The following is a 72,089-nucleotide window of genomic DNA, read 5'->3' on the forward strand; positions in this document are numbered from 1 at the left end:
CGCTGCTTGTCGTTTGAATCTCTCCAAATTTATAGATTTCTGTGTGAGTCCAATGGATTCAGATGTCGATTTCCAGATGACCAACCTTCTGCGGTTATGAACCCAGGAATATATTTTCGTTGAGCGCATGCCACCAAAGAAGCTGCTTGAATCTGTCAAGTCTAATTTTCATCAAGCGCGTTGTGAAAAGACGACGAGTTGAGCAGGTCAAGGCTTTCATGTGGAGATTATTTCTAATTAGTCATGACATGCATCGGGTCGATACATTCATTTTCTTGGACATGATTTTCTGATTTCTGAGGAGATTTCTGCGAATTATTTTACGAATGGCTTTTATGGTGCACTGGTTCGAACCCCGCGAGGTCGACCACTTCTGTTTCTGTCTGTCACTTCAGACACTTGGGGAAAACGATTGCGGTAAACAAATATTTTCGAAATATTAAGTTTTTTCAGCAATTTGTAAATCTCTCTTGCACTTTTACCACACTTTTGAAATGCAATCACGGCAATACAATTTTCCTTAGCTCTCCATTATATTGTCAGCAAGCGAAAGTTTCCACGAAATTGAGTATAATTTATGGGTCGACAATGCATACACACAAAAGCAAAAACAACGGACTTTTTTTCTGCGAATTTGTGCTCGTCGAATGAAAAGAATTTATGCCAAGAGAAGTATATTCATTGCTTTGTTTTGATAAGAAAAACTTATTTGGGAAGTATTTCTTATATTAGAACTTTCAGGGCTTTTCGAGATGTTATTAAAACCACATTTAGTCTTATTATGAAAAGCAACATTTTCTGGTAGGAATAAACTTATCCGCAGGCGACTCACCGTTTGCAATAGAGGCTTTTGTAGATGTGGGCGAATGCACTGCATAACCATGTAACCAGTTACTTTATATATGTATGTTTATACACGGAAAGTCATCCTCGTCATCTCTGATCAATTTGGTTATATTTATGATGTCCAATATTTAACAGTTTTCGAGATAGTCCATTTTAACTATTATTTAAAAAATTTGCTCTTTAAATGTTGGCGTGAGGGTCTGATTTTTTTCTGGTTTTAGTTAAAATCACCAACAAAATATGGTTCCTTGGTAAAGTTAATTGATTTTTAACTACTTCACATCATTTAAAAAAGTTTTGTGTGGAAACTATTCCGTAAATTATTTTACCAACTGCTATGCAGTTTTTTTCCAAAAATATATAGAACTCTGAGAAATCCATAATTAATAAGATTAAGAAGATAGTCCAACATAACGAAACATCGATTCCATACACTACTTGTTTAGCACCTGACATAACTTAAACAATCGAAAAAGATGGGGTGAATACTTCCTTGCAGTCCGGACGCCTTCTACGGGTGCATGACTCACAGTTTTTAATCGTTCGTTTTTTACTTTAGTTTGCTTATGCAATTCATCCGTGGGAGACGCGTTACATCGTGATCGTGGAAAAGATCTGTAAAAAATTGATTTTTGAAGTGAAACTTCTTAGGCGTCGATGGACGAGCGAGAATGGAGAGTAAAATTTCAAGGCTATGCAACGTTTTGGGCATTTTCGTTCCGCGAGAGAGAAAAGAGATATAAAGTAGAGGAAAAGGAGAGAGAGTTTTGAGTTAATGAGTTTTTCCTTGTGGTTGCTAATTTTTAGTGAGAAATAACACTGCCTACTTTTTGGCGCTTGTTTGTTGGTGCAAACTTGTAGGAAATATATCTTTGGTGACTACTTTCGACGTTATATTTCCTTGGTGCCTAGTGTTTGGGGCGTTGTTTGATACCAATTCTTTTGGGGGTTTTTTGGTGCCTACTTTTTGGCGCTTATTTCCGTTTTCTGGCTAGTGCTTGTGCGTATATAAAGTGCTATCCATTGTCTTGCGGTAATTTATGCCGTTGCTGCGGTCCTGGAATCTCTGCGTTTGTGCGGGTGATAAACGCTCGGAGTAGTGCGCGAAAGTTTCACTTCTGTTATGTGTGCTACGCTACACGCACTTTTTTATAAATACAATTAATTTTAAGATATTTTTTTCACTAAGATCATATCAAGCGATAGAGTTGGAGCTTAAAAGGTCTGCATAAAAATGTTTAATAGTTTTATCAAAACAATTAAATTGCTGAGATTTCTGGAGGTATCAATTGCAGGGTCCCTAATTTTAACATTTTTTCGAAACATTTGGGTGGAATTCTAAAATATAATACATTTTAAAATTCTGATGAGAAACACTAATAATTTTTTTTTCTTAATTTTTATATCATATAAACATATCACGTACACATATATCAAAGTTTTTGAATTTATTGCAGAAGTTCTTTAAAAAGATCAGTCATGAATCCCATTATTTTTATTGATACCAGAAGCAAAGCAGCACGACATTGTTAGCTACAAATAAAAAAAAAACTAATAGTCGAGTATCTTTATTAATTATATCTTTCTTAGCCAACGGCTGTAATAATGAATTAAACTTCTCTCCTAAATTCTTTCTACTTCGACGACCTATGCTTAGTCCATGAATTATTCGTATAATTGAGCGTAAATATCAAAATCTTCATTCAACTATAGATGTGCCCTTAGGGGATAACATTTTGATTTAATTGCTTTATTAAATATCTGTAAATTTTACATATTAATATTGCAATTCCACTTACTCTCTACACCCAGACAAGGATAGTTATTGGACATTCCTCAAATCGTAAATCAATAAAGCAATTTCCCCCTACAACTGAAATGTCGCTCATACGTCATGTCGGCCAGGAATGCCACAAGTGATTGTCAGCAAGACCATGAACTCTTAATCAAGTATTCTTAAGTATTTAAATACATGTATGTAATTGAGTACGATTGCGTTTGTTTGTATAACTAATTGGCTGTGTTTGTTTTTGTTGCAGTGCGAGTATTTTATTAACAAGGGATTATATTGATTGTGAATAGAATTTGTCAGACGATTAAATGCAGACCAAAGTTGCAAGTAAACTTTTGCTCAATAATGCAATAAATTAATACTTGCGCATATGTATATGAGTAAATGTAGGTACATACGAGGGTTGCCGCATTGGTAATTGAGAACGGTTTTTATGTGTTCTAAAAAGTTCTCCATGATTGTCAATGCACTTTTGCACTCGTTTGAACCAATTTTCGAAGCACTTCGTTCAATCGCGCTTCCAGAGCGTTTTGTAAACTGTGTGTGCTCCAACGGAAACACACCATTTTTTATAAAAATTCATTAAGCAAAGCATTAAATATTCGTATTGAAATATTGACATCAATATTTTTTGGTTCAACAATTGATTTGGACAACCTTCATGAAATTCCGCGGTGTGCGAGCAGCGACTACAAGAAAATTAATTGTACCAGTTTTTTACTGTGATAAAGGATGGTGTTTGATCACCGTGCAATGTTTTATCTTATCATAGACATCAAAAATTGTGAAACATAGCCCCCAAGAAAATGATCACGGATTAATTCCATTTTTCGTTTTGCTGCGATGAGTTTTTACAGACATTGTTAATAACGCTGATATGACTTACACATCAAACAATGCTACTGGATTTGGAGTTAACTCAAAACATTTATCCTTAAATTGTATCTTTAGACGGCCAGACCGGTGCAGCGTCTACCAAGCAGAAATCTATGCTGTAGACAAAGCAGACAAATGATTTAACTATTGGACGTATCTCCAGCAACCCTTACTGTTTTTGTTGATAGTCAAGCAACGATCAAGGCACTGCACTCAGCGCGCATCAATTCTAGAGGTATTATAGAATGCAAGAGGTAGCTCTCGCTTATTCAACAACACAACACCAAACTTTGTTGGGGCCCCGGCCACTCTGTAGTGGAGGGAAATGAAAGAGCATTAGTGTGCAAGAAAAGGCTCTGGCTGGACCTTCAGCGAGTGGTAGAGGATATAAGCATTTCTCTAAACGAGTTATACACTAACTGTATGGCTTCCAAAGCGACCTGGTCAAAGCTGAATCTTAAAAAAACAAAATGTCTGCTTGGCTGCAACAAATCAACTACCAGTGTCCTCACAGGAGTTATAACGGGTCACTGCGCTATTGGACCCTAGCCAGTAGAATGGGTGTACCTCATAAAGATTTCTGCAGGAGTTGTGGAGATGAAGAAGAAATTGAGTCGGTACAACACCTCCTGTATGAATGCCCCTACACTTCAAAGAAGCCGTTCCAAATATCTGGGCGATTATTTATTTTGAAAAATGTCTCACTGGAGGGACTAGTTACATTCTTAAAAAGGTCTGAGTGGTTTAAGCAACTTAGTTATGGGGTATCACAATAGGCTTCAGGTGCACCGAGTGTGTGATCTTAGACAAGCAACCTACCTCTGAACTTTTTATATAGTTAACAAAAACAATCAAACATTTCACATAATTTGTGGACCTTTCGTAAATTTGCTTAAAATGTGAATAAATGCGTTTTGTTAAGTAACTTTATTTAAAATATATTTAAATCTTGAATATTTAAAATGTAATTAGTTTAAATTGGGATCTTAAAGGAACCCATGGGATGAATAGTGGAAACAAATATTAGCGCGGATGGTGGGTTAATTAGAATCTCAACAAAAATTTTTCGTATGCAATTTTATTGCTTATAAAATTGTATTACAATATTATATAGTAAAATATAGTATATTTAGTATACAAGTTTGAGGTTGCTGAAAAATCTAATTGATTTTTAATAATTTTCTTACTTAATGGTGTTGCGTATTTTCTATTTCTGGCTAAAGCGAACATTGATATCTCAGTAGTCAGGTACTCATGCGTTATTTTCAATTTAAAAGAGGCACTAACAAATCTTTCAAATTCCCCAAGAAGTGATTAAATAATTCCGTACCGAAATTTCTTTATTACTCATTGAGTCAGTGAATAAGAATAACAATAACAAATCAAATACTTCAATGCCAATCGAATTTGGGTTTTTGTGAATGTTTTTTTTTTTAATTTTGAAACCTATCACTGAACAGAATTACTATATGTGTCAAGTTACAGTAAATTACATTATGCAGAACAAATAAGGTTAGCTAAAACAAAGCATCAGCTATGCAGCATCCCCACAAGCTCTCAATATTGATTACTATTTGACACATTTGAATTTCTCTTCCAGCTGTTTTTACTAGCACTTGTACTATTTATAACCGACTGACACTCTTACTTTTAAGTACATACCAATAAATCCCTGTGTGAACGTTACCCAGATTTCCAGCCTTGACCGAAATGCATTTGAATAGTTGGAAAGTTTGCAACACAAATCTCATTTTCACATTAAATCAAATTCTCATATGTCAATTTCTATTTGCATGCCAAGTATGTACTCAGTAATGGTATACTGTGAGCGTTTGGTGTATTTTCTAGTGACATGTATGTATGTATATACGTGCATATATATTATACTTATAAACCCAGTGGTGGGCACACAAATTCGTACGACAAAAAAATTTATTAATTTATAATAATTTATAAAATAACATAATTAAAATATTAATATTATTTAGTAAACATAAAAATTACATATAAAAGTAAAATTTTTACTTGACAGATTTTTTAAAGCTTTTACTAAGTCAATGTCGTCAGAGTTGTTTATAGTGATGTAATTGTTTAATTGATGCATAATCATGTTGGAATGGTATGACCAGTCCTTAGATGTATGTATGCCTAACAGCGCTTATTTTTGAGTTCGATGCGCCTAGTACCCTGTCCGAATTAATTGTAGTGTGATGGTGAATATACAAATTCCATTTAAATAAATTAAAATATGTTTATGAAGTTAAATATGTCTGGCTTCCCTAAGAAGCTATATGGTATATAGGACGTTTTGCACTTATTTACCATCGATGTTACGTTATTCCATTGCTGCTCATGTATCACCATTACCGTTATTAACGCTAAATTGCATCACTTATTTCTCAAGATAGCGCAGAAAAGATGGATCTCCATTGATTCCTTAAAACCATTTGGTCTCAGTGCAATAGGAGCACCCCTAAAAAAGTCTTGGGGTATCCACGCCATTCGATTTCTAAACTCGTAGCTGTGTTTACCAGTCACTGGATGATCGGCACTCACGCAGAAAAGCTGGGCTTACCATCGCGATCTTTTAGAAAAATATACTGTTTAGCACTTTCTCTGTAAATGTTCGGCTTTGTCAGCTAGACTATTAAGGTCACTGGGTGCTCCTTTCTTCGACAGCCTGGGGTAGTGCACCTACCTAAATCCCATCAATCTTCTCCATTAGATCAACATCAATCCCTTCAATCTTCTCCATGCCTGTAAAAGATCTCATAATGGTGTCTGTGAAAATTATGTGCTTTCAAATACATATTTTTCTTTACGTGGTAGACAACGGAGGTTAATAGACGTTTTAACAGTAAAAACAAAACACATACTGGGAGCAACCAGTTGCAGATTGTCTCTTTTGTGTTAGTGACAACAGCAAATTAAGTGATGTATGAGGATATAGAGCCATCAATAAAAATAATTTGACTTTAGTATCATTTTTATGAAAGTATCGTTTAGAGTATTAAACATCGGTAGAAATGTATTTGGAAGAGACTCGTCAAGCAGTAATTTGCCGAGGGTGATATAGTGTTTTAGGCTTTCTCTTAGGGTAAATTGGAATGTCTTTACTATTTGCAAAGCTAACGCCTTTTACTACAGCTGATTGCATAAGTCCTCTTGGTGTCCTTTCTCTTTTAAGTGCTAAAAGTGCTAAAGGTGTGAGTTAGCATTGAGTGCGTGTTATCAATGGCTTTGACCAGTAACCTGTGCGTTGAGAAAGTCTACTTTGAATACTTGGTAGTCCCGATTCAGCTAGAGTAATTTCAATGACGGTGTGGAAAAAGCCCTGAGGTTGCCTTGAACAGTACAATGGTACAGTGATTATTAGATTAATAGTGCTTTTAGAACAACATCCATATGTCGGAAGCGCGGAGCCGATTTTTGAAAGAGGGAGAGATCTGACAATCTTGATGAGCTTACTTGGGTGAATTAAAGAGTGTTTCGATGAGATATATTTTAATCTTAACAACAAAGAATTTGTACTATATTTGCAATGAGCATTAGAGTTATAGTTTTTTAGTTCATATCTATGTTTTTGAGAAAGTTTATTTTAGAATTTGGTAAAATAAAAAGTAACTTCTCTAAGAGGACATCACGGATTTATTAAGAAGCTCAAGATGGCTGATACAGCTTTATTGCTTCATTATCTATGATCATTTTCACCATCCTTATTGGCCAAGTTGGTACATCTAAGATGAATGTAATTGTATAAATATAATGGAATCGCTGAGCGAACTTCGTTGCACGGCGCGATGCCATCAAGTGATATTCGTCGTAATATTTTGCATGAAAAGCAAAAAGATGAATCCTAAAAGTTTTGTATTATTTCAAATTGCCTTTGATAATCAAACATCATGCTTACAATGTAAAGATTATTTCTGCTAATGGACCAAAGTTTGCGAGGAAGATTTTTTTACATTTTTCTCTGAGAGCTGATATTATCGATCGGCAGCAGAGGCAAACATAATAAAAAATCTATTATCGACGTTGCTTTGAGAGCAATCTGTGTTGTGTGCAATTTTCATACTGACACGTATTTTAATTTTCACAGTCAACTTTGTTCCGACGAAGTTCGTTCAGCGATTTTATTCTATTTATTCTCGGCATATTTACATCACTTCAGAAGCAGTAGCGCGTTTAGTGTATACACGACTTCTTGAGCCTGTGTAGAGAGGACTCGTATTTGATTCTTACTGGAGACGGAATTTGGGTTTATCACTATATATGAGCCTAAGTTCAAGGAGTGGGCAATGCGGTGACTTGAAAACTGTTCAACACCGTAAGAAGCTCAAGATGTCCTAATCGGCTGAAACCATATTGAATAGGTACTGTTTTTGGGGCGTATAATGCATTTTATTGCCAGTTTTTATGACAGGGGCTACGATGACCCCGCCTTACATATATCAGTATATAGAAATATAAGCACACATATGCAAATGATTGCATACTCGTTGCAGCATGAAAGATGTCAAAAGGAATGTAACTTGTTTTCAACTACATTTATGCAAAAAAAAAAAAAAAAAAATCATAAGGAAAGCATCCTTACTGCGTAAGTGAGTGCGTGAGATGTGAATGGTTGTGTGCATACATATGAAAAATGCAGTAATCATAAACAGATGTGGCAAAGTGCATTTACATCTGCATTTGAATAAAATGAATGTAAAATGTGCTATTTTACATACAATATGAATGCATGCAAGCACGTGTGCAAAAAGATAAACACATTTGTGTGCTTCTACGCTAACCAAGTGCCGTTGCCACTAAAATTTGCGGCCAACAACAAAAAGGCTTACATACCAACCAAAATGTATGCAGGTACCAGCAACAGGTGTTTGTTCCACTTCCTTCAGGTCAAGCGCTCATTTTGTATTCATTGCTGGTAGTGGTGCTGAAGATAATGATGCAGATGTAGTTTTTGTTGTTGATGTAACAAAAATTTACAACTGGACATTGGTAATACATAGCGAAGAGGGTGAAAATGAAGATTGTACGAAAAGGTAATGAAATAAAAAATTAGCGCAACAGTACGAGTTGAAATTACGTTAATGAAAATGATGAAGAGCCATTTGGCTAAAGCACAATTTTTTAAAGCACTTTAAAGTATGCTGATGATACTTGGTAAGAGCAAATAAAATTCCAAAAAAAAAAAAAATATTTCCACTAAATTAAATATGCGTGGATATTACGAGCTGAACCATTGCACTGGCGCTGCTTGAGGTCCCTGGAATTTGTCAATGAAATGATAAATACGAATTATTCACTCATATTTATTTAATTCCCTTCAAAGGAATCAGGTAAACATGGTAACCAACTTAACTATAACTTTATAATAACTATATTCGTGTTGCGGAGTCATCATTAAAACGAATTACAAATATTTCTGGAACTACATTAAATGGAAAAGGTCGCGTTCTGGGAAACCTACACCAGTGTTCTTGAATGAAAGGTCTACCGAAATTCCATCAGAAATTACTGCCTTATTCGCCGACTTATTCAAATTGAACTTTGTTGTAACTATACCAAATCTTTACCAAAGTTTTCTTTAACGCTTTCTTCCGAAGATAATTCTAAGCAAATATTATCACTTAAGCCCTTCGTTATTGGGAAGCCATCCAGCTCTTTTTTGACCACTAAAAGTTATTTGTAACCAGTCTCTAATTTTAGGGGTGTGTATAAAAATCTAGAGGTTTCAGAGCATCTTAACCTTAGTTCAAGTACATCTTGAGCAATTTCGTGATGTCATGACTCAGGCGTCTGGAAATTTCAATATGTCTATCTTAGATCGGGCACTCTGAAAGAGAGGTAATCCTCCGTACGCGGAAATCAAATAGAGATAGATCGAAACTTGTGGATGGTGAGACTGATGTGGGTGTCTTTAGGGCGAACTTTAAAATTTCGATACCAACGGGCGGTTACTCCTCAGATTTTCAACCGATGATCTATGGCACAGAAATTTGTGGCAGAGAATGTATGCGAAGAGGCATATACCAGGCAGCAAAATATGTAATGCCGTCCCACATAATAACACTGAAACTCCTTGAGAAGTACTTTACTGTCCGCAATACATTGGGAGCAAGATACACCATCGTGCTGGACTGAGTATCAGAGCATGGAGGTCATGACGTCAATAAACAGGCGGACTGCTTAGCAAAAAAAGTCACTACATTAAAATTTCATTGAACAAAACCCTTTTGAGGGCTTACCAAAGCTCACATAAGGGAAATTTTCAGCCAATGGAAAGACGCGGAAATCATGCAACACTGGAAGGAAAGCTCAGGAGAGAGGCAGGCAGAAAAATATATTTTTTTTTCTTAAAGATCATCATTCAGCTTTTCCGAAACGAAGACTTATTCATAAGGGTCGTGTAACGCTGTATAGAATTTTTTTCAAAGCTACACTTTAGTTGCATGGCGCCTTTTGGTATCGCAATCTCCGTATATTTATTTGCGTGTTCTTAATCATCCAATGACTCAGACATCTTTAATCCGGCCATCTTTAGGATTTTGGTCTAAGGAAATAATTTCTTTAGCAGTAGTGTTTTCGTCTTGGCCTATGTCAGCGTTCATACCGCCCTGCCCCTATCCGAGAGGGCCATTAATATCGACTGCTCTATCTCAAATAATTTTGTAATTGTTCCAATGTCAGTACGGCCCGATTTAAACATGACAGAGTCGGGCCGCTGTAGGATAGCATTTAAGCAATATTCAAGTTGTAAATAGCAGACATATGTCTCAACATAGGAAAAAAATGATGCCTTTCAAAGAGAGGACAACGAGACACGTTTATAAGATTAGGGCTATCTAATATACACATATATAAGTATATGTACGATTATATGAAAAACCACATATCCACATTTTTCAATTTTTTTTAAAAAGTCGACTTATGTGCGAATATGAGAGAATTGTGGAAGCAATTCGAAGAACGATAATGTGGAAATATCTAAATATATCCTTCTCACGAAACTCTCCTTTAGCATACTGCGTACTTCGTTAACCCCACCGAAGTTCTTCCAGGTTGAAATTGAGTTTATTGGATAATTGTTAATCCAGTTCGCAACGGTTTCTTAAAGAAATTCTTAATGGAGCTGTTGTACATGCCTTCGTTGAAGGGTTTAAGCGTGTCTTTGTGGGAAATTTTTTAGGAATTCATTTCAATAAATAACAATATTGCAATATTTTCAGCACTGTCGTTCTGCGTTTAGGAGCTAAGAACGGTTCACATGACGGCTCGGCTAGACGGTTGCCATGATTTGATCAACATTTTCGATGATATGCCAACCAGAAGCAAGTCATTTGAACTACAGTTTTGCTATTGCATTCTATATTGAATTTCGTCCTCGAGCAGTAAACATTTTTTGGGCGCCTTTTCCGACTTTTGACTTTGATCATAGTGGTACTGAAGAATGTATTGAAGAATTTTTTGAAGCATAAGAGATAGATTGACATGGCCCACTTAAAACATTTAGAGAAAAATATTCCGAACTTTTTACTTCACCTAATATGCATATGACATAAATTACAGTTTCCTTCGCACTCACCTGGGGCGTATGAGTATCATTGGAAAGATGGCAAGTGACGGAAAACGTTTTGCTATTTAATTATGTTTGTAGAAAATTGAAATTGTGCCAGCAAAAATAATTAAATATGTCATCATACATACAATGTTTGAAGTAACTCGGATTGTTCTTGGAGCATCATGCAACTAATCTATTTTAGGATAGGACTCGCCAGTACAGCACTTTCAGAAAGTGTCTTCAAATTAAAATTATGTGATGTAATGTGACGAAGGCAGTAGTCTTGGAAATTTCTCCAGTTCTCCGCTCTCCTAAATAGTTTTGCGTCGGTTTTGAATTATCTGAAATACTGTCGCTTGAGCGGTAATAGAAATTTTAAGCCTCATTCAGATTACACTTAACTTTTGTTTTTTATTAATTGAAGGCGAGCAAAACGAAATTTGCTGGCATGGAACTATTAGAGACCTCTTAATTTTTCACCACAAGTATATCTGTGTAAACATTTATAAATGTGCATATTCTCATTTAATCACCGTTGCACTTGTGAGTTGCAAGTGAAATCAGTTAGGCAGCAGTTGGTCTGTTGCTGGCAAATTACAAAATCAATTTCCACAAGAAGCTGCCAATGCCAGACATGGCAAATGAACATTTAAAGCAAATTTGTTTTCATGTCACTGCCGAGCAAATTACTTCCACCATTTTCAGGTCGCCTGCAGATGTGCAAGAACATATGCAATCCTCACTGTTTTCTCGTGTAACTGGCTGGAGTAATACGAAATTAATTTATTCCATTTCGGTCAACATCTATGGGGCAACTCAAGCCCAAGCTCAAGCCAAATGCGTATAGGCTTATATACAAATATGAATCTGTAAATACTCAAGCCGATTGTCCTCGAGCAACAGGGAGAGGAAGAAAAAGAATGCAAGAAAAAGATATCAGCAGCAGAAAATTGGAAATTTCGTATTGGCATGTCGCAGCGGACAAGAATTCATACGCAACATCAACTATAACAACAACAGAAGTATCAAAATACTGCACTGCGCTGAGTATGTAACTACACTGAGTTGTAAGTATGCATATATGTATGTCTGTATGTTCGTGTGTATGTATGCGGGTAAACATTTATGGCATACAAATGACGCTTACCTTATGTTCGTATGTGCGATATTTTGCATGCGGGCTGACCAACCAAGCGGCAGGACTATAACCGCATTGGCAAATACTACAGGGCCATTCGCTGAATCAGCATACATGCATACATAGATTAGCACATACATATATACACATAAGCGGATTTGCTTCCTCATTTGCTTGCCATCGATTCCAAGACCGTCAAGAATGGTGGCAGTGACAGCTCGAAAAATTGGCAATCTAACGTTCCTTACTCCAACGCGATTGCTTGCATACTTGTGTGTGTGTGTGTACATCTCTGAAGGTCCACGTGCAACATGTTGCACGTTCAAATGTCATTATGATTCTTCTTTGCCCTGATCACCTACGCAACTAGCCTATGTGAGGCAACTAATGCTGGTCATTCGAATTATCCATACACTGCGATATTTTGTCTTGTTGAATGATTGGAATGAATTCTGTGGACATCGTTGTCATAGATCAAATTGAGTTGTTGACATTGTTGATGACGATATTGGGTTACTTCATTCGTTGGTGTATGAGGGATATCATTTCGTTTATGTGAGGGTTTTGATCATTTTGTTAAAGACGCCAAGTGAAGTAAAGTTTGGGGTTGAAGTATGGAACGAAATTAGAAATATGATACCTTTCTTTGCTCTCTAAATTAAAAAAAAAATACTTCTGGCTGTTTATTAAATGAAGTTTTGACATAAAGCTTAAGAAGTTCATAGTTCCATCGCCTACGATATTTACCGTCGTCAACGTGAAAGGTCCAAAAATATTCCACAGAATCTTTCTCTCAAGCACTCCAAGGGACGCATCATCGGAAATGGTTATCGTCCAAGCTTCTGCGCCTTATAGGACGGGCATTATAAGAGGCTTATTGATTATTAGTTTTGTTTGTCGAAAAAGGACTTAACATTAACATTTAAAACTCTGCATAAAATATTTGTCACACTAAAGCGTTTATACCTTGCTACTCATAACTCCATTACAAGACGCGCATCCGCCGAATTCAATGGCAAGGGTCTAACACCGTTCATCATGAAAACATCATTTCACCTGCAGCTACAACGTGACATGAAGGCTGTTTGAAGGATGTTTGACCGATCTCCTTCTTCTGTTTGTGGCGTGCGTCTTGATGTGTTGCACAAATGAAGGAGTCTATAGTTTTACGTCGCCTCTGAGTGGCAGATAGTTTTTTATGAGGACGTTTTTTATTGCAGAAGTGATTTTTTAAGAGCTATAGGAAAGTTTTCAAAAAACTTACGTAAAATTCAGAAAAATGCATAAAGTTTTTATTTAAATCCATAGTACAGCCCATATAATTTAATGTTTGAAGATTATTTCATGCAAATGTTGACCGCGACTGCGCTTCAAATGGTCCATCCACTTAGTCCAATTTTGGCATACTCTTTCCAATGTTTCGGTCGGTATCTCACATATAAATGCTTTAATGTTGTCTTCCAATGCGTTAATTGAAGCAGGCTTGTCTGAATAGACATGAGCTTTAACATAGCTCCACAAAAAATAATCTAAAGGCGTTATAACGCACGATCTGGGTGGCGAATTGACAGGTCCCGAACGTGAAATAAAATGTTCACCGAACTCGCCTCTCAACAAGTCCGTTGTTACGCGTGCTGTGTGGCATGTGGCACCGTCTTGCTGAAACCACATGTCATGCAAGTCAAGCTCTTCCATTTTGGGCAAAAAAAAGTTGGATATCATTTCACGGTAGCGCTCACAATTCACAGTTCCGTTACGATTCGCAGCATCTTTGAAGAAGTACGGCCTCATGAGACCTCCAGCCCATAAACCGCACCAAACTGTAACCTTTTCTCGATACATTGGTAGCCCATGCAATTCTTCTGGCTGATCTTCAGTCCAAAATCGACAATTCTGCTTATTTACGTACCCATTGATACAAAAATGAGCTTCGTCGCTCAACACAATTTTTTGACTTTAAACTTTCTTAACAGAACACGCATTTTTATAATAAAACTAGCTGTTACCCGCGGCTTCGCTCGCGTTGGAGCCCTTAAATAAATATCAAAGATCATTACATTTCAGTAGGACTGAATCAATGTGATTTAGTATTTCAAAATTACTACATACAATCAGTTTCAAAAACTTGAAATATGCTTTATTTAATTACAACAACAAATGTTAAAATATATTTCACTGTAACAAAAATAAATAATTTTAAATTCTTATAATTCAAAAAGATATAATGGAAAGTATTAATCTAGGATATTTTTGTAGACTATATTATAAGTTTTTCCGTCTTTTGCAAATATGTGTAAATTCCGGGCATTAGACACTCGCGAACATGCTACATATAGTTGACCGTGAGAGAAGCATGGCTTTTCTAAATGCACTCCAGCTACCTGCAATGTCTGCCCTTGTGCTTTGTTTTTGGTAACAGCAAAGCTAAGCTTGACGGGAAACTGGACCATTTTGAATTGGAATGGAAGGTCAGTGGGAATAATTGGAATGCGACACTTTTTCCCTTACCCATACCTGTTCAAATAGTAGCACCAAGTATATTTTGCCCCAATTTTGTTATCCGAAGTCTTGTTCCATTACATAGCAGAGGAGCATTTAGATTTCGCATAAGTATCACTGGTACAATAAATTTTAATTGAATTTTATGTGACGGTACACCCGACAGTTCAAGTGAGTTTAAAAATTCCATAGGATATGAAGTACTTTGTTCCGTATCCATAATTGTATCCATTGACAAATATTCCTCCATTTCTCTTTGGACGTCTTTAAAAATGTCAGTGTTGATCCTAGAAACTACTTCAATTAATTCAATAGAAACTATTTCATTTAATATTGCTCTTGCGCACAACCACTGATCACAACTCAAATTTTGTTGCTATTCCGGAAAAACATGAGCGATGAGATCCACATCATTTTCTACTAAATTCCAAAATTCTCTTGATAGTGATATATAACCTTCTTTGTCAACGTCTAAACAACCATCACGAATTTTCAACAACATTTCTGCATAAAGTCCCGAGTCCACGTCATTATGAAGATGAACTCTCATATTCATTTTCAGGCTGAGTTTTTCAACTTTCGACCATAAGCAAGATGATTTAATACATGCTTGAATTCCCTCTCTGAATGAAGGGTTTGTCGGAAATCACCAGCCAATAAAACTACCATTCCTCCCATTTAATCTGAACTACCTCGCAAGTCCTGGATAGTCCAGTTTAAAGCTTCTATAGCCTTCTTGTGAGACATTGTACTTTCATCCCACACTAAAAGCTTACATTCTCGCAGCATCCTACCTCGCGAACTATTTTTACTGAAATTACAGATCTTCCTGTGCCAGATTTAATGGTAATTTTAAAACAGAATGTGCTGTACGGAAGCCGTTTAATAGCGTAGCGGCAATACCCGAAGAAGCTACAGCAACTGCTATTTGTTTGTCTTTTCTGACGGACATTAATAATAGGTTAAGCAAGAACGTCTTTCCGGTTCCTCCTGGTGCGTCGAGAAAGAAGAGTCCACCATTGCCGGAGTCTATTTTACGTAAAACTTGGTGGAAAACATGATTTTGCTCTGGAATTAATTGAGGGACTAATTCTGTTACTTGATGTTGCAGTGCTATAAAATCATAACCTAGCTCTCGAGCAATTTCATTATTAAAGTCATCTGTATTGTTTCGTCGAGGGCTTTGCATTCCAAAATCATTTAATTTTTTTCCAACCATTGTAAAAACCTTATTTTCGATTATAATTAGCGTTTCGTTGTAGATATCTTCATTGAAAGTCATATCTGTATGTACTCGCTGCAGTTGGTGTAAAATATCTTCGGCCATGTATCTATTCTTTGTACTTATCTCAAAGAGTTTGAGGATTAGAAAGACCGCAAGAAGATAAAAGCGTAGCGTAAAGTTCCCTGATTTTATCTGGTGATCGACATTGTACCGCTTCCTCCATAGTTTCGTCCCAATGATTATCATTTTCTAACAATCGCCGAAATTCACATGCTTCTCTGTATGTTTGACATTCCTGACCATTGACAATTTTAAGTTCTGTAAAGCTAGTTGGACCTCTAACATGATGCAATAACATACGCAGACAAAAGCATTCGAAATTTGTAACATGTACAGTATAGACACGACCAAGGGCATCCGATGCTTTAACCCCAGGTTGATTTTCAACAGGTGTACCTTGAACACGACGATGCCACTCTTTTTTTGAGGTGTTCCATGTATAATAACGGGGAACCTCAGAGTACAATAATGTCCTTGCAAAAGTATCATTCTGACAAAGGTGGAAAAAGGCAGTCAGCGTGGTCTTAGGAGTAGATAAAATCCTATCTAGATAGATCAGATTTCCGTTTCCGACGCATTTTTAAAGAAGAACAGAGTAAGAATTAAAATGAGTGGTAAGATTTAAAATAATCAAGTGACATCTAACCACAAAAATGACACCAAACTTAAAAAATCAAAATTTTATATATTTTACATATATAAAAATATAAAAATAACAGAAGAATACCAAATATCAGATCATGAAGAAAAGGGTAAAATTCCAATTACTAAATTTGACCCAAACAAACAAATAAATAAACTGGGCAAGCTAAATAAAACTGTTTAATAAAAAAACAATAAATATAGAAAAATTTCAAACAGCTGAAATTTTGAGATTTTTTGACAAACAATTTTTTTATCATTCAAAAAAAAATATTTTTTTTTTAATAAGAAGTATCCTATATTACTTCTAACACCTCCAAAAACATGTGTACAAAGTTTCATAATAATTGGTTAAGTAGTTTTGCCGTGAAAGCGTAACAAACAAACTTACATTCACATTTATAATATTAGTAGGGATAGGGATTCAATGATTTGCAAGCGTTGTTCGTTTGTAAGACGATTCATGGTTAAATTATAGACCAAACTGAAGATGTTTGACAGTGAAACAAAACACGAAACGTGCGTCAGCTGTTTAAACCAACTGGTTAAAAAGATAATAGCTAAAAAATCACCCGTTAGTTGCTACCTACGTAGACTGACTGTCTTCAATAAGGGTGAGCTTTGAAGAAGAAAATCTCTGCCTGGTCAATTTGATCTGCTGAAATGTCATTTGCATAAATTACTTTTGGAAAAAGATTGCAGTCATCTGGAATTTTGTAACCTTACAGCACTGAGGTTTGATGGAATAACTCAGTGTTAGTACTAGAACCTTTGAAAACTATCAAGGAAATTTTATACGCAAAAAAAAGAGTAATTTCAAGTTGTTTACAAACAGCACAAGGTTACCAGATTATAACAGCGATCACGACCGGTTTCAATCCAAACCGATTGACTCTTGCCCATTTATTTATTCCTTGATATTGCCAAAATAATCTTCCCCATATCTATACTGTTCTTCAAAATTGTTTCCCTTTTTACTGTAACTTAATAGTCAAACTTCAATCAAATATTTTTCACATTCGATTTCAATAGCTTTTCGTGAAAATTGTAGATTTTTTAAACTCTTTTTGTAAGTTTTTCGCATGTTTCGTTTGCAAACCGCCTAAAAATGTTGCCAGCGTCATCAAATGTATCAGCTGTGAAAGAAGCGGATGAAAATGAGCCCAGCACTTCGTCATTTGCGGCCAAATGCCATTCTGCGCCACGGCAGGCATCGAGCATCACAGACCCCTTGGATATACAGAACTCTAACACCAGCTTGTACGATAACAGTGTGTTGACGCCACCCGATTTGACATCTGATGAAGAAGAAGAGTTTTGTGTTTACAATCCAAATCAACCGTGTTACTGTATTTGCAATAAAATTTCTTATGGCCGCATGATTGCTTGCAACAACAGGACGTGTCCATATGAATGGTTTCATTTTCCATGTGTTGGTATTAGACGACCGCCAAAGGGTAAATGGTATTGCCCACTTTGTACAGTCAAAATGCAGTGTGGCGGCAGGCGAAAGCGAAAATTTTCTTAGTACTTGGAATACTAGCCTTAAAAATGATCAGTGTATTCTGAAGATTTGAAAATTAAAATATATATTTTAATAAAAATAAAATCTGGCTCTCTGTGATTCCATTTGAGACATGAATATTTAATAATGCAATTTGTGCTGCAATATAATATCGGCAGTAGTTCTCCAGCTCAAAATTTAGTAATTTTTTCCAGAAGTTTTGATATCTGTCATGGGTTTGAAGTCGAATGCCATTGGAGAGTATGGGTTGTCTTTGAAAGTTGTTAAATTTGCGCTACCTTTTATTCTAGACACTCTAACACATACTCGTATTATTAATTCTTGCTTCACAGCCTCAATTTTTTCCAATAGAGTGAGCTGTTATTATTCCTGTAGCCCAAAAAAAAAAAGCAATGCTATTAGTCCTAGTGATTTTAGGGTGATAAGCCTTTTGCCAATCTTTTAAAAGGCGTCCGAGTCGCTGATGGAAGACAAATACGGGTATCATCATTTGTTCCGGAAAATTATGTATTGTCTGTATTGCAGTCTGGGTTAAGATAAAAATACCTGATAACATAAGGATGCAGTTTGACAACTGTGGGCTATCTCTTCTTTGTCATCTGGATTTATCTAAGGCATTTGATTCGGTAAATCACGACGTTTGTTGCAAAACGCTTAAGCATTTTTTGAATTTTCTGATAGTTCAGTCAAACTTTTGGTCAGCTACCTTTCAGGAAGAACTCAAAAGGTAATGTGCAAGGCAGGCTTCTCCCCGGTTTGATTTGCTGGGTGATTTTTAAGAGCTATAGGAAAGTTTTTCAAAAAACACACGTAAAATTCAGAAAAATGCATGAAGTTTTTATTTAAATCCATAGTAAAGCCCATATAATTTAATGTTTGAAGATTATTTCATGCAAATGTTGACCGCAACTGCGCTTCAAATGGTCCATCCGCTTAGTCCAAGTTTGGCATACTTTTTCCAATGTTTAGGCCAGTATCTCACATATAAATGCTTTAATGTTGTCTTCCAATGCGTTAATTGAAGCAGGCTTGTCTGAATAGACTCGCCTGTAACATATCCCCACAAAAAATAATCTAAAGGCGTTATATCGCACGATCTGGGTGGCCAATTGACAGGTCCCGAACGTGAAATAAAATGTTCACCGAACTCGCCTCTCAACAAGTCCATTGTTACGCGTGCTGTGAGGACTTTACTACTCAATTGCCTACTTAGTCCAAAGTAGCACTTGTTGGCAAGAGAGATTCTACGTTGGATTTCAAGGCTGGTTTGATTTGCTGGCTCCGGTGTGCCGCAAGGTTCTTGCCTTGGTCCGTTTTTGTTTCGTTTTTTTGGAAATTATATATTCTGAATTGTATTTAACACTAGTAGTGACCAATCTGCAATTTCACAATGGGCCCAGTCTAAACGCGGCCAAGTCATCTGTATTGCTCATTAGAAGCAGTTTATTGCGTGTGAAAGACATTCCTAAATTATTTGTTAATAAAAAGATACAAAATTCAGGCTTTGTTGTTAATTCTGTGTTTAGCTGTTCTGACCATGTAAATGAAGATGTAGGCAATAATATACTGTTTCACGTAGATTAAGAATTTCAGCGTTGTTTTACGCCATTAGAGACTAGAAACTATTATTATTCATTATATACTCTATTTCAAGTGAATAGCGTTACACATCAAACACAGTCCCTACTGTGATTGTTATGTCCCTCATTACGTTAAATAATACATTGAAGGTCAAGGAGTTGGAAGTGAGAAATTCGTCATCGCCTGAAAATATCAAAACCTCCCAAACGATCCATGGTGGTGAGTGTAAAAAACGTTCAGAGCACTATATAATTCTGTTCCGATTAACAATAAACTTAATGTGAATAGGTATATATAATATGTGTCTGGAAATTCACTGATTATATTAGCCAGCAATTGAGCTCCCATGAGCCCGGATAAAGATATCACCAAGTCGCTACACCTTTTGAGAAAATGTTCGACTAAATTTCACTAGTAAAGTCAGCTATGGCTTACTTTGTATTTATGTATATCAACTAGCAGTAGTTCAGTAGAAATTTGCTGTTGGAGTAAACAAATGCTTTGAAACCAATAAACAAGGTGGCACAAAATAAGTCATCCTACCGGAAGATTTATAATTTTTACAACCCGGGTTTTACGTATTATTACGTTTAACATATTCGACACTTGTGAGCAACACAGCTGCAGTATACAAACATATAATGAATGAAGCGTGTAACGATCAAAATATGGATTTCATTTCACTCAAAATTTCTTTGATTTTATTTAGTAAAATTGGATTATTAATTTTTGCGCTACCTTATACTAGCGAATGCAAGATGAATCAAAACACTTTTTTTTTTAATTAAAATTTTTTCACCAAAATTTTTAGGAAATATTTTTTTTCCAGTTTTGAAAATACTCCATGAAAACTCCGCAAATACTCCTTGATTTTTTTCATCTTATTTTGTTAATAGCTGATACTTCTTCTTCTTAATTGGCCCGATAACTGCTTACTTGATTTGGCCGAGTTGTCCCCATCCGAGACTTTGTTTCGTTTTTATTGTGGGGATTTTTACGTGGCGAGTCCCAAACCCGGCGCACAACCAGTTATCCTGGGTTGCTTCGCCTTCTCACTTATCTCACTTCCGAACGGATGTCTAGAAGCTACCTAGAGGATAATTGGGCGAAGACCGGAAGTTGGAGCTGTTTGCGCCACATGCAGAAGAATTGTCCTGGCCACTCCCATGTAAATGGCGATCAGGGACTTTCCCCACTTGCGCGGACTTCTAAATATTGAACCATCCTTTGAGGCTGTGCTTAGTAATTTCCGAGTTTCTATGAGAATTCCCATAACATTTCGAGTTATCTTCAAATACGTGCAAAACAAAACTTTCCCTCCTTTTTTAAAAAATTAATTTTTGAACAAAGATTTTTTTTTTCAAATTTTATTTTACACTTGAAAGCACAGATATTTCAATTAAAAAAACTTTATTCCAAAATTTTCTTCATTGAATAAATCGAAAAATTATTAATTTTTTTCAAACTAGTTCCGTTTACTTCTTATTCTAGTCAAACCTATAAATAAACCAGTTTTCAGATTATTAATTTTATTTTAAACATTTTTCTTTCTTGTTTTTTAAATGTAGTTCAAAAAATAACATAAGCATTATAAATCTTAACTTGAAACTCTCAAAAAAATTTTACGAAATTACATCGAGAAAATAATTTTTTGAACAATATTTGAAATTGTTAAATAGAATTTTTAGCATAGTTTTTACCACTAAGCGCAAGTCGCATCTATGTAACGCATGTCATTCTAACCGGCACCAAAGCCTTTTCCCCTTAGTGTTTTCAATTCAGTGAGATTTTCCTTGTCTTCTGCCACAAGTTGCTGGTATTACATCGAATATATTTAGGGATGGAATAGTTCCACTCATACGTTCAAAGAAAGGCTCACACATCTTCTGCAAAATCTTTCTCTTGAACATTTCAAGGGCCGCTTCAACGGATATTATAATGTTAATGCTGAACACAATAATATTTGCTAAAAAATCTGAAGCACTGGGGTATACTTTTGTAGTGCTATGCTGTTGGTATATACAGACGATGCTAATACCCTTGGTTTTAGGTGCTCTTTATGCTTACATGAGGGCAAAAAGTAAGGTGAATAAATTTGTCAAACTTCGCGGGATTAAAATTTCGCTCTAGTTATTTTTTTCATGAGTTGGCAGCACTGTTAATAACATCTGGACCAACTTTCATGGGAATATCATTATCAGTAATATATTTACGCTTGTGTTTACCAAACGACCAAGAGTGCATTTTACGATTTTTACAATGTCTGATTTGATTGAGCAGAGAAGTGCCATCAAATTTTGTTTGCGGAATGAAATTTCGGCTGCGGAAACATTTAGCATGTTGCAGAAGGCATTTGGTTATTCGACCATATCGCAGAAAAATGTTTATAAGTGGTACAAAGATTTCAAAGAGGGTCGAGAACGTGTTGATGACTTGGAGCGCTCTGAACGACCATCGACGTCAACAGATGGCCAAACACGTCAATAAAGTGAAGGAGTTAGTGCTCAAAAATCGTCGGTTGACTCTTAAAGACCTTACTGATATGATCGGAATATCAGAAGGATCTGTTAAAACCATTTGGAAAGACCATTTGGGCCAATTTTCTTGGAAAAAAGTCGTCGCGTTGATGTGTGTAAAACAATGCTTTCAGATTATCAGGACAAGCTCAAATGCATCATTACGGGAGATGAGACTTAGATTTATGCTTACGACCCTGAAATAACCGACCAATCAAGCGAATATCGTGCTAAAGTCGAGGTCAGACCGAAAAGAGCACGTCAAAGTCGTTCAAAAATAAAGGTCATGATGACAGTTTTTTCGATTTTCGTGGTGTGGTGCACTACGAATTCCTTCCACCTGGCCAAACTGTTAATAAGAAATATTATTTGAGCGTTATGCGTCGTTTACGTGAAGCAATTCATCTAAAAAGACCAGAAGTATGGGCCAACAACTCTTGGTTTTTGCATCACGATAATGCACCGTCTCACACTGCACTCGTTCTTCGTGACCATTTTGCCAAAAATTCCACGGATATCGTTCGGCAACCACCGTATTCGCCGTGTGACTTTTGGCTATTCCCAAAACTCAAAAGACCACTCCGGGGAACGCGTTTCGAGTCGATTGAGGAGATAAAAGCTAAATCGAAGATGGCTATACCGGAAATGGACTATTTGGCATGTTTCGGGGATTAGAAAAATCGTTGGCATAAGTGTATTTCATCGAGAGGGGATTATTTTGAAGGGGATTGAATTGATTTACAAGAATAAATAAAGAGTTTTCATTTTACAACCAAATTCACCTTATTTTTGCCCACAGTAGTACATATATAATATATAATGCTGAAATGTGGACGATGTTAATAAAGGAGATTTCTAAACAAAGAAAATTGAAAATTTATTACCTTCATTGCAAATATTCAAAAGTAGTTTTCAAATCACATCGATTTCAGGTCGTATAATTTATAAAGCACGCCTGTATGTCAAAATTCATGTGCCGCAAATGAGTACAGAAGTTGGATGAGACTTATAGTATTGGCAACGTTAAACGCTAAATATTCCGCAAGTGCGCTGGTGTGGCCATCTTATATTGGTGCACTTACATATTACGATGATGCTCTGCTGGAATAAACTTTCGATGCAGCACCCATAGGTGGGCAAAGAATATAAAGGCGGACAGAACAAAATCTTCTGCCTTTCCCATTTTGACAAGGTGATCTTACAAGACATTAGCTAACAGGTTATGAATGAAAAAAATTCAACTTGACTGAGGCTCTCACATAAAAGTGAACGGCGCACTGGACTAGTGGCTACATGGCAGTCAGTTTTGCAACCAGATACGATACTATTTGTAAGAGTTGTAGATATGAGAAGCGATGAAGAAGTATAGTCCACTGGGTCAATGCTTCCATTTCTTCAAGGGTCTACATGGTTTAGTTACAGTTTCACTGGAAGAGCTAATTGGATTCACCAAATGACCGGGATGGTTTGAAGAAGCATAAGAATAGGGCAAGAAGCTTTCTGTACAACAAGGGGCTCTTAGCCCGTCCAATCTAATCAAGGCAAAACTTGTATGGGTAATTCATACAATTTCGCAAAGAAAATATTTTTAATTTCAGCACAAAGCAACAACGTTTGCAGACTTTTATAACAAGAAAAAAGAAAAACATTAGAAAATCAAATGATAAATAAGCAATTTGTTAATAAAATTTGTAAAATTTCTAAAATAAATTAATTTTATTAATGCACTTGCTTTCGTATCAAATTTTACTTAAATGCGTAATATTTCCATACAATCCAAACCCAGATTCTCATATTATTTTTAGCAAGCGCCAAATTGAAAAGATATTTTCAAATAATTTCACTCAACTGTGCAAAAATACTTGAATCAGCTTTGGAATTGTTGCTGCTGTTGCTTTTTCATTAACTAACAGTCTTTTCGAATTATTATTTCAACTGAAAAGTTTAATAACAGTTATTATAATAACAAAAACGAATAAGCAGAAACAAACGCAACACAGAACTGATTTCTCTACTTTTTCCAGATTCCTCAAAGCTCTCAGGAAAAGTACTTTGCACTACTTTCTTTACCGTTATGTTGGTGTTGCAAATTTCGGGCTGAAACTTATGGCAAACATTCTGTTGTCAATTCCACTCAGGCTCACTCCCCTTTGCTTCAGCAATTTTAGTAATTTGTTATTGTTACCATAGTTCTGTTTCAGCTTATTATTTGCTTGCGTGCTTGTTTTGTTGTTGTTCTCGCTCGATAAGTTGTAATCCTTTGCGAAAGTTCAAGCGCTCTGCTGTTGATGGTACAATATATCTCATTCTTCTTCTTCTTATTTTCTTCATCAGTTCTTTTGTAGCTATGCGCACATTGTTTACACTTGAAGTGCTTTCGTTGGGATACGTTTTTTTGTTCTTGTTATTTATACTTCCATTCCATTTTTGTATACTCATACACTGGAGTGCTGCATGTTTTTCTTTATGTGTCCTTCGTTTTTTGTGCACTTTCAGCTCCCTCCTTTTACCATCTACACTCACGCATTCACCCACACACGCACGTTTTTCTGTGGCAAAAGCAATGTTTTGATCTGTTGCATGGTCGAGTGTTGCAATAACGCAATTTGCATATGGCAAACCAGATGCAGCTGCTAAATTTGTGGCAACATGTATTGTACGTATGTATGTGTGCGTATGTAATATATGTGAGTATTCATAGGTGTGGCTGTGTGCGTATCGGCATGTGCTGGCAGATTGCTTTGCGGCTGCTTGCAATTTGCTGTTTTGCGGTTGATGCATAAGTAAGAAAACAATTTTCCAAGAAGACAACCGCAAATGCATTAGAGAAATTGTTGTACGCTTCTTATTAATATGTAGTCATCAAGCTCAGGCGAAAAAGAGCTTTCAGCAAATTAGCTCATATTTTTTAAAATGTTGAAAGGATTAGGATTTAAAATTTAAGAAAAATTAAATTCTCTTCGTTACATGTTGGAGAGTTGAAATACAATTTACTAGAATTTCTACGTTTGGATAATTAACGCGCTTGTTCGCTGGTGTAGTAACTCTGGCATATCTCTAAATATCAAGAAAGGTGTTCATGCTACTTTTGCCAGAGCTCAAAAAGTTTTTAAATCCTCTTATAGTATGTCCTGTGGCATGTCTCCAAAATATTATTTTTGCACCCAAATACTTTGGCATCATGCTTAATGAGAGAAAACAGTCGTCATAAGGGGCTTGAAAGAAAAACCCCGCTAGTATTACACTATTGAGCTTTTATTTTTGTTGGCGGTCGTATGCATCCGCGCAAGTTAATAATAATAAATTTAGTTTTTTTTTAATATTTTACGACTGAACTAATATTGTTTTAAAATAAATTTTCAATTATTGTAAATGTTAATTAACAGAAGTAATAAATAATGGAGTCAATGAAAAAAACAAAATCGTATAGTATTGCTAACACTTTTCAATCTGTTCATGAATTTAAAGATCCAGGTGTGATCGTTGCCTCCCATATTTCATCCAGTAGTCAACTAACTTTGTTGTTTTTACTTCCTACTCAATCTTAGGTTTTATCCATGATGGAAAGAATAATGAGATGGCGCCTATCGTGGTACCGCTTCTTTGCTTTCAGCAAATTTGACAATGAGTGACGTCGTATTAGCACCAGTATGGCCAGATTACCATTTTGCAACTTGATTTAGCATTTTTTTGTTATTTAGTCTCGGACTTTTAGATCTTTCTTCATGTCATTTTTCTAGCCTGTTCTAATTAAAATGTAATGTTTGTAATTCATTCATGTATTCATTTTTTAAAAATTAGTTCAATAATTCACTCAGGTGATTTTATTAGGTTTAATTTTTTTTTAACATCTCGGTACATTGCCCGCGATTGCGGTTATTGTTGGTGTTCTTCTCCTTTCAGCAGTGAAATCTCTCTTTCGCACTAAAATGTCTATTTAAAGCAAATAAAATACACAATTTTTATTGAATTACTTAAAGAACTTTGTATGTGTGACAAATTGTCTTTAAAATGTGCGTTTTTTTTTTTATAAATGTGTTATGGTTATGTGTAATTTAATTTATGAGTTTTTTGTTAAGAGAACGACTTGTTTGCTTATTATGTTATGTTAGGTTATGTAACAAGATAAGGTACTCTTTTTGTAAAAATGTCGTTATGGCTTTTTTAGTATTTTCTGGTATTTATAGGTATATTGAGGATCGGAAGAAACGATTACACCTCAATGGTTTTAATTCGTATTCAGTAAGTCCAAACGCTTTTTAAAACGCGTAGAAAAGTTTTCAATGTTAAGAAGCGTTGAGAGAAGAAGATTTAATATTCTTGCACAACCTTAAAAGGAGTAAAAAATTAAATTTGCATTTTCAAAATATCAAATTTTATAAGAATCAAAAAATTTTCATTAACACTAAAACCTTTTCAGAGTGACCTTTTTTAACCTTCTTTTGTTTAATAATACAGGGCTTTTTTTACTTATAGTTTCGGTAGCTTTAAATTACAAAAAAAGAAAGAAACACCAAACTTAAAAATTTTCGCATTTTAGGTATAAGAAAGCACTAAATTTATTGCGGAGAGCAAATGGTTGGCAACACTGCAAAACTCAGCTAATGCGACTTCACGCACTCTCTCATGGGCGCAATCTTGTTTCTATTATTCTTCAGTTTTATACGACGTTTTACCTCCTTTTTTTGTCGCTCTAGATCAGAGGTTGGCAAGATCATGTCAACAACTCACTCAACACACGTATTCTTCCGCATTTAAAATCCGTCGTTGTTCTGACAATCATGATTTTTTTATTTTGTGTGAGAGCCCGCCCAGGAGCTCGTTTCAATACTTGAATTGACAACAATGGACAATTTAAATAATTTAATAAAAACTGTGTTTTTAGAATCACTCAAAGCCTCTTATATCCTTTTCGACTGGTACTTTTAGTTCGTCTTGAGTACATATATGAATATATTGGTTACCTACTTTTTATGTCATGGTAAAAAATTTCAATATTTTATTTATTTATTTAAACTTAAATTTTTTATTTAAATTTTGAATAATTTTATATATATACACCCTTTGAATGTTTGGCCGAGCTCCTCCTCCTATTTGTGGTGTGCGTCTTGATGTTGTTCCACAAATGGAGGGACCTACAGTTTCAAGCCGACTCCGAACGGCGGATATTTTTATGAGCAGCTTTTTCATGGCAGAAATACACTCGGAGGTTTGCCATTGCCTGGCGAGGGGCGACCGCTATTAGAAAAATGTTTTTTTTTTTATTAATTTTGGTTTCACCGAGATTCGAGCCAACGAATAATCTATATACATATACCTATAAAAATGAAATGATGTTCGTTTGTACGTATTGTTTTGGGCCGATACGAAGCCAATTTTATTCGTTCTTTTTTCATATTATAGGGACCCACTAGAGGAAGGTTTTTAGCAAACAAAAAAATGTTTTAATATTTTCTGTATAAAAAAAAGAAAAAATCAAAATATTGTATTGTACAAATTGTGTTTTTAGTGAAAATTGTCGCAGAACTTTCTCGATTCTTAGATTAAGTTTCGAATTAACATTAATTTTATGTGTACAACTTTTTTGGAACAAATATACGAATTTTCCGTTATTGTGAAACGATTTGTGTCGAGTTGCTAAGTTGCAAATTTTTTCGACGGAGAGTAAACATAAACACAGAGGTGTGTACGCTCTTTATGAAGTGATATGCTTCGGTACACATACACGAACGCCGAACTACTGATTTGTGTTTTGTGTGCAGCTCATTTGTGAGAGTAACAAGTGTGTTCACCAAGGATAATAGATTTGTTTGCCAGACAAGAAACAGTTATTCGGCTCTCAGAGAATTTGACAGAAGTTGTTGTTGGGTTTACGTCAAACGAGGCAAGGATGATAGATTTACCAAGGTTTTCCAGACAAGAAAACAGTTATTCGATTCTCAGAGAATTTGACAGAAGTTGTTGTTGGGTTTACGTCAAACGAGATATACATTTTGTAAGAACAAGGGAAAGGATCAAACGGTTTGTTTACGAATACCGCACACCAACGCATCTTCCCATGTGATGTGGCAGAAAAAATTTGTTTTTGCAGTTTCAAGCAGACCTGGTAAATCTATAGGCCTTGTGTGTTGACAGTTTTCTTTGGGTATTCACATCGATAAGATTACAATAGAATACATTGTTCCCGGATTGATACGAATTGAAAAAAATAACATTACATTTTCGGAATGGCAGATTTAAATAAAGTTGTGGATTTATTTACCGAAGAGGATGAACACATGAATACACAAAATTCAGATAACTCCAACGAAATGAGCGTGTTTGAAGACATGGGAGTTCAGATCGGTGAGGACAATGTGATTGTTGTTTCAGACGAAAATTCAACGAACAACGAGTCAAAGACGGAAATTGTTCATCACGAATCGAAAACATAATCCGAAGTTCTCAATCGAGAACTGGAGCGGGAATACCATTATGATTGTAATGAACTAAACACATTTGTAACATCAAATTTAACGAAATTGAATGACCAACAGCAACATGTTTATGATACAATCATGAATAATGTTAGCCATGGAACTGGTGGATTGTTTTTCTTGGATGCTCCTGGGGGAACAGGAAAGACCTTTTTGATTTCATTGATATTAGCAACAATTCGATCAGATAATAACGTTGCATTGGCACTCGCTTCTTCCGGAATTGTGGCTACATTACTGGAAGGTGGTTGCACAGCACATTCTGCATTAAAGTTGCCTTTGAATATGCAGGTAAATGAAACACCAAAATGTAATATTTCGAAAACATCTGGAATGGCAAAAGTTTTTAAAGTATGTAAGCTCATCGTATGGGACAAGTGTACTATGGCACACAAGAAATCATTGGAAGCACTTGATAGAACTTTGAAAGATCTACGAGGAAGCCAAACATTACCTGTGATCCCAAAATCTATGGCTGCAGATGAAATCAATGCATGTTTAAAATCATCGTATTTATGGAGACATGTAAACACGCTTACACTTGCTACAAACGTACGTGTTCAACTACAGAACGATCCGTCAGCAGCTGAATTTTCACACCAATTACTGAAAATCGGAAATGGCCAAATGTCTGTCGATCCAACAGAAATGATTACATTGCCTAACAATTTCTGCACTTTTGCACAGTCTAAAGAGGCATTGATACAGAGTGTATTTCCAAACATAGTTCAACATTACAAAAACCATGATTGGCTCAGCGAAAGAGCAATTTTAGATGGGAAAAATAAGGACGTCAATGATATAAAAGCAGCTATTTTGGATCAAATACCTAATGACATAGTTGCATATAAGTCAATGGACACTATTACTGATCAAGATGATGTCGTAAATTATCCAACTGAATTCTTAAACTCACTCGACAGGCCTACCACCTCATAATTTACGATAAAAAATTGGAGCACCGATTATTATGCGGCGCAACATTAATGTGCCACGACTTTGCAACGGTACCAGACTCGCTGTGAAGAAGCTAATGGGTAACGTTATCGAAGCAACAATTTTGAAAGGAAAGTACAAAGGAGAAGACGTTTTGATACCCAGAATTCCACTGATTCCGACGGATTTACCATTCGATTTCAAACGTTTGCAGTTCCCTATTCACCTTGCCTTCGCTATGACAATTAATAAGGCGCAAGAACAGTCTCTACAAATGTGCGGTATTAATTTAGAATACCCAATTTTTTCTCATGGACAATTGTATGTAGCTTGCTCACGAGTAGGCAAACCATCGTCATTATTCATTTACGCGAAAGATGGAGAAACCAAAAACGTTGTCTACCAAAAAGTGTTACAATAAAGTTCGGATGAAATTGTATCAAAGAATTTGCTTTGTTTCGTATTAATCATTGAATTTATCGCCTAGCGAAGCGGGCGAGGGTACGCTAGTTTTATATAAATATCTATTTTTGCTTATTTATGTCTTTTATACTCATTATGCTTATTTTAATTAAATGTTTGTGTATACGGGTGATATAAGACCACTGAGCAACCGCGCACCAAATTTCAATGGTGGTGTAGAAACTGAAAATTCCCAATTTTTGTTTAAAAAATATCAATTCAATGTTTCTTCCAGCGAGGCATTACTGCTGAATGTTATAAAGAATGTACATTTTTACAGCGCTCCCGCCAGAAAAAGAGTTTCGCATCTAGTCATCTATGGTTCTGACACCAACGAAGCAACATAAGCAGCGGCTATGCTGGTCATTTTCTTAGACATACTTGCATACATGAATAAAATGATTTAAAAAAATACACATTTTATTATTTAAAATGCATTTGGTGATATGTGGTACCTTGTGTATGATTTTGAAGTTCAAGTAGAAATAATAATCCTACGAAGGGATATACATTTTTGTAATGGCAGCACTATATCATATAAGTAACTGAGTTCTGGAGCTAGTTAATTTGTATCCTCGACTCAAATAATGTTGTTTTACGATATTATCACTTATTCCTTCCTCGTACTATTGCGAACAATTTTTTATTATTGATATACCTATTTCCTTATTTATTTAAGTATCAGTAGTAATTTCAGCTCCTATTAGCTCTATGCGGTCTGCAAAAACTATTATTATATTTTGGACTTAAAGTAAACGAGATTAAAAATAAACAAAAAACGTTGGTTTTGAATAAATAAAAAACAATAAAATAAAGGATCATCTTCATTTATATTTATATCTGTTTAGAGGAAATGCCACGTACTAGAGCACAATCCTGCCAGGTAATGCGGGTCGCAAACGCGCCACAACTTATAACAAACGGTTGAAATTAGTTTAACCGCACACCACGGGTCGTGTGCCAAGTATGGTAGCGTTTATTATGAATGTTACTATTTTTGCGCGCACGTACTCACTTCGAAATCCCAAAAGTTATTACAAAAATTCAACTTTGCCATCAACACGCAACCGATTGCAAGAACACAATTTTGTTTGGCAGCTTTCAACCTGTTGCAAACCACGCCACACACAGGTCGATATGCTGAAAGTTCAATTGATTCTCATGATTTGCAGCGTGATTGTGACCCGCTTAAAACAGAACTACTGACAGAAATTACTGGTGCATGGCGTTTGCGAATCAGTGCGCTACTCAAGTTATTAACAATGCCATCTGTCTTCAGAGTGTGACAGCGTCGAAGACGAAAATTAAACGTAAACAATAGCCTTTCTGTCATATCGCGACCATTCGTCACGCGTTGTGAAAAGATGACCAGTTGAGCGGGTCAGGGCTTTCATGTGGAGATCATTTCTAATTAGTCATGACATGGATCTGGTCGATACATTCATTTTCCTGGGCGTGGTTTTCTGATTTCTGTGGAGATTTCTGCTGACTATTTCCCGAATGGCTTTACGGTGCACTGATTCGAACCCCGCGAGGACGATCACTTCTTTTTCTCTCTGTTATTTCATACACTTGGCGAAAACGATTGATCGGGCGGTAAACAAATATTTTTTCAGCAATTCGTAAATCTCTCTTGCACTTTTACCACATTTTTGTAATGCAATCATGGGTATTGACGTCGCTACTCGAACCAAAGATTGTTTGAGACTCTCCAAATTTTTGTGAGGTCTTCGGCAGGCTATGTTTTCCAATTCTGACCCCCAACTGTAGATTCAGATTTGGACTTCCATACGGCCAATCTTCTGTGGCTATGAACCCAGGAATATTGCTTTTTAGCCTTTGCTCGGTGGTTTTTGCCTTATGGGCTGAAGCGGAATCTCGCGGGAATATCCAACGCTCTCAATTGAAGAGGTACTGCTCGACTGCTTCACCAATCATTCTAAAACGTCCTCTTGGTACACTTTGCCCCGATGTTAACACCCTTTTAGTAGGAATGAACAGATGTAACGCTTTTACAATACACTCCCCACCAAACCATTACGGGGGCTGGATGGTGGGCACACTGAACTCTTGGAACAACCTGTGTTACATCTTCAGAAGTTTTAGCACAGATTTTATGGTTTTGCATATTAAAAACTTCTTCTAGAATATTTTCTTGGCCTTTGACCGCGTGCCGCTGGAGAAGCGGCTTGCATCTGTCGAGTCAAATTTTCTTCAAGCGCGTTATGAAAAGATAATCAGTTGACCGGCGGAAGGTTTCTATGTGGATATTATCTCTAATTAGTCTTGACATGGATCTGGTCGATCATTTCCCTGGACATGATTTTCTGCTTTCTATGAGGGTTTCTGCGAATTCTTTTTCGGACGGCTTTTATGGCTGCGCTGGTTCAAAACACGCAAGGACGACCACTTATTTTTCTGTCAGTCGCTTCAGACGTCTGGGGAAAACGATTGATCTTGCGGTAAACAAACATTCTCGAAATATGAAGTTTTTCCAGCAATTGGTAACTATTATTTGCACTTTTGCCGCGCTTTCGTAATGCAGTTGCGGCGATAGGATTGTCTTTAGCTCCTCATTCAATTGTCAACAAGCGAAATTTGCCACGAAACTGAGTATAATTTATGAGTCGACTATGCTCAACACCAGCAGCGCCGTCGGAATTGGGAAGGACCCCTCCGAGCCGTTTGATACCAAACGAGGTTTCAGACAGGGTGACTCGCTGTCGTGTGATTGCTTTAACCTGATGTTGGAGAGCATCGTACGAGCCGCAGAACTTGTGCTCAGGCACAATGTTTTATAAGAGCGTACAATTGTTGGCGTACGCCGATGATATTGACATCATCGGCCTTAACAACCGCGTTGTTAGTTCTGCCTTTTCCAAGCTGGATAAAGAGGCAAACCGAATGGGTCTTGTGGTGAACGAGGACAAAACGAAGTACCTCCTGTCTTCAAACAAACAGTCGGCGCACTCGCGTATCGCCACCCACGTCTCTGTTGACAGTTATAATTTCGAGGTTGTAAAAGACTTCGGGTATTTAGGAACCAGCATTAACACCGATAACAATGTCAGCCTTGAAATCCAACGTAGAATCTCTTTTGCCAACAAATGCTACTTTGGACTAAGTAGTCAACTGAGCAGTAAAGTCCTCTCTCGACGAACAAAACTAACACTCTACAAGGCTCTCATCACGCCCGTCCTAACGTATGGCGCAGAAGCGTGGACGGTGATAATATCCGATGGAGCGTCGCTTGGAGTGTTTGAGAGAAAGATTCTGCGGAACATTTTTGGAAAATAATGGAAATGGAAATAGGAGGAGGAACTCGGCCAAACACCCAAAGAGAGTGTACGTGCCAATTATATGTATATATGTGCATAAGTATATATGGTAATAGAAAAGTTAAGTTGAGCCGGTTAAGTTAAATAAATCATTACAGAAACAATACAGAATTATTAGAGGGTCATTGGAACAAGTATATTGATGTTATAATGAATGAAAAATGTAGTTTCACATTTCTTTATTCTTGCTTTATTACACTGTAATCAATTTGTAATATAGGCAGATGAAAATACTATTTGAACTCTTTGTTTTTTAATATTCAATCACTTTTCTGAAATGTATTTCTCTGAAAAAGCTTTCTTTCAGTGACATATTGTCACAGTGAAATTAAGTAAAATAATGAAAAGATCTTATTTCAAAAAAAAAAAAATAAAAAAGATACATAGATCGAAATGTTGGAGTATTTTCTTCAGCTTATCTTTTTGTTGCATATCGTATTGCTGCCGGCCTATTTGTATTTCTCGTGGAACTTCAACTATTGGCAGAGTCGCGGATTGCGCACCGCGTTGCCATTGACTATATTCGGTTCTTTTCCTAGCATTTTAACGCGAAATAGAAATCTGATTTATGAAATCGATGCGATTTATGGGTAGGCGATTTATCTTTTTTTACACACATACATACGTACATGTATCTCTTTGTGTTATTCTTGGCGTTTTCTTCACTACTCCGGCTAGACGGTATAAGCATCGCAGTCGCATGGTGGGTATTTATTTCGTACGTCAACCACAAATCCTTGTACTGGACATGCGTTTGGCGCACGAAGTGCTCGACTTGAATTTCAATGCCTTTGAGGTGACAGCGGCGAGTAGTTGGATGCGGCACCACAAGGAGAACAAATTGGACAAATTAGCCATGCACAGTGCAATGTGGAGCACAGGCGAACGCTGGAAGAAAAATCGCACCGTGGCGTGTGCGGCTTTGACACTTCGTCGGGTTAGTGAGAAAATGTGGATTTTTATTTTGAAGAAAAAAAAAGATAAATTGGTTTCCACAAATTGTAGTTAAAGCGCTCCTACGAAGTGTGGCTAGTGAGTAGTAGGCATTTACTGCATTATTTGGGACAAAAATGTGGTGATGCCCAACCAGAAATTGTGGAGGTCACAGATGTGAGTTGCGTGAAAATTTCGGCACTGATCTTCTTTTAATGCATTTCCAATAGTTTGTTGAACGTTTCGTAGCTGATGCGCTCTGTATTTTTATTTGGGGCGTAGATGCGGGAACTTTAACGCTATCGAAAAAAGGAAATAGGTTTCTGATGATGGCGCAGCGTGCAGTCAAGCAGACGCGCAGTTTAAGCCGCTACTCCTTCGTGTCTGCTGTCATGCCACTACTTTGGCGACTATGGCCTTTCCGTTTGATTTCCAAGACAGTGGATAGCTATTTTATGCAGTTCACCGTCGATGCATTGGAGTGTCATATGAAGCTCCGCGATCCGTGCGGTGCGCCTAATTTTCTCAGTTATTTGGATAACCTGCGTCATTCGGGCCTTATGAGTGATGATGCGCTGACGGGGAATTGCATGGCTATGCTGATCGATGGTTTTGAGGAGGTATGCAGTACGTTGGCTTATACGATTTATTATGTGAGTAAAAATGAATGAAAATTATTAATATTTTAGTACAATAATAAATTTGTAATGCATTTTAGCTTGCGAAAGAGCCACGCGTGCAAGCCAAATTACGTGCCGAACTGGTGCAAACGCAAAGGCGTGAAAATTGCAAGGAACTCTCTTTTGACACTTTGATGTCTCTTTCCTATCTGGACCACTGCATATATGGTGGGATACTGCTTTTGCTCAAAATAATTGCTACGCTTCTCACACGCATTTCATATGTATGTATGACTGGCTCTTACAATATTTCAGAAACTTTGCGCCTAAGTCCTATAGTACCCTACTGTCGTCGCGTCTGCAGTAATGCCAATGTGGTGCAGCTTTCTAAGCACAAAACGCTGCAGCTGGATGATGGCATGATGTTGTGTGTACCCGTTTACTCTTATCATCACGATCCCCTAATCTTCTGTGAACCAAATTCATTCATGCCCGAACGCTTCGAGAACGTTGCACCAAAGGAATTAATGGAGAGTCGAGTTTTTCTGCCATTCGGTGCTGGACCGAGAAGCTGCTTAGGTAATAATTTTTTTCAGACTATTTTGGTGATATTACTCTTACTCGTATTTAGAGGGATCTAAACAGCTTTTGTTTTGTTTCCAGGCAAGGACTTGGCTATGGTAATTATAAAATCGGCTCTAGTGCCTATAGTTTCGCAGTTTGCCATTAGCACTTGTGGACTGACACAGCACGGCAATAACCAAGGTATTGATTCATTTCTACTCAATCTGAATGAAAAACTTATGCTAGAAATTAGAAAATTATGACTTGTCTATTTTACCAATTCATAATATAATGGAATTGCTTATTTTTACTTGTTGTGGAATTTTGCTTTAATTAAATGTAAATTGGAAAAGAACTATAGGAAACAAATTAAATTTTGTATAAAAAGAGTGTGAGACATATATTAATTCTTGCATTATTATATAGCCATATTCGAGGTAGTATGTAAGGAATAGCTCGTAATTCAAATGGTTGCCTTGGCTTCAAGTGGATAGTATATACCGCGTTATTCCGGTCTAGATCCAGCTCGTCCAAACTGATTGGCTTGTTAGTGTGGACTAAGTCTTAATGTAACTCCAGAGAAAATAATCGATGAAGTTCAGTCGCGTGACTGTGACTGCCATTTGATGAACGCTCGCTCTAAGATGGTTCAATTGCTCCTCCATAAGCTCGAGCATCGCGTCGCTTATGAGTTATGTAGCGCTGTCGTGGTGTAGATGGTGTCGAGCTCGGACTATAGAAAGTCGGTTAGCAGCGCTCCATACCGAAAAAATTCAAATTAATAGAATTCTGTTCTAATATTACCATAAAAAAATACATATACAGTTTGTCCTTAGTAGGTATTCCTGCAATATTACTACAGTGTACTCTCTTTTAAGCGGACATCTAAGGGACTGACAAATTTGTCCGCTTATGAGAAAAATATAAAAAGAGTTCAAAAAACTGTGCAATAGATGTATGTTTAAACAGTTTTATTTCCAAAATAAGAAGATTAATACATACATACATATAAGACAAGGAAAGGATTTTCATTCAACAATTTATTACATAAGATATTCAAATTGATTTAAAAAGTCAGCAATTTTAGCTTGGAGAGTTTTTCCTTTAATTTCAATATTTAAAGATATATTTGAAGATCAGTAAGCAGTTCAACACCCTTAAGGTCGTTGTGGTTTAGAGAAAAAGCTTTTAGTTTTCTTATGGTTAAGTAAACCTCTTACAGGAAGTTAACTTGTCGTCAATCGCATTTTCTATTATATTTCATCTTCACACGAGATGGTGAACGATTCTTGGGAAACAGTTGATACTTCCCAATCGTCATCATTAATGAATATTTCATTTCTAAATTAAAATAGTATTCCATGTCAACTTGGATCTCGCTCTAAACTCGATTAATAACGTTGGAGAACTGAGTAAGTGCTGATAGCGGAAGCTCATCAACCGCTATCGCTATTGGGCATATCTATTTTCCCAAACCTAGCTTTAAGGAAGCAATTTTGTATTGCCAGTGGACTCTCTTGCTCCAACGCTTTGTACATGAAGTAAACATCTAATAAATTGATTGATTTTGACAACTCCATAGCAGAATTTGCTTCTTCCATCGGAAGCCAAATGAGTTTTAAAAATAACGATATATGAACTTAAAGTTTTTGATAACGCCTTGGTCAAGAGGGTGACAAAATGCTGTTGTGTTTGCTGGGAGAATTTTTTTTAATTTTAGATCGCGGAATAGGAAGCCGCATTATATAGAAATAGAAGGACTCTCCGCTCTTGAAGTTGCATTTTTCTATCGAACTGCACGAGAATATATGTCTTCAAATCAGACGTTATCCAAGCCTTTTTGTTTGATCGCCACTTAACGGGTGAATTGTTGAATGCTCCGAAAAACAAGCCAGTCTCATCTACATTATAAATGTTTCGCGAACCAAATCCTTCAATCAAAAACATCATCTTGATGGATGATACACTAAAATCGTCGTGATTGAGTCTCACTGAAATTTCTTTATCTTTACTCCTTATATGTAAGTGTGCCTGACAAAGGAGTGCCTTTATTTTGTGCCTTCACAAACCATTCGTAGCACAATTGATTAATATTAAGACCTTTGGGCTTTAGCAGGCTCATCAACACAAGTTCTTCGTATTTACGGGACTCCTCTCTATACCTACAAGTGTTATTGAATAAGCAACAGCTGTACGAATATGGTACAGAGTAAATGTAAAAACAATGTTGTAGGCTGTCCGGTTATGGGGAATTAAAATACCCTTTGGGGTGTAAAACAATTGCCCGCATCCTGTTATGAGACGGTTGCCGGTTCATGACGGACAAATTCTTAAAAACCCTTAAGAATTTTTTAGTATTGAAAAAACTGTCAGTTTATGAGAGGTATCCGTTAGGAGAGAGTACACTGTATATTTCTTGGTAAAATTTCAGCAGCTCATCGGTATACTTGGCGTGGCTATTTTAGTTATCATATTTTATATTTTTTAAGAATGAAAATGAGTGAACTCATAAGAGTACATTATTTTGAGAAAATTTCTTGGTCTAACTGCAAAATTCAGTTGTATTAATTCAATAGTAAGAGTACTAAGTATTGGCCATATTTGTAACATGTGAAACACCGGCTAAAATGTTCGATTGGTTGGGTTAAGTTAGGTTAGGTTGTGGTGATTGCCACTCTCTAAAGGAGTGTAGATACTTGGAGCCCTAATGTGATACCACTTGCTTGGTCTGAGATCTCCTCCTCTAATTTCCAATAGAGCAAAACTACTTCATTTCTCTAATAATTGGGATCGCTGCAGTTTTTAAGTTTACAAGACATCCAAAATTGAAAGAGGTTAGACAGCGATTATTAATTGTGCGCCAAAGATTTTAGAACCTTCTCACACATGCACATGTACATACATATGTGTCCACATTTAAACTCTCTTCACATTTCAACTTCGTTTTTATAAAACCTTAGCAATTCACTCTCACACATTGCATTAGTGTTTTTTTTTACTCTGCAGGGATTTTTCCTGCACACATCTAGTTTTTATTGCTTGTGATATTTTTCAAACAGGTTTTTTAATATACAATTTTTTAATATTTCTTTTACTACGAAGAGTTTCTACACTAACGGTACATTTCTAGTTTCCTTTTTATACCTTTAATTCCTTTTTTTGAATTTCGGCTTTATTCGACTGCATATTTTTAAATTTTATGTTCTTATCTTATAATTTTTAATTAAACACATTTTCTAATTTATTTCCTGTATTTATGCACGTGAATTGCAAATTTTTTAACTCTCATCATTTGATTTTTTGTTTTTTGGTGTTTAGTGTATTTCATTATTATTATAAATTTTTATTTCGGACATGAATTCAACCTGAGATACTAACAACCTCAATATACGCCAGTAGATGGTTTGAGAAAGGTTTAAAGGTAAGCAAAAACTTTATTTACTTGAAGGTGCTTGAGCTCACAAACAATCGCTGGTTGTGATCTTCCAGCCAAATATAATGCAATCACATTATTACGTTTGAATTCCATTACTGATTCTCTTTTCTCGCGTTTACTCTCGGCAAAATGATTCCGCGCGCTTGTAAACAATACTCTGGACTGTGATTTAGCCAACTAATAGACAGGTGATACCCGTGCATCAGCTGGGCAAGGGGTCTGAAGTTGGTTACACTTCAAATGCTGGACCCTGTAGTATATCCACGTGCATCAATAAGCTTTTCAAATAATAGCTACTTTTTCCAAGAGCCCCAAGCCACAAGGCACAATAAATCTACCCTGAAGTGTTTGACCGCAAGGCTTGTTAGGGTCTTATGAACTATCAAGCTAAAGTAAATAAACACCTAAAAGAGTTCACCGAGAAGCTCAAATAGCTCCTTGGTTCCCCCGCTCTTAGTAAGCTAATGTGAAATTTTATTTAAAAAAAAATGCGTCGTTTGCTGCTGGATTTAGTTGGCATGAATCTGTATGCACATTTGTGGAAAGAAATATCAAAAAACACAAACCAACCTGATTGATTTTAGTTCCGGTTTCTAGCTATCATTTTGGCAATCGCCCATATTTTTTTCATACCACGAAAGTGAGCGATAGATACTAATTCCCAATTCAGTTACGATTTATAGCGTAAACAAACAAAACAAAAACAAACTGGAAAATTATTACGTTCACGCCTACATATGAATTTATAAGTATGTGTAAATTATGCATGTGTGTATGTACTAGGGATGTCAATCCTAGCAGTTAGTTTTTTAGACGCGAAAGTCCCGGAATTTTGTGGCAACAATTCTAGAATTTTTTGGTTCCGGAATTTGCAAGTCCTATGAGGCACGTGAAATAGGGACACAAGGCCCACTTTACAGCAAAAAGGCAAGATTAAATAGCACTTTACATTAACAACGCTTTTGTGGTAGAAATCAGCAGGGGTTTTGTGTTCAATGTTCCGCTCGATGAACGATTAAAATAATCCAATTTCTGCTGTATTAGGTTAGGTTAGGTTAGCCTGGTTGGCAATAAGTCACGCATAGACCTTTTGGTCCCTAGCGATACCAGAAGGAGACCAACCTCTATGAATACCTAAAGTAGATAGATCATGTAGGATGTCAGCGCTTTTGGCGAATCTAAGTCAAGCTGTGAGCTCCGCTTTTGAGACGTCCTCCAGACGCTCAAACAGTGGGGCTAGCAGCCAACTTAGTCGCGTTTTTAATAATGCCGGACAAACGCACAGAAGGTGTTCTAAAGTTTCCTCAACATCCTCTCTGCATTTCCTGCAGCATACCTATGATAGTTCTGCAGTCCTTTCGCGAGAGCGTAAGTACGAATTGAGTCAGTTTTTTGTCGTTAGTTCTACACATAACTTTTGCTGTTTTGCATGTGGTCAGATTAGTCCACCTGGCTTCCACTCGCCTTTTCATGCGGTTGTCCATTTCATTGTATATTGTGTTCACCGGTTTTGGTATGCCATTCTCTTGCTCGAAAGGTAGTCTAACAGCACTTTTTGCTATCTCATCTGCTATTTCGTTCCCCATAATGCCTTTGTGAACAGGCACCCAGAAAATATGTAGCCTACTGTTTGCGGCTAGCCTTTCTATGGCCTCCCTGCTCCGTCGAACATTTTTGGACTTAATACAATATGAGCTTATAGCTTTTAATGCTGCTTGACTACCCACGTATATATTAATTGTTGAATTCTTTCTTATTCTAGTGTACTATAGGCTAGCTCCGCGGCTTTCCGCACAGCAAAAACTTCCGCTTCGAAAATACTGCTGTGGTCTGGCAGCTTGATAGGCTGCCTTATCTCTAGTTTTGAGCAGTAAATACCCGCTATGCTGTATTAAGTAATATTAAAATAATATGCGTGAACGGTACCCCACTTCTAGTTGGTTGGTTGAAGTGGTATTCTCCTAGAATCCAATTAGTACTTCCGCACCATTTCGTTGCCACATCCTCGCTAACAATAAGTTATTCGATTATTTATTCACGACTATGTGCAGTCTGTGCGATTGAGAAACCTTATAAGGCTGTTAACGTCTATACCAGCAAGCTCCTCGAAGCTCTCAAAAAGCGGGTTGCCAAGGGTTAACATCCTTGCCTTGCAAAGGGTAGAGCATTCACAGAGGAAGTGGAAGATGGGACTGCCTGCTCTCGTATGGGCCACAAGACAGTTACCACTGCCGTGAGTCTGCAGGCGTACCATCGATTCATATTTGTCAATGTTGACGCTTGTTTGTAGTTGGAGGTAGTCCATAACATTCTGCTAACTTTCCATGTTGTCTCAATCCTCCGTCTACAATCCTATACGTAGATATTTTGAGGAGATTGCATTTTTGATTGCACCCAGTGCTGTGAAGACCGATTCTGCAAGAGCGTTATTCATGGCAGATCCTGCTTGGCATCTGCTTTTTCCCTCCAGTTAAGGTATACTCGTATATCTATTGTAAATAAATAATAGAATTAAGTTCTAACTTCATCATTTCAAGTTCAAACTACAGGTATAGTACACAGGTTTTTCCCAACACAAAACGGTGGCAGAAGATTTCTCTTCCCCGCTTTTATACTATTTTGCATAACTTTTTTGCAAGTAACCTAAGGTAGTAAGTAGTGTGTTTAAATACTCATTTTTATAGATATTTTTTAGGAATTTTTTTTAAAGAAAATAAAATGCGATCGTTTTGATTTTAGAATACAAAAACAATTTTTGTTTTTTCTAATTTTATGTAGTAGTGTGGCACCAAAGTAAGTTTCTTACAATAAAAAAAAGATAGGTTGCTTGTCAGCAGGATTTTGGCTCTTCAAGAAATCTGAAACGAAAAAGGATATTCCCAATGTTATAGCTTCCACAGCCCATTAACTAGGTAGAGAGCGGTCTGCGCGCTCCTGTACCTCAACTTGTTCACAACATTAAAGGCTATAGTCCGTACTTGAATCATTCTATTATTTTAATTATTTCGTATTTTTTGATTAAAAAACTGAGAAAAACCCCGATTTTTAGGGTGTCAAATTCAAAACCGCGCCGTTTTGCCAAATTTTTGTTTGTTTTTTATTCTAGTAGCGCAACATAGCTACAGTCATACTGATTAATAATTTAATTTAGTTTTTGTGTTTCAGATAAATATATTAGAAAAGCCAAAATGGACAATACCGTCGCGGTCTAATTTTTCAGGAGCGTCATATTCAGCGCCAGTTTGTAAATTATAAAAATTAAAAGAAATTAAAATTAATCAAAGTAACACTTTATTCGATATGCACACTCTAAAATATTATTAAATGTGCATACATTTTCCTACTGTTTTTTATTCTGTTACTAATGAAATAATTTCTAGTTCAAACGAAAAATTATATTTAAAGTCCATATATTTATTATAGACTGTAAGAAATAACCATAGTACTAGGACTTATTGACTACTTTTGGCACTTTGTTTGTCAGTTACTCAATTTAAGTAATTTTTTATGGAAATAAAGTTAAATTTTATACAAAAATCATAGAGATCCAAGTTTCAAACTATTTATTATTTATTAAATGGGGGAACGCTTCTCAAGCAATATTTATGTAATTTTCTTGGAGTAAAGTTGCTGCAAAATAATGCATATCTAGTCCTATCTATCTAGGAACTAGACCGGGATCCCGGTGCTGTAATAACGAGGTCCTAAAAATCCCGGAATCTTAAAAATTAAAAAAATGTATATCCCTAGTATGTACATATATATGAGTATTGTTTCGTATCATGACCTTTGGCCTCAAATGCAGTTGCCACGACTGATTGGCTGCTTAATTGACGCGCGTGTTGAGAGCAGGTGACACTGCAAAAACAAAAACAATATTGTGGTCGGTTATGACAGTTGCTGTGTGCTACAGGTTTATATGCTGTCATTCAGGTTTTTGTCACGTGTTGCATTTAATTACATTTGACGCAAGAGAAGGCTCAGTGCATGCCGTTGCAATATACGAATGCGTGAAAGCAAATATGTATGCGGGTACGTATATTAAGATGTGTGTGACTTGGCTATAAAAACATGCACATACACATTTAAATTATAACTTTTGCATGTAAATTAAAAATTGGTGAGGTGGTGACATGAAATTTACAAAGAACTTTCCCAACCGCAAAACGGATTATTGCAGCCAAAAAAGGATATGTTGCCATAATGTACTTATGTATTTATGTGTGCATGCATGCATGTAAATTATGTTTATGTGCACGTACATGCGAATAGTTTTTGGTAGTTAGTAATACTCTTTCACATTACGTAAGGCGCATATGTAAATACAGTGGTGGAAATAAAAAAATCGGGTACCCAAACATTTTAGTATTGTGTTTTTTTCGTTTGAGTATTTTGATTATTATTATGCGGGCCGCAAAAATTTAATTCCATACGATGAATGAATCTAAAGAACTAATACAAATAATAGAAGCTGGTAAGCAATAGGTCGCAATATATTTAGTCCTGATATAAGTTAAGTACGTTATAAATATGAAATTATAATACCTTTTTAATTAAGTTAGTTTTATTTAATCATGTAAATATTAAACAAAACATCTAAAGTTTCTTTTGAAATGGTCACAATTTGCTTTTACACAAGCCTTCAAACGATTAGGCCAGTCAGCTATTGCTGCACGCACGGTTTCCATGGATAATGACGTCGCTGCTCGAACCAAAGATTTTTTGAGACTCTGGAAATTTTTGTGAGGTCTTCGGCACGCCATGTTATCCAATTTTGACCAGTAACTGTAGATTCAGATCTGGACTTGCATACGGCCAATCTTCTGTGGCTATGAACCCAGGAAAATCGTTTTTCAGCCTCTGCTCGGTGGTTTTTGAGTTATGGGGTGAAGCGGAATCTTGGGGGAAGATCCAACGCTCTCTATTAAAAGGGTACTGCTCAACTGCTTCACCACTCATTCTAAAACGTCCGCTTGGTACATTTTACCCCGATCTTAACACCTTTTTAGTAGGAATGAACAGATGTAACGCTTTTAAAAGACACTCCTCACCAAACCATTACGGGGGCTGGATGGTGGGCCCACTGAACTCTTGGAACAACATTTTCTGCGTCTTAAGAATTTTTAGCATACATTTTGTTGTTTTTATTATTAAAAACTTCTTCAAGAGTGAAAATTTGCTCATCTGTGACAAGAATATTTTCATAGCATTTGACCGCGTGCCACCGAAGAAGCGGCTTGCATCTAATTTTCTTCAAGCGCGTTGTCAAAAGATGACCAGTTGAGTGACGGAAAGCTTCTTTGAGGTCATCTCTTATTAGTCCTGATGTGAATCTGGTCGATACATTCATTTCCTTGGACATGATTTTCTGCTTTCTAAGGAGATTTCTGCGGATTATTTCACGAATCGCTTTTATGGTGCACTGGTTCGAAACATGCGAGGACGTCCACTTTTTTTTCTATCTGTCACTTCAGACGTTTGGGAAAAACGATTGATCGTGCGATAAGCAAACTTTCTCGAAATATTAAGTTTTTTCAGCAAATCGTAAATCTCACTTACACTTTTACCACACTTTTGTAATGCAATCACTGTAAAGCGAACAAAAGCAAAAATAACGGACATTTTTTCTGGGAATTTGTGCGCGCCGTATGCGTTGTAAAATTTGTCACAGAATTTTCGGCAAGACTAAGTAGTTTGTTTTTTAGATTAAATAAATATAACACACAAAAATTACTTGTTTGACTGTGATGATGAGTTTTCATGGTTTTCATGGTGCGAAATCAATAAGGTATTTTGCCGTAAATCCTTTATTTCTCTGGCGAATTTCTTCACGAAAACGAATAGTGATGGGTTTTATGAATGTTGGGTCAGTTCACTTGGAATCAAGATTGCAGCAGCACGGCGCAAACTCATATCATTAACTATAGGGTGGCTGATGAAAGCCGCTACCAAAAAAAAATTCAATAACTTTTTTTCATTTTAAGTCATCAGTTCCATTTTTGTTTTAATTTGCAGATTGACTTTTAAAATTTATTAAAATGGATAACTGGGACACGCAAACAAGAATTTGGATAGTCCGCCGCTATCACGCACTGGAGTCCGTAGTTTTGGTACAGAGAGAGTACAGGCGAATGTTTGGCGGCGATCCCCCGAGCAGATAGACCATAATGAGACTGGTGAATAATTTTGCTGAGCAAGGAACAGTCGCAAGAAGGCCTTATCATCGAAACCCACCAGTTCGGACGGAGGAAACGATCGCTGCTGTAGCTGCAGCTATGCAAAGCAATCCAAGGGTTTCAACAAGAAGCTTATCTGCTCAACTTGGTGTCAACTTGGTGACAGTCTTTCCAAACAATAATGCACAAAGATTTAGACTTATTTCCCTACAAAATTTAAATGGTTAACAAACTGAATGCAGCAGACTTGCCGATTCGCTTGGAATTTTGCCAGAAGATCCTGCAAATGGTGGAAGAAGACCAAAACATGTTAAACTGCCTTTTCATGTCTGATGAGGCCCACTTCGATTTAAACGGCAATGTGAACAAACAAAATTGTCGAATATGGAGTACTTCTAACCCACAGATACTCCGCGAGACGGAATTGCATCCTCTTCGCGTGACAGTGTGGTGTGCGGTTTCTTCACGCTGTATTGTCGGGCCTTATTTTTTTGAAGAAAATGGTCACACCGTTACGGTTACTGGAGACCGTTATTTGAAAATGCTGAAAGAATTTTTCTATCCAGAACTACGCCGAAAGAGAATTCCTTTCAACTCTGTGTGGTTTCAACAAGATGGGGCAACGTCTCACATAGCCCAGACTGTTATGACAGAGTTGCGACGAAAATTTCCCAATAAACTGATTTCAAGAAACTCCGAATTTCGTTGGCCCCTCAGGTCGCCTGACCTTACTGCACCTGATTTTTTCTTGTGGGGTTTATGTAAACAAGAAGTTTATAAAACAAAGCCAACAAATTTGGATGAACTAAAACAATCCATTCGGGCAACAATTGCGGCTATTCCTGTCGCAACTCTCAAAGCAGCAATGAACAACTTTTTACTAAGATGCCGCACTTGTGTCAACGAGCATGGGGGGCATTTAAATTCAATTATTTTTAAAACTAATAGGACTATGAATAAGTTCGTGCGGTTTTACAACAGATGGCGTAACTTGATTATTATTCCATCGATCCACATTTCCAAACATTCATTGGAGAGCTACTGTCGTAAGGCACAAACGTCAGTATAAGTTTTTTATTTGAAGCGTAAACAACAATATTTTTACCACACTTGAAAATGTCGAATTTCGTGCCAAATAATGTGTTTTTGCGGGGAATTCTTCTTCATTATTTTAATATGAAGAAAAAAGCAGCCGAAAGTCATCGTATCTTGGTGGAAGTTTATGGTGAGCATGCTCTAGCTGAGCGAACGTGCCAGAAGTGGTTTGCACGCTTTAAAAGTGGTGATTTTGGCTTGGAAGACGAAGAACGCGAGGGTGCGCCGCCAAAGTTCATGGATACCGAATTGGAGGAATTGCTCGATCAAGATCCGGCTCAAACGCAAGAAGAGGTTGCAAAAACTTTGGGAGTTGATCAATCAACCATTTCCAAACGTTTAAAAGCCATGGGAATGATCCGAAAGGTAGGCCATTGGGTGCCGTATGAATTGAAGTCAAGAGACGTTGAACGCCGTTTTATGGCATGCGAACAACTGCTTCAACGGCACAAAAGGAAGGGTTTTTTGCATCGAATTGTGACTGGCGATGAAAAGTGGGTCCATTACGACAATCCAAAACGTCGGGCAACGTATGGATACCCTGGCCATGCTTCAACATCGACGTCGGCGCAGAATATTCATGGCCTGAAGGTTATGCTGTGTATCTGGTGGGACCAGCTGGGTGTTGTGTATTATGAGCTACTGAAACCGAATGAAACGATTACGGGGGATGTCTACCGACGACAATTGATGCGTTTGAGCCGAGCACTGCGAGAAAAACGGCCGCAATACGCCGATAGACACGACAAAGTTATTTTGCAACATGACAATGCTCGGCCACATGTTGCACAAGTGGTCAAAACATACTTAGAAACGCTCAAATGGGATGTCCTACCCCACCCGCCGTATAGTCCAGACCTTGCGCCATCCGATTACTATCTCTTCCGATCGATGCAACATGGCCTGGCTGACCAGCACTTCCGTAATTACGATGAAGTCAAAAAATGGATCGATTCGTGGATTGCGGGAAAGATGGGAAAAAGTAGTAGGGAATCCGTGAATTGCCAGAAAGATGGGAAAAAGTAGTAGCAAGCGATGGACAATACTATGAATATTAAATTTGTAACCATTTTACGTCAATAAAGTTTCAAATTTCGAAAAAAAACCGCATGAACTTATTCATAGTCCTATTAGTTAAGCTACATTTAATAAAATTTAATAACCTTCAACTTGAAAAAAAGTATATGAATTCCATACACTAAAAAAAAGTTATTTGAGTTTCTTAATGTAGCAAAATTCATCAGCCACCCTGTATAATGTCCTGAACGGATCTTTAAGCAATGTTCAAGTCCTTTTCCAGTGCTCTGATGCTTAACTTGTGTTACAGATGCTATATAAAAGCAGAGAGTGAAATCAACCTTGGCAGATCTCTTCTTCAATCCTTATTTGCTTAGTATTACATGACTTGCTCTGGTATTACATGGTTTTTAAAAAGTCTCCAGAGGAAAAAAGCTTTGTTTTCAATGAAGACAAATTCCAGGAATGTACTTGAGATGTAGTTTAATAAGCATTCACCATGGTAATAGGAACAAAAATATAGGAACAGATAATGATTAGCCCCTTCCGGTGCGATATAATAATGAAAAACTGGTGAGAAACACAAACTACTCTCTCAAAGTGGTTCTCAAAAACCCGAGAGCGGACCGAGAAGACCGTGGGCGGCCTCAGATGAGTAAAGAAACAAACTGAATATGCGATAATGGTCTGTGACATTTCCGAGAGTAATAAAAATACCCGAGGGTGGTACCAGAGGTGGAGGAAGGTTTCGACTTGATTTCACTTGGCATTTTTATTTGGCGTTGGTTATCATGTAAAAGAAGCGAAGAAAAACAAGAGTTGCCAAATTTATTACACTAGAAATTTTAAACTAAATCATTATCATTCATTATTGAAATCGCAGGACGAGTGCAGCTCGTGCGGTAGGGCAGGAAAAATCAATGACGAGCTAGTCTCTAATTTTACTGGAAAAGGTTAGTACAGGTGAAATGAAAATGAAATGAAACAGCCCACTGTAATTTTCTATGAAAACTCAGTAATTCAATTTTTTTCCAGTTTGGATAGAATTGAAATGTTTTTAAAATAACGAAAATAATTGCCTACCTATGAAATGAATGCTTTATGTAGGCTGATAAGTACGCGGGTTCAGGTACTTAGGGAAAGAAGGGTATGATTTTATAGTTTTTATTTTTATTTTTCATTAGGAACCCTTCAAGTGATACATATATGTACGTATCGGGTGTGCTTTTAGCGGGTTGGATCTATGGAAAACTGTGTTGATATTTCTTTTCCGTAAAGTTTGGCAAGACATTGACTTTGAAACAATAAATATTATTTAAATTTTATTTACTTTTTCTGCTCACAAATGTACTTTGTGTAGTTATGGTTCGAAATTGTAAGTAGTTGGTAGCTTCAAATTGAATTTAAAGCTTCAATATTTGCATACAAATTGACAGCAAACGAAGGCAGGACGCCAACTGAAATTAAAAAGTAATTTGTAGTATAGCGAAGAGTTGCACCAAAATGAAATGCAACAGTTGTAGCACACTGACAGTTGAAAAACTGCCAAAGTGTATGCGGAATGTCGACAAATGCGACTTTGAGCTGTTGCCAAAAACTGCTGCACACTCAGATGTGCCATTGGAAGTAATTACAGCTAAAGAGAATTGCGAGAGAATGATTGAATGGAGGAAAATTCAAGTTTTGTTGATATAAAATCAGCCGCAGATGTGAAATAAATAGAAAAGGGGTATCAAATACATAAACGTAGTTTGCTTACTGAAATAAAAAAAAAAAACGGAAAAATATATAGCGTCATTTATGGATATAATTTTTTTATTTTTGTAATGAAACGTGCCTTTATAAAATTAGTCAAAATCGAAAATACCACATTGGTCAAAAAGTTCCGGAACAACTGCCAGGTGATGCCCTAAGTCAACTGATTTGAGTTGCGTTTCTTTCATTTGTTCGGTTTTTCCACCTCTGATCAACATTCCTGCCGAAGTTGTATTGCCTTTGCTTGACATTTGTAAAAGTTGCGCCTTCTTGCGTAAGTCTACTGAAATGATACTGTAAAGAAAATACCTATTTACGAGTGACATCAACGCTTCAGAAGAGATCGTGAGTCCATCGAGGATATCGAATGTAGTGGCAGCGCAGCCCTTCGACTTCAAAACCTGATGAGAGAAAAGTTGATCAATAACCGCAAATTAACCATCAGAGAGCTGACAAAGGACTTGAACATTGCTTTTGGATCCGTTCAGGGCATAGTAATTAAATATTTGGGATTCGCCGTGTAGCAGCAAAGTTGGTTCCAAAGGACCTGAATTTCATGCAAAAAAGGAGCCGCGTTCATGAAACGCATCATTACTAGAGACGGGACGTGGCTATATGAGAACGACATGCAATCAAGACCTCAGAAGAGCAAGTGAGGAGCTCCGAATGAACCAATACCAAATTTGTTTCGATGTTTTCCACGTAGTTTTCAGTAAAAAAACTCACGATGCTCATGCTTTTTATGGATTACAACGGTATTGTCAACACAAATTTTTGCAGATGGTCAGACAGCTAATAAGATCTATTATTTGGGCGTTATGAGACGTTTACGCAAAGCAATTCGGCAGAAAAGAAAAGTTTTGTGGGAAAACAACTCGTACACAACATAATTATCTGTGAATTATTGACCAAATACGAAACGAATACCGTCAAACAGTCGTTGAATTGACCTGATGATGAGTATCTGCAATTTTTTCTGCTTGATCGAGTCAAGCAACAGCTACAGGGAGCCAAAAGCTATCAAATAAGTTTTATTCCATCCTAATGTATTTATTTAGTTTTGTAGATAAGTTTTTAGATCGTGATCAAATTTTAATGATAACCTCAGGCTAAATCATCTACTCAGAAATTCAGGTTATTTCAGCAATTTTTAAATAGGCAATACACAACTACCGTCGAAATTGGATAAATATCGGTTTAGTGCTTTGGACGCTTATAAAAGATACACACACACACACAATCACTTTTATTTAGAAGATAAGATATATATATATTATACTAGCATTTCCCAGTGGGCTTCGCACCACCATACATAAAATGTTTTTTTTATATCGCAAGAAATTTTTCATATTAAGTTTTCTTTATAGAACTCGTAAAATGTTTAAACAGTTGAATTAGTTGATTTTTTTCATTCAACATACTTTCTAAAGATGTCACAATAGCCTTTTCTGTACTTTTTTAAAATTTGATTGTGGTGGTCACCTATATACAGGTAAGGTGAAAGAGCCGATAAAAACTTGTAATTAAACTTTGATTCTTTAATTTCCATTTCAATTTTTTACGCTAAATAAATTATGCTGAAATAAATAAAGTTAAAAATGTTTTTCCAGTTCCTTGAATGCTCCAGTTTTTATTATATTTTCGTCCAAAATTAATATTAACATAATACACTTACAACCACAACAGTATAACAGAAACGGTCATAAGCGGCTGTGTATTTGTTGTTGTTTTTCCCATACAGGCATTTCGTATGAGAGGAAACCATTACTCACATAAAATGTCATAACTCAGGAACGGCTGCACCGATTTCAATCAAACTTCACACAAACTACCTCCTCAAAGATAGAAAAGAACTCTAAAATTTTTGTGTCAATCGGTTGGGCGGTTCTTGAGTTATAAGATTACCAAGGAAATGTAACTTCTTTTTATATATATAGATTTTTACTTATAAGAAGTGTTTAAATTTTTTTTTTCTTAGGATTAGGAGAAAAATACCTATTCAATATTTGTTTGGGAAGATTTTCGTTTAAGGTAATGACCTCATTAAAATGGGCGTTGTAGTTTTAGAACTAAAGTAAACAAAATTATGATTTTATTGTTGATTTCGACAGAATATCTGAGTACTTTTTTGTTTGGAAAATAAAGTCTCAGAATTGTTTAAGTAGCTTGAGGAGAGGAAAACTGAGCAGAGGGCAGCTCCACCATGGCTTTATAAACCGTTTGGTCGTGATGGGAATTCTAACTGAGTTTCCTCTTGAGTGATGGAATGGGTTAAGCTGCTAGACTTCATCAGTAAATCCAAGTATTAACCCTCTCACTCATGATGATTAATACAATTTTCAAAGTACTATAGCCACCCAGAAGTGGATACTTCTAAAATTAGTTGTTTAAATGCTTGAAGAGCTTCTTCATGCATTGAAAAACGTTGACCACGCATTTTATTTTTTTACGCTCGGGAACAAAGAGAAGTTATTAATGCCAAATCAGGGCTGCAAGACAGACGACCGATTCATTCGATCTTTTGAGTGATCAAAAACTTTCTGTGTAAGCCAATACGTGAGAGCTCGCATCGTCTTGGTGAGGGATGATTCATCTTTCGCGTTTGGTGTTTCTCAATTCTCCGAAGCCTTCTGACAAACAAATGGTTGGGTACAACTCAGAGTTGACTATTTTAAATTCCTCTATTGGTATAGTTGCCGCATTACCAGATTTTCCAAAAAAATAACGACCATTTGATTTCAAGGGATTCCTCTGCGAATAACTTTGTCGGATTCAATTTGTCTTGGAACTGTTTTGAGTCCAGCTCATATGCATAGATTCAAGATTCATCACCTGTAACGATATCATAGACGTGCTTTGAACCGCAGCCGCTGAATTCCCTCAATATTTTTTATACCAATCGTCACGGGTTCTATTTTGAGCAAATTTCGAATTATGCGGTATCCAACGAGAACAAATCTTCTTAATGACCAAATGCTCACGTAATGCTGCTCCCCATGGATGCCTCTATCTCGTGATATGTCACAGTTATCAATTGACGCACAACATCGATTGCTTTTGACGCAACTACTGCTTTTGGAGCTTTTTGGTCTTCGCGAAATTCATTCTGCGAGGATCGACGGACACGTTGGTACTCATTGTACCAGTGTTTCACAGTAGCTGAGTGTGCTGCTTAAACGTCAAAAGGCAAAGTAGGTTGATCAATGCACTCCTGTCTCGATTATCTGCGTCGAAAATCGTAATAAATCATTTTACCAAAATTTCCACGAGTTAATCCCATCTTTTAGGCGAGATGAATGCTTCTTACGGAAAAATAAAAGAAAAAAATAAAAGTATCGAGTTACAGCTCATCACACCTAGTGCTGCTAAGGCGCAAAATATAAAAAGCAACTCTGGTATAAAAGCCATTTTTCAATAGGTTTGCCCACTCCATCCAATACCACAACTTAACAAATAAACAATTAAATATAATATATAAATATGAAAATGAATACTTAAAAAAATATAAATATCATAAATAATAAAGCTTCGCAAAGCTGGCCTAAATATGTATTTCATATGCGCACAATTAACTTAATTTATGAAACAAATCAACTTCAGTCGAAAACAAAGAAAAAATTACAGAAACTCAATAACTGCCAACGACAACACAATCAACAACAAACGATGCCAATTAAAAGTTTGCCGACTACACACACTTCATGTGCCACAAGTTTTTTGCTGCCGCTTTTTTCAAGTTGACTATTTCCCTACTTAATAAAATTTCCACAACTACATGCGCACAAGTACATACATGCACACGTGTCTGTTTTTGCCTACTTGTTGTGCAGTTATGTTTGTCTATATGTATTCAAATGAATGAGCACAAAAGTTCGCTTGCACTTATTGCTTTAATCTTCTGTTATCGGCACATATTTAAAGAGCTTTTTTGCAAGCTTTGCAATTTTTTACGTGCAACTCAGTAGTCAGCGGTAATGTCATAAGTTGTATCGTTCGCATATCTTTGGCCCTATCAGACGCTTATATATAACTTATTTACGATGATGTATGCCTGTAGGAAAGACTTAAGAAAGAACTCGTATTTTTAATTTTTGGCTTGGATTTATATTAAAAAAACGTACACCGATTTCTGCGAATATTTTTTAATGAATTTTTGATCTTATTCAAGAACATGCTGTTCGATCCCATTTTACTGCATCCTCAGTAATCATTGCTGTGGTGCTACTTGGAATGTGCAGCGTCAACACTATGATTTTCTACTAAACCATTCGGTAAGCGTCGGTTCAAATCTCCGTGAGACACCAAAATTATGAAGAAAAGCTTATTCTAATAACGTTTGCCCCTCGGCAGACAATGACAAACCTCCGAGTGTATTTCTGCCTTGAAAAAGCTCCTCATAAAAACTATTTACCGTTCGTAGTCGACTTAAAACTGTAGGTCCCTCCATTTGTGGAACAACGTTGAGACGCACACCACAAATAGGAGGCCAAACACCTAACTGAAGTGTACGCGCCAATTATTTATTTTTTAATGCAATGCAATTCAAACATGGCGGCGAGGAGCGGATAAGGTGCATGCATCAGCTTCTTACAAAATATGGTCAGATCCATAAGAAAGGCAATCCATATAAAAGGCGGACCTCATCAGTGTGGCTTTAGACTTGGAAAGTCTACCATCGACCAAATATTCACAATACGCCAAATCTTGGAAAAGGCCCATGAAAGGAGAATCGACACACACCATCTTTTCGTCGATTTCAAAGCTGCATTCGATAATACGGAAAGGAGTTACTTGTATGCCGCGGTGTCTGAATTTGGTATCCCCGCGAAACTAATACGTTTATGTAAGATGACGTTGCTCAACACCAGCAGCGCCGTCAGAATTGGGAAGGACCTCTTCGAGCCGTTTGATACCAAACAAGGTTTCAGACATAGTGACTCGCTGTCGTGTGACTTCTTTAACCTGATGTTGGAGAGCATCATACGAGCCGCAGAACTTAATCGCTCAGGCACAATATTTTATAAGATCGTACAAATGTTGTTCTGCCTACTGAGCAAACCTTTTATCATTGAATCACGATACATATCTAAAGATCTTGCCCATCATTTCCCAAATTGCTTTGCGCTGAATCGGGAGGTAATCTGTCCTTCTTTCCTAATTTTTTCATATTCAATTAAGTTTTGGATATTGCATAACTCTGAGTTAATCGGCTTGTAGACCCTGAGTGTATATTCGATGGCTTAAAGCTCTTCGTGCCCGGGCAAACTAAATGAAATTTATTATTTCGAGCATCAGTTTCGAACAAAAAAAAAAACTAGAAAAGGGCTCTTGCAGGTCACCACTTCGATACGAGTCACTTTCCCTACCCAGATACTCTTCGAATATGTACATATGTGTGTGTGCTTGTAAAAGCTTTGTGGTAATGAGTTTGCTGTATTGTGGTAAATGCTTGAAGTTGTTATTTCACTTGAAACTTTTTTATGCACAAAAGTGTGAGTATAAATAAGTTTGTACTTATTTATTTTGTAATAGTTTACGAGCAAGTTTGTGTTGGTGTATGCTTACGGCACAGTCTTAATGTCATATGAAAACTTTGTTACAACCATCGTCTTTTTGAGTTTCGAATTTTTTGTTGTAGTTCTTAAATGTATACTGGTGGTGGTTTATCTCATGTAAGCTGACTTTGTCAACAATATTGTTATCAGTGCGGTTTTAAGTTTTGGAGATACATTTTTTGATTAAGTTTATAGTGCCACGTAGAAAGGCATACAAATTAGTGGGCAAATAGAGAAAGGCAAGCTATATACTTCAAACTTAAATAGCTGATAAGCCCTTTTTGAAACACGCATCTCTGTTGTCGAAGTAGAATAAGCGATCTTCCAGGAAGCGGAAGGATATCAATTGAAAAGATATATATCAAAGCAGTTATAGCGAAATTCACTAATGTACAAGTCTTTAAGAACTATTCATAGAAAAATATCAAGCATATTCCAACTTGAAACGGACTAAAGCATTAAACTGCGATTTTACAGTATAAGGATCCTTAAATCTTTCGCATAACGTTTTAAAAAAAGTTAGATTGAAGTAAACTTTAGCCATAGCACAATTTATATGGTTGGCAAAAGTAAAATCTGAGTCAAAAAGGAACGCCTAGATCCAAGTACACTTCAACTGTAGAAAGTTGAAAGTTTAAGATCGAATAATTTGTGGCGATAGGATTTTGAGCTTTCGTCAGGGCCATATAAAACACCTATTAATGTTACGCGATCACTTATTTTGATACTTTGGATTGTTTAAGTAATTTTGCAGCAAAAAATAATCTACTGCAAATTGTACTAGAAAGTTCAAAATCATCGGCGTAAAGTACGAATTTAAAATGCTTAAAACAATTTACGAATTATTTAAACAATTAAATAATACCTGATTTTATGGGAAAGATATGCCATTGGAAGCTACAACTTTACTCCATCCTTCAGGCAGCATACGGATTCCTCTGATGAAAAATTCGAGTTCTTTTGACTTGATCCATTCATTGAGCCAGTTTGCGGTGCTCTCGTTAAAAGTGAACCGCTCTCCAATAAGGGCTGGCTGCATTGATCGAAACAGATGGTAATCCGAAGGTGCAATGTCTGGGAAATACGGAATACATAATAATTTTTGTAGTTGAGTATCTTCGAATTTTTTCGGTACGCCTTCGCGATCTTTATCACTCACGTCGAAATTGCCACTTTGGAAGCGTTGAATTCACTCTTTAAAAGTTGTATTTGATGGAGCGTGATTACCGTAAATTTTTTTCAATAGGTATACGACACGTTTCAACTGCACTTCTCTTTAACAGGTCATAATGAACCATGACTTCCCTAAAATGCTGGTTTTTCGGGACAAACGCAGACATTTTTGACGTCAGATGAAAAAAAGATCTTTACTCTTCAAACGAATGTCAACTACTGCGTTCGAGACCTTACATATACGCCTTCAAATCTCTACTAAAGCGAACACAAAAATAGTGTCAGCAGCGACACCTCTTTTACGTATTTTCATACACGTATAACAATAATAAAGAGGACAAAGAAGAGCGGTTCAAGAATACTATCTTGAGGTACACCAGATGAGACCACAAAGAGATATGATTTATTATTTTCTATTTCTACAATGAAAATTCTGTTCCTGATATAAGTGCGTAACCACAAACTTTCAAGCTTGGGCCGTAAAATATTATGCGAGACCATATCAAACGCCTTCGGGAATTCGTTTGAATTATGGTTACCCCACAGGAATCGTGGGGCGTTCAGCGATATCATAGTCTAACTGTGAACAAAATCCCATACAAATTTATACCGCCATTTTTGCGAGTTTTACTGCCAAACATAAAAACGTACGACATTTCAAAGCCGAAAATAATACGAGGGGTGCCTTTTATATTTCGGGATTGGGCAACCCTGGTGTTGCAATCTGGCAACTGACAGCTGTATCGCAAAGATTGACATTTTTTGGCTTTTACGTACTCAGAACGTTTTGAAATACCAGCGCTATTTGTGTTGTTTACAGCAACTTAAAAGATTCATCTCGGCCCAAAAATGGAATTAAATCGTGAACATTTTCGTGCGATTATTTTTTACAACTTTCGACGTGGATTAACTCAGCAACATTACATGGATGAACTTAATTCATTTTTTGGCGATGAAACTCCATCAAGGACCAGTGTTTATCGATGGTATGGTGAATTCAATCGTGGTCGTAGTTCACTCTAAGACGAATTTCGTGAAGGTCGTCCAAAATCAGTTGTTTTTCCGAAAACCATTGATGCTGTGCGCGAACTGATATTGCAAGATCGTCATGTGACCTATCGTGAGATTCAGACAATCTTAGGCATTAGTGGGACCAGCATACATTCAATATTGCATAAACATTTGACTGTCAAAAAAATTTGTTCGCGTTGGATCAAACACAATTTGTCAATCGCTCAAAACAAGGCTCGTGTCGATTGGTCGAAGGAAATGCTCAAAAAATACGATCGCGGGGCTTCGAAAGACGTCTATGACATCGTGACAGGTGATGAATCATGGATTTACGCATATGAGCCCGAAAGTAAACAGCAGTCGACTGTATGGGTGTTTCAAGATGAGCCAAATCCAACAAAAGTTGTTCGCGCACGAATCACTTCCAAGCAAATGGTCGCCTGTTTTTTCGGAAAACTGGACATGTCGCAACCGTACCACTGACTGGTACACAACCATTTGTTTGCCAGTTGTCTTCCAAGAAATTAGGAAAACCAATCGCCAAAGACGGATCACTCTTCACCAGGACAATGCGAGCTCTCACACATCGGCTCAAACAACTGCAAAACATCGAATTAATGGGTCATCCGCCGTATAGTCCTGACTTGGCACCGAATGACTTCTTTTTATTCCCGTACGTAAAAAATAAACTGAGAGTTCAACGTTTTTCGACACCTGAAGAAGCGGTTGCGGCATTCAAAATACATGTTTTGGAGGTACCTCATTCAGAGTGGCAAAAGAGCTTCGGCAATTGGTTCAAACGCATGCAAAAGTGTATAGATCTTCAAGGAGAATATTTTGAAAAACAATAAAGTGATTTTCGATGATTAAAATTTGTTTTTGTTCTCTAATCCCGACATATAAAAGGCACCCCTCGTATCACTAGATATGTAAAAAAAGTAGTTTCGATGTAATTTATTGCACCTATTTCATTATTATTTATTAGAATTTTCAATCTGTTCTGGTGTTGGCATTAGTTCAGAGACTTTTTAAAGCAAGCTACTTAATTCGAAACTGCTGCTTTAATTGCTTTGTCGTGCTAGAAAACATGGTAAGAATCATTAAGAAGTACTGCAGGAGAATTTTTGATGAGGATGACATAGGAACCACTAACACTATACTTTTACTGAAGGACGGAAATAAAGACTTTGATGACCATACAACACAACGACAATATCGAAAGAGAACGCGTAACTTAGGTTCCAAACGAATTTTCTAAAAAAGGAAATCACATGAATGCAATAATTGTATACGGCTGGAAATTTCCATAAACTTTAGCAGTATATAGTAGAAAAACTACTCAACCCACCTAACCCACGTATAATGCGCAAAATCACTAACCAAAAATTCTTAAAATATTTAAACTGCAGCGTGAATCGGCAATCGAGCCATGCCACTCACCAATAATGCAACCTCTGTATTTTGATCAATGCGTTTGATTTTGATTTATGAATGCTGAACTGTCGAATTTTTCGAGAAATGTTAGCTCCGCAAAATATTAAATGATGCATGAAAGTTTTAATGAAAAAATGCAACAGTTGTTGGATCATACAAAGTACAGTGAAAATATTGCCCTGGAGGAGTGAAAACAGGAATGTAAGTATTTTTCTTATTTGGAGTTTAAGTAGATTGTTTTGTATTGTAAAAGTAACAAAAAGGGAGCAAAGAAAGAGCAGAAAATTGCAAAGTGAAAACTGGACATCTGATATCGTTTGCTGATATGCACGTGGTGTGTATTTGGAGTGCATACTTCAATACATTTAATGCCATTCATTTGTCGATTTAAATTTTTTTTGTGTGTTTGCTGACTAAACAAAGTGTAAAATTGCCGAAACGTGAGTTTGCGATTCGTGTATTGTATAAATGTATGCACATCTTACATACGAGTATGTATGTGTGTGTGGATATATAAGTACACATGTTGTATGCACACTTTCACTGTTAAAAATACGCAGTGAACGTTCAGGGTAAAGAAGTTTTGTTAAAGAAATAGATTATCAGTGGGAAATTATTGAACGATTTCGAACGATTGTAACAAGTAGCCACGAAAAAATAGGCATACATTTCTATCCGTTATTCAACTTGCATTTTGTTTTTTAGCCACCCTACCTTTTCCAAGTCTTGCCGTTCGATGTGTTTAGTAGATACGAGGGGTGCCTTTTATATGTCGGGATTCGGCAACCCTGGTGTCGCAATCTGGCAACTGACAGCTGTATCGCAAAGTTTGACATTTTTTGGCTTTTACGTACTCAGAACGTTTTGAAATACCAGCGCTATTTGTCTTGTTTACAGTAACTTAAAAGATTCATCTCGGTCCAAAAATGGAATTAAATCGTGAACATTTTCGTGCGATTATTTTTTACAACTTTCGACGTGGATTAACTCAGCAACATTGCATGGATGAACTTAATTCATTTTTTGGCGATAAAGCTCCATCAAGTACCAGTGTTTATCGATGGTATGGTGAATTAAATCGTGGTCGTAGTTCACTCTAAGACGAATTTCGTGAAGGTCGTCCAAAATCAGTTGTTTTTCCGAAAACCATTGATGCTGTGCGCGAACTGATATTGCAAGATCGTCATGTGACCTATCGTGAGATTCAGACAATCTTAGGCATTAGTGGGACCAGCATGCATTCAATATTGCATAAACATTTGACTGTCAAAAAAATTTGTTCGCGTTGGATCCCACACAATTTGTCAATCGCTCAAAAAAAGGCTCGTGTCGATTGGTCGAAGGAAATGCTCAACAAATACGATCGCGGGGCTTCGAAAGACGTCTATGACATCGTGACAGGTGATGAATCATGGAGTTACGCATATGAGCTTGAAAGTAAACAGCAGTCGACTGTATGGGTGTTTCAAGAAGAGCCAAATCCAACAAAAATTGTTCGCGCACGAAGCACTTCCAAGCAAATGGTCGCCTGTTTTTTCGGAAAACCTGGACATGTCGCAACCGTACCACTAGAACAACGCAGAACAGTAAATTCTGAGTGGTACGAGTACACAACCATTTGTTTGCCAGTTGTCTTCCAAGAAATTAGGAAAACCAATCGCAAAAGACGGATCACTCTTCACCAGGACAATGCGAGCTCTCACACATCGGCTCAAACAACTGCATTTTTGAGCACCCAAAACATCGAATTAATGGGTCATCCGCCGTATAGTCCTGACTTGGCACCGAAGGACTTCTTTTATTCCCGTACGTAAAAAACAAACTGAGAGGTCAACGTTTTTCGACACCTGAAGAAGCGGTTGCGGCATTCAGAATGCATGTTTTGGAGGTACCTCATTCAGAGTGGCAAAAGTGCTTCGGCAATTGGTTCAAACGCATGCAAAAGTGTATAGATCTTCATGGAGAATATTTTGAAAAACAATAAAGTGATTTTCGATGATTAAAATTTGTTTTTGTTCTCTAATCCCGACATATAAAAGGCCCCCCTCGTACAATAAAAAACGCTTAAGGGAATTGTTTCCGACAGGTTTTCATCTTTCGCAGAAGATAAAGGTATTTTATGCACATACTAGTTTGGCTTCAGGAAATCCCACTCAGCAGTGGATGCTATTAAATACATGGTAAATTTAGCAATAGAAATAATGGAGGGCAAGAGAAGACGTGGCGGAAAAAAGTATTACCACGCTGTGCTAAATCTGGACGCTAGAAATGCTTTTAACACAGTTAGCTGATAATGTATGCTAGAAGCTCTCGCAAAAATAGGGACGCCTAGTTATATCACCAGGATAGGTGGGAGCTCTGGCACGAACCGGACTAGTTTTTGACCCAATACTGTGAAACCTAATGTATGACGGTGTTCTAAACCTGAATATGCCCATAGAATTAAGTGATTGGATATGCGGTTGATATCGGCAACAAAACATATCCACGGAATTTTGGAGGATTGACAGCGAATGAGTAAGCAAGATCAAGGCTTGCTTGAGGTTTATGCAGCTGGAATTAGCTGAGCATACATCAGATGTAGTATTAATAAGCTGCAGAGAGACAGTAGAAACTTTGAATGGTAATGTTGGGACTGTAACTATTAATTCAAAGCCCGCGATGATGCAAAGAACGCGTCGAATGTGCAGTCCTGTCTGTCACAAATAATGCAAAACAACGGCGACCCCAGCCATAGCAAAAGAATCCTATATAGTAGGGTAGTTAGTTCGGTTCTTTTGTATGCCGCACCGATCTGGGCGGATGCACTGAACATAAATAGCTACGTAAGAAAACCAATAGACGTCTATCAGCTAAGCGCTTTGCGGAACATCTTGGTTACTGTACAGGAAGCGTCATCATCCTTCGTTATTGCAGAACTAGTACCGGTAGACATTTTGGCAAACAAAAAATGCATAGAGTTTATATAAGGCTATCCGAACATGATGATAGAGCAAGGCGATGGACGCATGAGTCAATACCCATCTTTGCGACGTGGTTAGAAAAGAACCATGGAGAAAGAAACTACTACCTTACCCAATTCCTTTAAGGGCACGAGGTATTTAGAAAATATCTCCATAGGTTCGGCCAAGACTGTTCACCAAAGGCCACATTCTGTACGGAGAGGGAAGAAGACATTGATCTTGCCTTGCTCCAATGCCCACACTATGCTCACGAAAACTTTAACTTATTAAACGGAGAAAACTAGTTTTGGCCTCCCCTCGGACTTCTTATTAGAACCTATTTTATAACAAAGATTTAATAAATTCTGAACTTCGACAAAATCTTCACATTTTGTGTGTTTTAGTTGCCCCTCTTTTATAACGTTTCGAGTATTTTTTATTTGTCTTGCTAAATATGATGAAAAGCTACATTTTTTATTGTTATCAAAATTTTGGTAGAGAAAAGGCTGTGTTCAGAAAAAATATAATATCTTTTGTGTGGAATATTTTTCTTTATTTGCTAGAAATATAATTATGAATGATTATATTACAGTGCGAAAGGCATTAGTAGCTAAAACTATTGGCCCAATTTTTTGATTTTTTTTTTGTGGAAAATGATTGTTGCTGTAAAGAGGAACAAAATACTTATACGAGGTTTGTTTAAAAAGTAAGGTGAATTTTAAAATTTCACAGGCTACATACTGAATTTTGACCAAAAACAAAGTCGCATGCACATCGCTCAGGAATTGTTGAATGACGTCAACCATGATCCAGATTTGCGTAAAGAGGTTATTTATGCCTCCGACAAACACTCTAATCATGCGATATTGCTAAAACCGTGAACATAACTTCGAGACGAGTGTACCAACATAAAAAAATAATAGTCGAAAGTCGAATCGTACCCCGAAGTTTGAAAATTCACCTTATTTCTTGAACACATCTCCTATATTGAATATTTTATGCTTTATTTTCATTGAATATTTCTTCGAAGTAAAGCATAAAAAAGCAATAAATAAATTGCTTAGAGAAAAGTGTTAAATCCAGAACAGTATCAAATAGTCTTAAGATATCAAAACTTTTAGAGCCAAGGGGTTTTCAAGAAATCCCAGAGCAGAATATACATATGATCGGTCGACATTTTTTAAAGTTTTTTTTAAGTTTTCTTTCAATAAGAGCTCTAGGGAATTTTTTTATAAGGAATATTTTTCTCGTGGGCATGATAAAGTTGATGGCAAACTTTATTTTTTAATAAAACTTGTAATTTTTTGCAAAATAAAAATTGCGAAATTTCAAAGAATATGGAAAAGTATTGATGGTTTAACTTCATAAAAAAAAATTCAAACATCAAGGGTTTAATTCACCATTTTTTTGTATTTGCGATGCAAATATCTATTTCATTCCCTAAACCAATGCAAGAGACAAAAATTAGATGAAGAAATACTTAGTTCATCAAAAATTTTCAGTAAAAATGCTACAATTTTAACTAACTACCTACAATTTAATTAAACAGATTCAGAGTATCAATTTTGGAAAATGCTATACCATATGGAGTCGTAAATATTAAGAATACATATTAAATATAAATACGCGGGTGCAAATAAATCTTAAATTTAAATCTAAAACATGATTACTTATACATTTTTGTGTAATTGAGCACTACTTTCCTTACATTCTTACATCGTGCCTCCATTTTCGAACATTTCTGGCACTCAAAGCTGTCAATTAGCTGCCATTCATTTGCTGACAAGAATGAAGGCATTGAATTTATTTGCAACGAATCAGCGGCAACACAATTACCCATTAATGTATGCAAATACAAATTGTCGATTGTCAGTTCTATGCCAACTGTGGATGGTAGTGGCAAATTATATTCAATTGTTTCGAGGAATAGCATTTACACTGCACTGAAGCTCTTGTTTTGCGAGCAACAAACGATTTGATTTGGCATCGACAATGACGTTCCTGAACGATGGCCGCTGGCATCAGCAATGCTTTAATCTGATTGCTGGCTTCTAACCAATAACTTTGCGTGTTTGTTCTTGTGTACTAGCAATGCACTGTTATATTGCTGTGATTCGTAGTGGATGGCTTCAATTAGTGATATTAGAAGAAATAAAAGTGTGAGGTACTGTGGGATTAACACGTAAAATAAGTTGATGTTTGAAAGTAATTATTTGTGTTACGTAATTAATTAGCTATGGAGCGATACTCAGTAGAGTGACGGGTAATAGCGATTAAAATGTTTCATGAAAGTGGTTTTCCTGAACACTTGGACTGAAAATAAGTGCATTTCGCGCATTGCATGATGAGCGTTGAGGCACATTTTCATCTAACCGGTACCCGGAAAATTTATGAATTTGGGATCCTGAAAATCCACATTTCATTGAAAAAACTCTTTATCTACAACCAGTCGCATTTTGGTGTGGTGTATGGGTTGGTGGAGTCATCGCACCATACTTCTTTGAAAATAATGTATTAACGCTATAACGGTGAGCGCTGAATGTTAACGTGACATAATAATACACTTTTTATGACCTGAGTTAGATGTGGTTTTACCACGACGTTGCCACGTGTCTCTATTTCACCAGACATCGACACTAAATGTCCTCCAAGATTCTACGATTTAACATGACTGTACTTCTTTCTCTAGGGTTACTTGAAAAGTATGATCTAAGCCAATATAACTAAGCCAATTTCAGTGCCGAAGAAAGAAATCCTTTGCGTTATAAATGTAATACCTACATATCCCGAACTATGCCAAAAAGTCAAGGAAAATTATGAAAAGCGGATCCTGTGTTGCTAGAAGAGGCGTGCTGGGAAATTTAAAAAAATCTTGACAAATTACGCTATATATTGTCATCGCTAATTCTACATACTTAGTCCCGACATAAGTTCTGTTACAAGTTAAGTACGTTATAAATATGAATTTATAATATTTTTTTTTAATGATGTTAGTTTTACTTAATCATGTAAATATTAAAAAAGAACACATTTAAATTTTTTCGAAATGGTCACAATTTGCTTTTACACAAGCCTTCAAACGATTAGGCCAGTCAGATATTTCAGTACGCACGGTTTCCATGGATACTGACGTCGTTGGAAGAAATGTAACGATTTCGCAAGGCACTCCTCAACAAACCATTACGGAGACTGGATGGTGACCACGCTGAATCTTTGGAACAACATTTTCTGCGTCTTTAGAAGTTTTAGCATACATTTTCTAGTTTTTCTTATTAAAAACTTCTTCAACAGTCAAATTTTTCTCATCTATGACAAGAATATTTTATGGCCTATGACCGCGGGCCACCGAAGAAGTGCTTGCATCTGTCGAGTCTAATTTTCTTGAAGCGCGTTGTCAAAAGATGACCAGTTGAGTGACCGAAAACTTCTTTGAGATCATCTCTTATTAGTCCTGGGGGATTTTTTGCGTATTCTTTCTCGAACGGCTTTTATGGGTCCACTGGTTCGAACCACACGAGGCCGACCACTTCTTTTTCTGCCCGTCACTTCAGATGTTTGGAAAAAACAATCGATCGCGCGGTAAATAAACATTCTCGAAATATTAAGTTTTTCAGCAATTCGTGAATCTCACTTACACTTTTACCACACTTTTGTAATGCAATCACTGTAGTGCGATTTTCCTCAGCTCACCACTCCACGAAACTGAGTATAATTTATGAGTAAACAATGCATACGAACAAAAGCAAAAACAACGTAACTTTTTTCTGAAAGTTTTTGCCGTATGCATTGTAAAATTTGTCTGAGAATTTATGGTAAGACTAAGTACTATGAAATGTGAAAGTAATTTTTTCCCCCTTTTTACCCTTAGTAATTTAGTAATTTCTTATTATTTAATAAATACACCAAACTTGGACGGTATAGTAATAAGTACAAGAACCTCTTTTTGCGCATATACTGAAACTCTAACAGGTTTTGGATTAGATAATATTGTAAGGTATATTTGACATAAGAAAATAAGCTTTAGTATGGAAATATTTCCATTGTCTGCGAACTTTTCGGAAAGAGTCAAAACTTGTTGACCGAACTTAAATAAAACCAAGCCGCTCGAGAAAGAATCCGCAAAAATCCCCTTACAAAGCAGAAAATCATGTCCAGGGAAATAAATGTATCGACCAGATCCATATCAGGTCTAATAAGAGATAATCTCAAAGAAGCTTTCCGTCGCTCAACTGGTCATCTTTTGACAACGCGCTTGAAGAAAATTAGACTCGACAGATGCAAGCTGCTTCTTCGGTGGCACGCGGTCAGAGGACATGAAATTATTCTTGTGACAGATAAGAAAATTTCATGGTTGAAGAAGTTTTTAGTAAGAAAAACTACAAAATCTATGCTAAAACTTCTGAAGACGCAGAAAATGTTGTTCCAAGGATTCAGAGTGACCACCATTCAATGTACGTAATAGTTTGGTCGGAGTGTCTTGTAAAGGCGTTATACTCTTCATTTCCACAAAAAAAGAGTTAAGACCGGGGCAACAGTGGGCCAGAAGGATGTCTTAAAAAGTGTGGTGAAGCAGTTGAGCAATACTCTCAGGCCATAAGGCAAAAACCACCCAGAAATGATTAAAAAACAGTATTCCTGGGTTTATAGCCACAGAAGAATGGCCTTCTGGAAATCCAGATCTGAATCCATTGGACTACAGTTTGTGGTCAGAATTGGAGAAAGCAACACCTCACAGAAATTTGGAGATTCTCAAACAATCTTTGGTTCAGGCAGGTTTTTTGACCTACACAGATACACAGCTCACCCCAAACGTAAGTTTGACAATGAAATAGACATCAAAAATAAATTTCTCAGGGTAAGCTTTAAGTAAAATTTAAAACAAAAATATATTGCTAATCCCCAAATAGAATAAGATACCATAATCTTCTGAAAGAATTAATAAAAAGCATTTATTGATTAAATTGTGCTAATTTTTCCTGTATTCAGGGTATTTTAAAAATTATCAATTTTAATTTCGTACAATAGCTCTTGCAGAATCGGTATTCACACCATTAGGTGCACTCAAGAATATAATTTCCCAAAAATACCTCTGAATCGCGGATTGTAGATGGAAAGGCCAGACGAAATGAAAAATTAGTAGAACATTATGGCTCAACTACAACCTCAAGCAATCGTCGACATTAATAAGCATGAAACGGCGGGACGCCTGTAGACTAACGGCAGTCATAACTAGCTTTTGGTCTATCGGAGAACAAGCTGCCAAAATGGGCATCCCTCACAACTCATACTGTCACAGTTGTAAACAACCGGAGAAAGAGGAGACAATCTAACATTTCCTCTGTGAATGCCCTGCCGTATGCAAGGACAGAATATTAACCCTGGGCTAACCGCTGTTCGAGAGTCTCGAACAGCTGTTTGGCTTAGACGTCAACAACCTAATAAGGTTCTTAAACCGCGCAGACTGGATATAGTCATTCTGTAAATAGCCGCTAAGCAAGTTGGTAACGAGGATGTGGCAACAAAAGCGTGCGGAAGCGATAGTTGGATTTTGGAAGAATCACCACTTTAACCATCCACCCAATCAGCATAATCAAATCACGGAAAATATATTTAAGTGAGAAAATTAAGTTCTTGAAAGTGCATTTAAAATTTGAATTAATACGCAAAAATAAATGTAAATGTGCAATTTGGTATCTTAATAAAATTTCAAGTTTTCTGAATATTAAATACTTTTTTGTATCTATTTACTTTGATGAGCAAATCGCCTTGATAAATTACAGTTATCCACTCATCTCATATTCTCGTATTCATTTCATTTCCATCCAACTGCTTTAAATATTTTCAATTCAATTATTCCTAACCGCTTTCTCATTTTACCCACCTTTTATTACCCACCAGTTACTAACCCCAACCGCAAATAGTTACATTGTGTCAGCATAAATCTTCAGCAGAAATTTTAAATTGAATAAAGAACAAGAGCCGAAAAGTTGAAATGTGAATAAGCTCTGCTTCAACTATGACTGCCTTAAGACCCAACTAAATGGCGACAGTTTCGCGAATGTCAGCAAATTTCCACAATAGTTTCAAATTACTTAATTGCTTTAGAGGGACACATTTAGGGCTCGCATCCGCTTGTATCACTGTCTGTGGCATGCCACACTACTATATATTAGATATAAATATGCGCTTGTACGAGTAGTCGTAAATAGTTTGTGGAAGCCTTAAATTGCCATAGAAAGAAGGGGTTAAAGAAACTTGCAAATGAAAAAAAGAAAAGGATAAGGGGAATAAAAACGGAGAAAATAAAGTAAAGTAGAGTATAGCTATTTCGATATTAAAAATAATGGAACATTTTTGGTACAGCCGTTGGCTTATTTGTTTATCACTAGTGAATGCAGTAATTTCTTACTGACTTCCCAAAACTAACTATGTAATAGTTACTTCTAAAGCAATTTAAGAGAAAATAATTTCACATTCCTCGGAAAAATGAGATGTCATTATCAATATTTACGTTCTCTAAGATCTCCGCAGCCGAATGGGTTGGAGCGTGCCTACGGCACGGAGTACGCAGGTTCAAATTTCCGTGAGACACCAAAATGATGAAAAAAGCTTTTTTAATAGCGGTCGCCGCTCAGCAGGCAAATGGCAAATCTCCGAGTGTAATTCTGCCATGAAAAAGCTCGTCATAAAAAATATTTGCCGCTTGAAGTCGGCTAAAACTGAAGGTCGCTCCGTTTGTGGAGCAACATGAAAACGCACGCCACAAATAGAAAGAGGCCTAAGAGTAAACACCGGGAGTTATACTCTGTCAATGGCTGTAAGAAGCTTAAACAATATATATTCAATTAATGGAATTATACATTAATAAGACTTTTGAAATAAACAATTGTAGATAAAGTGTGCAGAAGTAGTCTTGATACCCTATCACTTCGAAGATGTTTTAAAAGAAATATCACGAAAGTGGTTGAGTATTTTAATATTTTATTAAAAATTAAGTAAATCCAATTATTCCCGTGTGAAATATAAGAAAATATAAAATATTATATTTATATAATATATTATATAATAACTATTTCATTCTCAAATAAAAAGGAAAAAACTTAGAAAATCTGAAAATTCGCACAACCAAAGTTTTGATATTCTTGGAATAAAGTATTCATGTTTGAAAATGTTTAATATCAATTTGAGAAAAATTAACTTTAATACCTAGCAGGATATCCTCGTAATCGAATAATCTCTTTTAGTCGGTCAGGCATTGAGTGAATCAAGTCTTTTGCATAATCTGAATTTATATTTTGCCTTTTGACTTGGAGCAAGCTTTTAAGTTGATTTTTAAAAGTTATGTGGTGTTTCTTTAATCGCTTTTGGAAATGATTCCTTAAATACTCTATAGGGTTCATATATGGGCTCTGTGGAGGCGTTAATAACAAATAAGGTACTTTATGTGTTAGCCACATCCTCACTATATGCGGGGTGTGTTTGGGATCGTTGTTCAGCTGGAAATAAAATTCACCAGACAATCCCATTTTTTACCGCTTTGTAATAAGTTTTTAGAAGATTTTTAAATATACTTCTTTTGGCATTATTTTATCAATAAAAACAAGATTGTTAACACCTGACGTGGACATGCAGCCCAAAACCATTATGCTTCCACCCCCATGCTTGGCCGTTTTAATTGTATTTTTTGGATGTAATTCTTCATTTCCACACTTAAGCCATACCCGAAGATATTATATTTCGAAAAAAAGTCTTTATCCCAGAAGTCAAATTTTTTGAGTTGATAAGTTCTGGCAAATTCACACCTTTTATTTCTATTCGTATCACTGACAAAGGGTTTTTTTCTAGGAATACATGCCTTATATCTATTTCTCTTGATTTACGTTCGCACCGTATCCGATGAAACAATGATGTTTAGAGATGCTTGTAATACAGTAGCTACATATATACGGAGCATTTTCGAAGGGATTTTTTCAATTGTTTTCTTGATTAGGAGTTCATCTCTCTCAGTTAAGTTCTTAGGGCGGCCTGGTCTCTGTTTATTTTCGATCTTTTTCTCTTTTTTGAATCTTGTATTACTTTTTCCTTGGGTTTGGTGGTGAACGAGGACAAAATGAAGTACCTCCAGTCTTCAAACAAACAGTCGGCATACTCGCGTATCGACACCCACGTCATTGTTGACAGTTATAATTTCGAGGTTGTAAAAGACTTCGTATATTTAGGAACCAGCATTATCACCGATCACAATGTCAGCCTTGAAATCCAACGTAGAATCTATCTTGCCAAGAAGTGCTACTTTGGACTAAGTAAGCAATTGAGTAGTAAAGTCCTCTCTCGTCGAACAAAACTAACACCCTACAAGACTCTCATCATGCCCGTCCTAACGTACGGCGCAGAAGCTTGTACGATGACAATATCCGATGAAGCGACGCTTGGAGTGTTCGAGAGAAAGATTCTGCGTAAGATTTTTGGACCTTTGCACGTTGGCAACGGCGAATATCGCAGGCGATGGAACGATGAGCTGTATGAGCTTTACGACGACATAGACATAGCCCAACGAATAAATTTTTCTCAACTCTAATGTCAATTCTTTTCGAGACATGATTGGATACGTAAAAAAGTACGCACAGATGCGAGTAAGTAAACTCCATCAGTTATACTGAAAATAGTCTGCCAAAAAATATTATTTCGAAGATTCGCAAATAAAAACTAACATTATTTCGGGCATTGGCTACTTCAAAGTGCGAGTGTATTTTTACTTACAGTTACATTTTTCCTTGCCGTTGTTGATGCAGCAGACAAAGTTGATTCTTTTTGAAGTGAAAACTTCTTTAGAATCGTTGGGAGTGATTTGAGACTCGATGAAACGAAAAAGCGACACTACGAAGCGTTATATGTTCATATACGTATATGTGTGTGACTGCGTACTGCTGAGCCACGCTAGTATAGTGAGTATTGTAGTATGTATACTACACTGCCTATTACTTGCTTTGGTGTTTAGTTCAAGCGCCATACGTATGTATGTTTGTATGCATGCTAGTACGTATGTGTGCGCGCCTGCGTATTACGGAGCCACGTTGAGCAAGAAGGCATTATGTATACCTATACTACACTACCTAATATTTGCTTAGACCAAGCGTCCTACGAATGTTTGTGTGTACTTTGTGTGTACTTACATACGTCTGTGTAATATAAGCGTTACGACGCTCATAATAGCAACCGCGTGTGCTGTATTGCGTCCGTTTTTTTATATTCGTAAATATTTTCATTTTTAAATATTTACCGCAATTATGCCGAAAAATAATGCAGAAAAGTGTCGTGAATATCGACAGAAAAAAAAATCAATAAATAGCATCACGGAATTTATTCACGAAAATTTAATAAAGTATACTCCAGAAGTGTCGCGGATACTTAGAAAAGATTACGATAAAGTTCCAATGATTTTAAGTGGCGATTTTAACGTAAATTTTACATTGGACACAGCGGTTTCTTTAATTGACTTTCTCAATACAACATTCAATTTAAAAATGTGGAACAATCGCACTGAATCGACAACACGATCAAAAACAACAATTGACGCGGTATTTCAAAGATATGTTGACAACATCGAAACCAAAGCATTTGTATCATATTTTAGCTATCATAAGCCACTCGTATCATTTGTTGAAATTGAAAACACTGAGGATGAATAATAATAAAATGAAGAAAATAAAATATGAACTTTATAGCAATATTATAATGAACTTATAATTATCCCGCTCCTAATGCTGCTTTCGTCTCATTCTCTCTCAGTTTGTTTTACGGAAGGTTTCACTTCTATCGCGTCTAACCGTTAGACTGGTATTTCTTTTTTTTGTTTATTGACGAAAGAGTACAAAGTGTTTTATTCATATATTAATAAGGTTTTTCAGAATCTATAATGATGTGCGAAATTTGTTAAAAGTATACTTAGAAATAGTAGGCTATCAAGATTTATGTTGTGCTCTGTATGTAATGCTCTAATGCTTTGCTGTTGAGCTAAGTCTAAGTGCCAAATTAAAGGTCGGGCATTTCGTACTAAAAGTTTTTGCTGCCAAATCGGCCTTCATAGATTTTTTTAGTCACATCACTCTCACGGAAAAACATTCACATCAAACCGTCCTTGTCAGAATTAAGTGCGTACAAATTAATTCATCTGGCTTGAATGAGGCATGAAATTGTGACATGTAAGCCAAATATCCACATTTCTCAATAATATGGGACTCCCGGGATTATCAGTAATAGTAATCGCCCCTCGGCAGGCAACGGCACACGTCCGAGTGTATTTCGGCCATGAAAAAGCTCCTTAGAAAAATAATAAATCTTCTGCCGTTCGAAGGCGTTATAAAACTGTAGAAACCGTGGATTATCTACCAGATTATAGTTTTATAAAAGAAAAAGCATTCTTTTCAAAAATATTTTTGGAAACATGAAAAGCACTCGATACTTCTCGAAGTTTTATTATTTCCCATATGTTTCATATAAATAGATATACTCGTAATTTAAAGTTCATGTAAAAATGAATATAAATATATATGTAATCTTTTATCACAATTTTTCTAACGAATTACTGATTTGGATATATTTCAAGTATTGAAAGTTTTGCTAAACTAAATATGCATTATTACTTGTAATATTAAATTTGTTTTTGAATTTATTATTAAAATTAAAAACTGTGCTTCATATTTCTTGTCGATAAAAGTTTGAAAACAATTCTAAGTAAAGTCAAGAAAAATAAAAAAACTAAAAATAAAGGATAAAGATATAATAAAGGAATAAATATATTCCAAGGTACATTTCAAATAATTTTCTAAGCTAAAGAAACTGCAAACAAACTACATACATTCAAAACATAAATAAAACGTTTTCAAAGCGTAGTCGAACGTC

General features: G+C 36.5%; 2 protein-coding genes across 2 annotated transcripts; both read left to right on the forward strand.

Moving 5' to 3' along the window:
• Nucleotides 1-17,630: 17,630 nt before the first annotated feature.
• Nucleotides 17,631-18,276, forward strand: LOC129248216 (inhibitor of growth protein 3-like). Its single transcript, XM_054887683.1, has one exon. It carries the CDS (start codon nucleotides 17,751-17,753, stop codon nucleotides 18,168-18,170), a length of 420 nt encoding a protein of 139 aa, XP_054743658.1. The 5' UTR covers nucleotides 17,631-17,750; the 3' UTR covers nucleotides 18,171-18,276.
• Nucleotides 18,277-33,869: 15,593 nt separating this feature from the next.
• On the forward strand, nucleotides 33,870-35,903 carry LOC129248128 (probable cytochrome P450 309a2). Its single transcript, XM_054887566.1, has 7 exons — nucleotides 33,870-34,066; nucleotides 34,155-34,413; nucleotides 34,482-34,586; nucleotides 34,640-35,062; nucleotides 35,128-35,257; nucleotides 35,345-35,608; nucleotides 35,693-35,903. The coding sequence occupies exons 1-7, from the start codon at nucleotides 33,870-33,872 to the stop codon at nucleotides 35,854-35,856; spliced, it is 1,542 nt and encodes a 513-aa protein (XP_054743541.1). The 3' UTR covers nucleotides 35,857-35,903.
• Nucleotides 35,904-72,089: the final 36,186 nt, after the last annotated feature.

This window comes from Anastrepha obliqua, chromosome 5 (assembly GCF_027943255.1).
Source record: "Anastrepha obliqua isolate idAnaObli1 chromosome 5, idAnaObli1_1.0, whole genome shotgun sequence".
Taxonomy (NCBI): Eukaryota; Metazoa; Arthropoda; class Insecta; order Diptera; family Tephritidae; genus Anastrepha; species Anastrepha obliqua.

Excerpts from the sequence above, each read along its gene's own strand:
- LOC129248128 (XM_054887566.1), top strand. The coding sequence starts at position 33,870 with ATGTTGGAGTATTTTCTTCAGCTTATCTTTTTGTTGCATATCGTATTG. Across the intron at positions 34,067-34,154 it reads GAAATCGATGCGATTTATGG|ACGGTATAAGCATCGCAGTC; the intron begins GTAGGCGATTTA and ends TACTCCGGCTAG. Across the intron at positions 35,063-35,127 it reads TGGCTTATACGATTTATTAT|CTTGCGAAAGAGCCACGCGT; the intron begins GTGAGTAAAAAT and ends AATGCATTTTAG.
- LOC129248216 (XM_054887683.1), top strand. The coding sequence starts at position 17,751 with ATGTTGCCAGCGTCATCAAATGTATCAGCTGTGAAAGAAGCGGATGAA.